This window comes from Hyposmocoma kahamanoa, unplaced genomic scaffold (genome assembly GCF_003589595.1).
Source record: "Hyposmocoma kahamanoa isolate Upper Pololo Valley unplaced genomic scaffold, ASM358959v1 66, whole genome shotgun sequence".
In the NCBI taxonomy this organism is placed as follows: domain Eukaryota; kingdom Metazoa; phylum Arthropoda; class Insecta; order Lepidoptera; family Cosmopterigidae; genus Hyposmocoma; species Hyposmocoma kahamanoa.
The window spans coordinates 14,191,988-14,264,076 of record NW_020653854.1 but is presented as its reverse complement, the minus strand read 5'-3'; the positions used below and the strand labels follow the sequence as shown (position 1 = coordinate 14,264,076).

The following is a 72,089-nucleotide window of genomic DNA, read 5'->3' as shown; positions in this document are numbered from 1 at the left end:
GTGGGTGTCCGGTAGCCGTCCTCGGAAACGCCGGTACATGACACCCTTCGGCCAAAAGTCTTCTCTCATGAAGGTCGACAGGTGTTGAGTTGGTACTCGCACCACAAATGAATTAAAATTCACATTGTGGCGCGACTCCAACCGCTCGACCCTCAGGTTTGCGTTGGCCTTCACTCGCGTGTACTCTACAATATCCGCAGACTTGGTGGAGTAATGAAGACGCGACACGTATAACAACGTCGTCGGTACCGCTGGACGCAATAAATGATTCGGGCCAGGCAGGGCGGTGGCACTAAGGTTTCGGCTGGTGTTCTTCTTTTTCTTTTCCACCTTCCGAAAGCCGTCCTCGTCGCACTGATCAACTTGTCTCGGTGGTACTGACGACGCAGCTCCAGATACGAGTTTCTTTTTCGGTTTTCCCTTCATTGGTTGCCTGGGTTGTGGTTGTTGAGTGTGGTGGTTATTACCTTCGACGATACAGCCAATAGGCGCCTATATGATTTTTTGCACGGAATTCATTCTGTCGATCAATTGAGGTAAGGTAAAGCGGGATTGGAGTGCGGTAGCCTCTTTCTGCGCTGATGTAATGTCGCGGAAGGAGGCAGCAGAATGGGAGCGAGAAGAAGATCCTACCTCTTATCCTATGCGCCGCAAACGCTTGGGGCGCAGGCGGCTGGCTTATGCCCGCTAACACCCGCTCTGAGTGACCCCATTAGATAAGGGTTCACGGGTTGGTTGGTGTGCCAAGTATTCCCGGCATGCCACTAACGATGGAGGAATAGTGATGCCCCAGGGGTGAGTCCGCGGTGGCGGACAACCGCAGACGGGGCCGTGGATCGTAAACCACGTGGCCTTAGCCCCGTCACACGCGGGGTGTGGGAATACCCGGGGGTTTTTAGTGAGTAAGAGTCTCACATTACCACCGCGCCTCCCCGTGACGCGGTGGTATCCATAACGGATTTTCCTCCCGAAAAAGATAGGGTGAAGCGGGATGCTTCGTTCTGATTGGCGTAATCAAGGTCATAGGGATGAAACAGTGTAAATTTTGAATTACGTTTATCGATAAAATGGAATTAATTAATTATAAAAATAGAATTGAATTATTTCTTTAATGATTGTATTATTATAAAGATATTGTAGCATTATCTACTCGTAACACAGTTTATTTACATATTAAATTAATAAGAACATAATATTTTATACCGACTAAGTTGGCAAACTTGTTGGTATGAAACTTTGTTCTTAATTTCTTCTTACTTTCAGTCCTACTGTGCTGTATTTATACTGGTAGGAACATATTATCTAGATTAAAACAGGACAATGCATAATATTGATTTCATAGTAGTAATACCAAACTAACAATGTACTAAATAAAAAAGCATTTCAAAGTGAACTAAACTTATTACATAACTTTTTATTAGTTTATTTAATATATATAAAAACATTACACTTTCCCTTAGATAAATAAATAGTCCCACAAAACTGAGTATTCAGTTTGACTGTGAAATCAAATGAATCTCGCTTTTATATACATAATCTTATAGCTATGAATACATATATTTTTTCTAACACGTATTTTAACAATAATCTACTCTAAGTTTGACAACAAATGCTGAAACAAAAGTTTATTTTTCTTAGGTTCAAGTCTAATAACCTCAGGCAAACTGTTTAGTAACTATGGAATACGTTTCTTTAGAGTTCTATCTCCATAGTAATTATTAACTTTTGGTACTACAAATTTACCTTGTGTTACAGTTATTGATAACAGGATACAAATAAGAGCTACACTCCTGTGCTTCAAACTTGTTAACAGCTATCAGATATTTGTGTTTTAAGCTAACAGGTAGGATTTTACAAATTTTATATAATTTATTGCAGTCTCCATTACATTTTTCTTTAGTTTTATTGTTTACAAGAAGATCCAAAAATCTAACTTGCATATTTTCAAGTCTGTTTGTGTATGAATTAAATGTAAGTCCATAACAATCTAGAGCATAACTTAGTATGGAGTCAACCAATGTCATATATAAACACTTTAATGTGCTGGCTAGTACTTTAAAACTTAAATTTGCCCAACAATATTCTAAGCTTATTATAAAAAAATCAATGTGAGTAGACCAAGAAAAATATTCATCTACTTTCATACCGAGATAAGTGACACATTTGACCCTTTCTATAGGCTTGCAACTACAATTATTGAAATTACTGTGTACACAATCAAATAAATGGGCGAGTATGGGACAGAAGGTTGCTTTAAAGGCATATAGGGAGAGTGTATCACTCTAATAATTTAGTTTTATCAGCATTCAGTACTATTCCATTATCGTGGCTCCACTTGACAATTGCATCTACATCAAGTTGAACGAGACGACTGGTCTCTTCGAGATCTATACCTTCTCGGAGCACACAAAGGTCATCAGCGAACATGTATGCTGTATAATATCGCAACCTACTACATAAACTGTTGACATGCATCAGATAGCACACCGGTCCGCAATCGGAACCCTGAGGGACCCTGCACTTGACTTGTTTTCCTTCACTATACCCTTTACTCACCATAACCCTATAACAACGGAAGATTAGGTAATCACGGAACATTTTGTTCAATGGTTCATCAACCCCATACTCCTCCATTGCATTTAACAAGTCATTCGTTTGTAACGTATCAAACGCTTTTTTAAAACCGAAAAACACAACAAACACAGTATTCTTTTCGCCTAAATGGTTGTTAATTTCATCAGCAAAGATTCACAACAAAATGTTAGTGCTTTTTCACTTAGAAAGCCATGTTGACATTTATTTAAAACATTGTTTTTGTGTAGATAATTTCCAAGTTGGTTAACTATAAATTTTTCTACAATTTTGTTAAATAGGTATAGGCCTTTTGGATAAAATAGGTATAGGCCTATAATTACTATATTTTTTAGAATTACCTTTCTTATAAATAGGACGCACTATAGCCTCTTTTAACTTACTAGGAAAACTACGACTAGTTACATATAAGTTACGCAACTTTGATATTAGCAGGGATACCTTGTCTATAGCAAACTTTAAATCAGACATACGCACCAGATCACGGTCCGATGACTTATTTGAACTCATATTATTTATGAAACTCATATTACTTACTTGTTGAACTCATATTACTTACTTGAACTCATATTATTTATTTGACAATATCTCGGTTATTTGATGAAATGATACAAAAGTTGATTGCTTGCCACTAGAAAAGTAAATAGTCTACTCATGAAAACAACATCATCGTTACGACTATTAATTAAAATCGGCACATCACTAGCTACACACTTGAAGGAAATGAAAAAAGAAACAGCGCAATTAGATGCATAGAAAAAAAAGGGATGCACCTATCATCGACGTGTTTTGTTCTACAAAAAACCGACCAGTGAAAGATGACCTCCGATGTATACTGTTGTGTAATAATTAGCAACAAAATATAATGCAAAATAATTACTTATAGGTGAAATTAAATCCCATCTTTTTGAAAACTCGAAGTTTGACTTGTTTTATCACATCATCTTATTGTAAAGGGACTACTATAATACAAGTTGCAATTTTTTTTACGTGCTGTTGCAGTAGTGTTTACGACTCTTGGACCTTGTTGCATCTTACCAAACGTTGTGTCACTAAACTATATCTGATTTATTAGTCAGATAAGTTGAGAGACACCGTTCGTCTGTTATAAGGGGTCTAGAGGCTGTGCAGTCGACGTTTGCAACGCAAGATGCAATGCAACGCGAACATCTATGGACAGTCATGCGCGTACTCAAGGTGTTTGTCGAAAAGCCGACAATCGACGAATCACAACACGCATGTTGCGAATGAATGCGCGTAGAGAGCATGTGGTAAATTTGAATTACCCAATGTAGAATCGACTAGCCCAATCATAGAAATAAATAGAGAAAAGTTAGACCTTGTTAATAAAGCTGTGTTTTTGAGGGTGACCTTAGATAGTACTCCAATGGTGTCCACATATATCTTCCTTGGCCAGCAGATTAAGCTCTGCTTCATAGGCAAGCCGTAGAATATGTGAACTTACCGATGTTGCTACTGCTAGACTAGTTTACTTTAGTTACTTCCATAGTATAATGTCCTACGGGATTCTCATGTGGGGTAAAGCGGCAGATATACAAACCATATTTGTGTTGCAAAAACAAGCGATTCGTTCTGTGTACAGTTTAGGTTCTCGGATTTCTCTCAGAGATAAGTTTAAGGAGACTGGTATCATGACTGTAGCATCACAGTACATTTACTCAAATATTTTGTATGCCCGTAAAATATACACAATTTCGTCAAGAACGAAGATATCCATAATATTAACCTTAGAACTAAGTCCAAACTCATGGTACCACATTTTTGTTTAACTAAGGCAAACGATTAGGTATTAAACGAATTGTATACTTTTTTACAATAAGATTCCGGAATATATTAAGATTACTATTTCCTAAGTTTAAAACTTACATCAAAAGTATTTTAATTGAAAAGTGATATTACAAAATGGTAGACTACTTATTAGATAAAGAAGGAAAGACAACGTGAGAAATATGATTCAAATTGTATTCTATAGCATTTAAGTTTATTTGAAAAGAGCAATCCCTACAGTTTCTTGCTCATTCTTCTCAGCTACGAGCTATAGCTTAAAAAATGACGTTTTCGAGTGTAAAAATTTTACCCATGGAATAAATTATTATATGACTTTGACGCAACTCGTCGTGCGGCGTCACTCTGAAATGTGTCGGTGCGCAAAAGACCTATCGTATAACGACCCAATATTGTCACGCGATTGTTTGACCACTGGAAAGCTCGTGTCTTATTCACAACAGAATACAGCTGTGTAATATATGAAAATATATTTTGAGGCTAAGTAGTTAGAGTTTGTTTGTTTGCTAGCCATATTAAATTAAATGAAATAAATTGTGATTTCGAACAGTGTTGACGACGACTACTACGACAACGACTACAACGACAACCACAACAACTACAACCACCACTACGACCACAACTCCACCGGCCACTACCTTATTACCTTGTGAGTAAACGTTTGTAAATAGGAGTTTTTGTTTTTCATAGATGTATGTGTGTCAGTACTTTTCTATACAAGTCGCACCCTTGGCGGAATAAGGCCATATCTGTAAAAATTACAACTTTTCAGGTTTTTATGAACGAAATATCTATAATGATTGAGAATATTATTAGAAACCTACAGGAAATTCCTCTCGCATTGGGAAACAATGATGCCACTTATTATTAATTCTTTAACTAAAAATAACGATTTTATAATATCATTAATTCCTGCAAATTAACCTAATTAAAGTTCAACAATAGCGTTATTTTAAGATTTGAAATCCTACTATACCACGAATAGAATTAATTAGTTTTGATATCTAGAGATATACGAGTCCTCCGCTTGAACAGCAAGTTTTCTCTTCCCTGCTATTATTTACATTCGCCCGTCTCGCTTTTATGAATATTAAATACATATAATATTACCATGTGATCGAATAAGATCAGACATTCGAAGCAATATATGTATAATATATGCTCATTTATGCGGCTTTATGCTCGTTCTCGCGACATAACCAGATTTGTTTACGCTTACGTTGACGCTTACATTGCGCCGCGGCAGAATTTTTCACATCAGGGTTGCCTTTTGTATAAAAGATATTATATGTATTATTTTATGCAAAGAGATCGTAAATCAATCAAAGATTTATTTCGACTGGTTACGGATATGTGTGGAATACAAATCGTTTACAGATAATTTCTTAACGTAGATTTCGAGCCGCTTTATCTTACGTTCAGTAATTTTAAATCTGACTCAACTGTGTTAACATAATATAATTAAGGACACTTTATTATTAGATGCTTATAGAAGCAGTGGCATTTCTGTGGCGCTGCAGCTGCGTCAGTATTAATTTTCATACAACATTAGAAGCGCAATGGCAGCACACTGTCATCGTAACAAGCGCGCCACTTTTGTAGTCACAATTGGTGAAGTAAAAATTACTAAAGCGCTTCAGACGTGCTTTAATTGCTACTTATTTATTTAATTTTCTCAGATGATGTAGAAAGACACCTAGAGCAGCTCCATCGAGGAGTTCTCGAAGACCCTGGGCTAGAAAACCCATACATCATCCTTAGCCAACACCAAATGCAGAATCTTGGTAAGTTTCTGTTTAAAACACAAATTTTATTTAAGAAATTGTTTAGCCATATTACAAACAACAAATTATGTGAACAGAAATGATAACAACTATGTGACCGGAGGCAGGGCGCGACGTCGCCCCTTGGAGTGATCGCTGGCCGCCCATTCACGATAGCGCCCTCCGCAGACGACCTCTAATCTGGATTGTATATACTATTCTCCTGATTATGGTTTTCAATGCGTGACTGGATTACCTGGACTAAATACTTAGTAAAGTCAGACTGAACTGTGTAAATGAACTTTTGTGAAGTTGAAATTTATGGTTGTTGAAGAAATGTTATAAATTACTCGTTTATTATATATATACTTATGTGTAATATTGATTATTTCTCATTGAAGCAAAAGAATAATAAATATATTGATCGTTCAGCACAACACATGTGCTGAACGAGTATCTAATCAACAATAGTTCAACTTGTTAATAACCATTTAATTCACAATTAATTTAAAATAAATTCTTTTACGTCTATTAAACTAAGTTAAATTGATACTGACATTGTAATTACTTTGAATGTAAATATTATTTATTATGTTAATTTAAAAGAATGTTAAATTGATGCCAGCGTAATTAATTTTGTAATATAGACTATAGTGATACTTAATTAATTAAAAATAAACCTTTGCAAATGAAACATTAACGAACTTGTACATTCTAGTTAATATAAGATTTTGCTGTAAATAATTTTGCACGAAGCTAGTCATATCAAAATTATTCAACACTTCAAAGTGTGTTACCCATATACATTAAGTATTATCTGCTACAAATGCTAAAACTTCATTTTTTTTTCTAATTTGTGACAGCTGTTTTCTTAAGACGCATAAAGCAGAAGTATGGTAAGTCTGGGTCTAAGTAAAACACCGCAATCAAATTGTAACAAAATAAAATATAGTATTCTAAGCATTAGAACATTACTAAAACCATTGTGTATTGATAAAGAAATTGTAGTTTACGATGACTCAATAGATATATCATCAGTATTTCTAGGCGCGTTTTATTGAAACAGAACTTGTACGGACAAGGTATACTGCCTCAGGCATTTGTAACTATGGTAGATAAACGGTCAAGTTTTCAACTGCGGTTTTGAAACCGCTTTTGAACGCTATTTAAATCATGAAAGCAACTATGGTATTAATGATCTAGGTGCCTCTTCAGATGCATATACGCGATATTCGCTACCGTCTTGGGAAGCGAGATCCGAATGGGTATGCGGTATTCCTGCTGTTCAAAATTTAAACCGCTAAAGGTAGCGAAACTTTCTAGATTTTCGTTCGTCTAGATAATCGCTTCTGTGTTGTCAGTGCCGGTATGTAACATGTAATGTCAATAAATTTGTCAATTGACTGTTTCGACGTAATAGACCTTGAAATCCACTAATCGTCAGTAACTGACTTGCGGGGTGTGCGGAGGGGACGGATTTACCGTTACGAAAATACACCGTCGACCTTTTTTTTATAATATCAAGTGCCGGAACTAGCCAGTCGTGCGCCTGATGGTAAGCGACATGCCTGTCCATAACAGTTGCAGTGCAGCTCAGAACTTTAAATCGCAAAGATCTGAGGGGTACTGCCACTGCGCCCGTCACCCTGAGACATAAGTTGACAAGTCCCATGTTGTTGTAATTTCACCAGTACCCTTACGCTTCAAAACCGGAACGCAGTAATGCTCACATTACTGCTTGGCGGCAGAAATAGGTAAGGTGGCAGTACTTACTTGGACGAACTCGTTCACAAGGAGCTCTACTGCTACTAAAACTTAGGTGGTATGGCGCGAATTCTCTGTTTCACTCTAGTCCCGGAACTTCATACAAATTTCCCAGAGGGATACCACGCGGTATTTTTAGCTACACAAATACACACACGGAATATTACATGTTACTACATAGCGAATATCGCTTATAACTGAATAGGCCTAAAATCAGGATGGTAAAATAAACAAAAACCTTTTAATGAAATGAAAGTGATGATCCTCGTGTCTAGTCTGCTTCTGATGTCACTGCAAGACTGCAACCACTTTATAAAGGGGGCTTCTCATGGTCCTTGATTTTATTGATCACTTTGCACGAGCTCGCCCCCGTGCACCGTTGGAAGAGACTCGTGCGTAGTAACGGAGACATGTCTGCAGTGGTGCGTCAATCAATGTATAGCGAATAAATATTCTGTAACAGTTAAGTATTATAAATCCCAGATTTTGTGAAACTTACTCGACATTAGAACCCAGAATGTACACGTTTCCTTTGTCCAATTTCCTTAACTTTTTATTTCCGAAACTGAATTCATCACCTATTTTAGCGTTATAAAGACACAAGTGAAGACCCTAAGAGTAGTAACACCCTCAGTTCAATAGAATTACATATAAATATGTATTTGTTAAATTAAACATAGCCGACATGCAACCTATTTGTTCACTTTGTTTCTTATCTTTGCCATTTCATAATAATACACAACCTTACCTGATGGTAACCGGCGATGTGGCATACAATGCGTTTGTTCATTATCTGCCAATCCATTCAGCGTTGAATAGCTCAAATTGTAGCTTCTAGGACACACAGACGCACAACCAGTAGGGTATTTCATTCCTTTACCGTACGCGCTTGGGAAATGAAACAAAGCGCTTCATGTGAATGGGTTGGAAGCCAATAACGTAAGGACGGAGTGTTCTGGACATTGTAATAGATCAAAGGAGGAATAGTACGGATGTAACTAAATTTTACAGTTCCTGCGCGCAGTCTTCAAAATACATCTGATAAAGAAAAACCCAGAAACTTCGACTCTCCAATAGAGTCATTACAACATTAACACATTTATATATCCAACTGCTGGGCACGAGTCTCCTCTCAGGCAGGGTTTAGGTCATAGTCCACCATTCTGGCCCAATGCGGGTTGGGTACACGTTTTCCGAGGGTTGCGAACCTTCTTCGACGTGCAGGTTTCATCACGATGTTTTCCGTCACCGCAAAGCTCATGGTGAGTTTCAAATTAAATTTCGCACTTAACTCGTACCCACAAGCTTTCCTTGAAAAGCGGTAGGTCAAACTATTAGGCTATCACGACTTTATATTATATACTACAGAGTCATTGCCAATTAATATTTGATTTTCACTCCACTGAGTCTCAGACAGCCAACTTTTAATTTCTTGTATTAAACCTCTATCTTTTAAAAAAATAATTTTATTTTTCCATACCTCATACCATTGGCACCCTAACGTCTCATTACCTTTAAATCCCTGTACAAATATTACCATCATGTGGAAGTAACCTTTATTAAATAATGTCCTAAGTGAGACTAAAATTTATTTAATTAAGAGATCGACGGAGTTTATATGAAGGAATTTGCATTTTTGTAGTTGATCTTATCGCCAAAATGACCCATTATTGTAAATGTCTAGATAATAAGGTCCTATGGTGTACGAAAATGTTTCGTTGTAAAAATAAAGTGTTGGAAATTAAGTGTTTGTTTTTTATAAAACGTTTTCTATAAAGTTATTTTGCGTTTTAATTCGATCCATAAAGTTGTGTATTAACGTTATGTACTTTAGTGTTCAGTCTTTAATCGAAAAGGACGCTCATGAATACGTAAAGTTACAAAGATTAAGGCAAATCTTCTTTGCCTGTGCTACGTCGTAATAAATTCTCCAACTCAGCACAAAGAATTCACAACCCAAATTCACAGTCTGTGGAGGTTGATAATTAATCTGGACGCTATATGCATTTCTCTAGCGAGGCTAATGTGACGCATAAAATTACAATAAAGCAGAGTTATCTCGAGCTAACGGCGGGAGATGCTTATTTATAGCACCTGGGTAAGGATGGAGTGAAAAGGGGGACGAAAAGTTTCTGGACAATGTCCCGGATATACGGTACAAAATGTTCAGAATCAGAAAGACTTTCAAACTTATCTCAACTTCTATGGTTCGGATAGTGCTATCATACTTATTTAAATTCAGTTATTAACACACTTTCAAAACTTTGTACGATTTTCTCGGTGTAGATTGAACAGTTCTATTTTTGTTTATCTCATAGAATTATCCCTTCATATGTCAGTTTTTAAATAAAATTAAAACCCTGATGCCACCTTTCTCGTTCTTATTAACCATTACAGAATCAAAGTGGATCTACAATTAAGTATCACTTTGAGTTATTATAATATTATATATATTTAGCATATTTGTTGTAGAACATTTGTAATAAATTAAAGATTATAGAAAAATCCAAAAAAGGAATTTAAATTGTAGTAATTTTCACTGTAGCCTCGTTTCTAGGAAAACATCTTCACGATTTCAATCTTGTAATTGAAACCGAATTCGTGACTTTGCTGAATCTTTGAATATAAAAATTTTGCAGAAAATGGCGAACAGTTCTCGAAACAAATACTTCTACTTCCACTTAGTCCATTTGTAATTAAACCTACTTTCTCGTTATATACTACCGAATTGAAAATCCTTGTTTATTATAATTATTTTTTATCGTATATATGGCGTACACTTTAATGATTGCCATCGTGGTGAAATGATTTGTTAATTGGCGTAGGGTGCTTACAAATCTGGCAAATACGCTTGTTTGCGAAAGACTCGAGCTACGCACGCGCATTTCGTAGTGAGATCTGTACGCGCGCCGCTTGCGCGCCACATGTACTAACTAAATATATTTAACTGCACGCATGCAGCACGCGTGCACATGCAGCGCGTTCGGGACTCATTCGACAGATCTGTACGCACCCTAAGGGTACTCGCCGATTATTGCCCAGGGCTCGACACATAGGAAAACACAGGAAAAAAATGGCATGTCGTATGGTGAGGCTTCTTTCGTGCACCCCACTTGTTTATTTGAATGGAATAGTTTTAGAATGGTTGTAATTTACGTCCGAAATTAGTAATTTTGTGCCATTTTAAAATCAAAATACTGACAGAAATAATACAAAAATATGTCAAGGTTAAGTTGTCTCTTTTGTTGAGCTTGTGACTCTAAAGGAAATTTTTTGAACAACAATGATTGGCAAGAATTATATCATAAATCACGTGAAGACACTTCGTAGGAAGCGGTATCGTCCACGATCAGTCATCTTTCTTTGAAGCCTACCTATAAAAAAGGCATATTGTTGGTCAAAGAAAAATTATAAAAAGAGCAAAGATGCCGAAGAATTTATGTAGTGTGTGTATAAAACTGTATAAACTTGTTTTATGATTCAGGCATACGTCATGTGGCGCGTGGCGGCTCATTTTTAAAGTGACAACTTGTCACGTTCCAACTGCATTCAGGCTTAACTACCGTGTTTGCGTTAAGGTTTTAATTTAAACTTTATAAATATACGATTAAGATCTAAATAAAAATCTGAACGCAAACGCGGTAGTTAAGAATGAATGATTACAAATTTACAGTCAGGCCTATGATAATTGAGTGAATATGATAATTTAGTGAAACTTTGTGAAGATTATCATAATACGAAATGAAACTATTTTTCAGATTTAATCACAAGCAAAAATTAAATAAAAATTTGTTTTTTCAAACAAAAAAGGTTGTTTGAAAAAAAAAAACAAATATACGCAATTTTAATTAAAAACAAATTGTTTCATGTCCTATTTGAAAACAATCGCAAAAATCTAGAAAATCTCGATTCTTCATCAATTATTTAGCTGCTCCAGAGCAAAACTTAGTAAGGGCAAAACTTACGAAAATATTTTTTTAACGGAATCCTACTCCCTGAGTAATTACTCTACAAATTATAGTGACAGTTACCTTAAAACTTAGTAAGGCACATCTAGTCCACATCATGACGAGTCAAAACCTAGTAAGTCACTTTGACCAATACATAACTTAGCAAATAATTGAAGGTTTTAAAGTGGTTAAGGCGTCTTACTGGATATTCGAATTGGCAAATGGTGCGTGGGAGATATGACGCGGCCAGGAACTGCTAGCTGTTTTACTAAACAATTTATACATATACCATATGTGGAAAAAACGAATGAGACATGAAGGGGAACTGGAAAAAGGAGACATTCTTTTATTTTTCTTAACATAAATTCGGGAATCGAATCGACAAAAAATTCCAAAATAAATATTTACTTTTTTGTAATGTACGGGATCAGTGATAAAGATAAAATCTGTAATAAAAATTGGGTCGTACAATTAAAGAATTCCGTGAAAAATTTTTAGTACATAACAACTGTATTTTATTAACGTTACCTTACCTAACCTGTTTATTTTTAAGAAACTGGACATGATTTTTTAATGAAACCTTCTACCAGAAAAGGATCTAAATAACGTATTTTATCAGTGAATGATAACTTCAATATCTGCATAGGTACAAACGAGACAATTAGGTGACCTGCAATATTTCCATTAAGGCTCTTTTTATGGTGCCTTGTAAAAAAAGTTTATGCAAAAAAAGAGTTACGAGACTGTAGAAGAGTTAAAGCTTAAGGCACACAATATTATTATTAGAATCCATCACAACACTTTGCAGAAACCTACACGAAGTGAATTTCAAGAGACTAATCTGTTTATGGAAGAAGATGGGTCCAACTTCGAGCATATAAAAATTAATTTATAGAAACATAAGAAAACTATAGTCATGTATTAATATACATAGTAACTTTACTAATACTGAAAATCTTAGTTGTTTTATTAATTTCACTAGTCAAAGAAAATCAAATTTTATTCCAATTTTTCTTATGCAATAACTAAATGTTCACCTGTGTTTTGATCCTGGCTGCTGTAACTTTACTTATGTACACATAAATATTCAAAGGTAGTAAGGGGTATAAAATATGTAATAAATTTTATAACATTAATATATTAGTTGATTAGTTCCGTAACTAATATATTACTTTGTTTTTATATTTAAACGAAATTTGCTCAAGTGCAACCTTGATTTGTGTTTTTTGGCTCTCCTGGAAAGTTTTGTCTAAAACACTTATTAGATGTTGTTTTTTTTTTTAACATCAAGTGACGGGACGAACAAGTCGTGTGCCTGATGATAAGCTACACGCCTGTCCATATCAGTTACAGTACCGCTCAGAGCTTTAAATTGCAAAGATCTGAGGGGCACTACCACTGCGCACGTCACCCTGAGACATAAGTTGACAAGTCCCATGTGCATGTGTTTTCACCAGCAACTTTACCCTTCAAAACCGGTACACAGCAATGCTGACATTACTGCTTGGCTACAGAAATAGGTAAGGTGGCAGTACTTCTCTGGACGAACTCTTTCACAAGGAGCTCTACTGCTGCTCTGAGGCAGCCGTATTGTAATATTTTTAAGTTCATTGAATATTACGATGTTTTACAGCCAAGATATTCAATTATTATTTTGTGAAATTATTCCACTAGTTTGTTATAATAAAATTAATAATACTAAAATCGAACACCTTAGTGTATAATAATAAGTATAGTGTATAGTAATATTCCTTCGATCAGGCTGGATTCGAATATTACATAATATATACATTATTCAGCGAATAAATAACTTGTATTCTTGAACCATAATGTTCGGTCTTTGTATTGATAATTATGAAGATTATTATTACTATGGATATATATTTTATTATATATATTTATTATATATGTTATTATATTATATATATTATATTGCTTTGCTAACTGCCTCCGTGGCCGAACGGTTACCATACTATTACTGCCACTACTGCCACACAGAGGTCCTAGGTTCGATTCCCAACCGGGAGAAATATTTGTATGGCCTTCATTTATTTCTCCGTTGAGTTTGGATGTAATTTGTGGTTGTCTATGTGTGTGTCCATGGCACCCGCGACACAGGGTTTCCCTAGAGCGGGGCTATGTTGAGCGTGTGCATTATTATTATTATTATTATTTTAGACTCTCGCCTCTCCCATGATCTAAAAGATTAATTTTGAATTTTTATATGAGAGAAGCAGTATTCCCCCGGCAATGTAACAATAAACTGGGGTTAATGACTTATATTATTATTACGAGTATAATAAATAATGATATTCTTGTAATAATCTTTATATTAGCAAAAAGGAATAAAAAAGTTGCTCTACTAATACTAAATACTTTTTATATAGACACAGGTAATATAGGTGTTACCACAACGAAATTTGAATGACTGTGGCCGCCTTGCGGCCTACAAAGTTTTCATATTTTATTATGTAATTTTTATGCAATAATATGTAAATATACTATTATCTTGCAGTCAAATTAATGGCAACCTAATACTAATAAAACGTAACAACAAAGGTACAGTCTACCGACTAGTTCATGTCTGCAGTGTGTTTGTAATCGTTGACTTTGTACTGTGAACCGCTCTTATCGTCAGCGGCATAGAGTTGGATTTAAATCTTAAGTGTTAAGCTTGACGTGATCTTGACCCTGTACAGGAATGAAATTAGTAAGGTACAGCAAGAAGAATCCTAGCGTCCTTAAATGTGTGCCTATCACCTTAAGTACCCTAACAAGCCCTAGCCTTAACCGTGTAAGTGTGGTAAATAAATACATAAATAAATAAGAGATATCTGCGCCGCGAGACCTAAGGCAACAGACGGATGGGGAGAAGGAAATGAGGGTGTACTGGAATGGATATTCTCTCTACCAGTCTCACAGACTCTTCTTCTCGGCTACAGTAAGAGGAGGCTATCAGAAGATAAATTAAACTCGACTACTGTTGAACGACTGATTTTAATCATAAATTAATTGTTAAGTATACAATTTTAATCTTACGCACACTAATACTAAAATCATCTTTAAAATCTAAGTGTTTCGTCGGTGTAAAGTACTGGTTTTCGGTCATTTGTCTTGCTGAGTAGAGTGCCGCTGAAGCACTATCTTGCAGTCTATTTTTGGGTCGTTCGTCTGCTGAGTTGAGTGTTCTAACGTTGTTTGAACAACAATAACAAAATATCACAAAAATAGATTTAATAAGTCTGTCTAATAAAAAAACAAATGAATTGTACATTTTACGAGTTTTCAATATTGTAGAATAGCATTCAGGTAATTAAATAATAATTCTTGAATTCTTCTGCATAATTATTGCAATTCTTAATATCACTTGGAAGTTGGTTGTGGACCTTCGTTGCTACTATAATTATACTCTTTTGAAGTAGAGTCCATTTAGTCTAGCGAGCACACAAAAAGTAAGGCACACAATTCAAGACAGATTTCTTGTTGTGGTGATGAAACAATATATTAAAACGCCCTTGATATGACATAATTGACCTGCTCGTTAACGCCATGTTTTATCATGAAACTCATCACCTCGAATGTGTGTCATCCACGTACCCTAGAGTTTAGCAGATAAGGCCTCGCAATCAAATATCGGGCTAATTAAGGACCGTGTTGCCCTTGTCGGCGGTGTTTTGTTTCAGCAAACTGCTGCCGTTACATTCCCGCTGAAATTGGACCACCTGTCCTTTTATTTGCTAAACTTTTTTCGTGGATGCTTAAAAATTTAATTAAATTGCGTAAAATTTGGACCGGTCAAAACAGTTAAATGACGTGGAAACGGCAAGCGAAAATTTGTTGCAGATAACAAACATGAAAAAGGCAATGATTTTGTAATTTGTACACTTTACTACCTTTTTAGTGGGTAATAATAGCTTTAGATGAGGAGGTCCTGGAATCGATGTTAAGCAGGACTAATTTGGTAAAATTTTTTTTTTTTATGATACCAAGTGGTAAGCGATACGCCTACCTATAACAGTTGCAGTGCCACTCAGAGCTTTAAATCGCAAAGGTCTTAGGAGTACTGCCACTGCGCCCGTCACCCTGATACATAAGTAGATAAATCGCATGTGCCTGTAATTTCAACAGAACCCTTACCTTTCAAAACCGAAACGCAGTAATGATGACATTACTACTTGGCGGCACAAATAAGTGTGCCGCCAAGTAGTGGCGGCGGTACTTCAATGGACGAAATCTTTCAAGAAGAGCTCTACTACTACTAAAACTTTCTAATATAGTTCAATTCTGGATAATCTGGATAATGCGTAGTTGAATTGTATAGAGAATTCGCTAGTCGTCTGCCACGTTATTGCTATTATTATTTATCGAGTATATAATCAGAAATAGAGAAATGTTATTTAATTTTTTTGCAAACTATTCTGCCATATCATTACTGCGATAACTGCGCTCCGATTGGAAAGCCCAAATTCGAAATAATTGACGGGTGTCGTCAATGAGTGTCGTCAATTGTTTCATTTCAAATCGACCAGTTAGCTTAGGCTTTGCTATAATGGATGAAAATTGCAAAATTACATGTTTAATATTTAATTACCGATGAAATTTGACTCCGTTTGTTTTGTAATTACATGTTTTGCTGTTTTTCCCACACCACCCAATGAAACGGCACGCCACTGTTAGAGATATTATCTTTATTACAATATATACAGAAAATTTTTGGAATATACGGAGACGTACACACAGGTCAGTTGTTGGTGCTTCCATATTTCAGTGCAAACGAGAGTTGATGTTTATAAGTGATGTATCACTGATGAAGTACCAGGAACGTATAGCCCTTCGTCGCTAGCTTCTTCGTCTTTATTTCTGGTTATACACTCGATGTTATTATTACTCACATTCACATTTTAGCTTAAAGATAATACTAATCAAGGGAAGGTCAAAATAGTTATCTTTAAGCTAAAATGTGAATGTGAGTGATAATAATCACAACACACTCACGATGCAAAACACACACACACACACACGCGCGCGCGCTCGCACGCACAATAGTTATTTGTTATGTAAGATTGTAGATTGTTTAACGCGAGTGGTTGTGTTGAAACATACGCAAGCGAAGGGCTCTAAGATTAGAATAAAAGTAAAATTGAATTCTGAGCGTAGTGCCCTCACTATTTCAAGGCACGACTTTTCACGTCACTATAGAGAGGAAAATGGTGGGTAAAAGACAAACAGTTGAACTACAACATATCAGTTTTACGTAACCGCTAGACTCAGACTCGCTCATGTTTTCTTACTTTTCAATTTATTACACTACAATCCAATCCAGAGCACTGAAGTGAATAAAAGTAAAATTTGAAAAAAATAAGTTTAATATTAGGTGTGTTCTGAATTTACACCACATACGTTATCTTCTTCTTTGTATTTATAATTTTAAATGATTAACAAAATTATTTTAGTTTTCCCACAAATTAAAATAATCTAATGAAACAAAATTAGTGTTACCGTTGTCAATGTAATGTCAATAATAATAATAATTATTGTACAAACGAATTAATATTAAATAAATTATAAAAGATACTTGAAAACATCAAATAGATAGAGGCAACAATAAACACCATTTAGTACCCGTAGAACTCTGTGGCGTAAGGAAGCCGAGTCTAGCGGCTATAGGTGGACTGTATTTAGGGCGCTAGTAATTCTTCGCCTGTGCTATCCTGGCTAAAATGATATAGAAGTACTCACGCGTTTCTCCCTTCACTACGACGGCAGCAGTGCGGGGTGTGAGTCTTGAACGGGCTATATGGTACAGTCTTGTTCGTTTGTATTATAATAATCAGTCGCTGAAATAGAAGAGATAAAAAAACGAAAAGGAATAATTAAAACATTTCAAGCAAATTGGGTTTTGTTCAGGTCCATATTCCTTTATTTTACTACTACATTTACGTGAAAATACTATTTTTTGGCGAAATATACTTGCATGGCAAAGAAATCTTTAGAAGACGTATAATGTAGTTGTCAAAAAACATCAAAGGATTACGATAGTCCCGAGCCTGGCCTACGTTTCAGCAAAAGCGATGCCGAGGACGCGGGCGAGCGTACGTGACAGTGCAGCGCGACTGTCGCCCGACGACCACGACGGCAGCCGTAGCCGCACCGTAAGCCGCGCCAGCAACGCCGTCGCCAGCGCGTTCCTCCCTTCACAACGACGGCAGCGATGCGAGTCAAAGTCTTCAATGGGGCAGATGGCTTGTTCGTCTGTATTATAATAATCAATCGTAGAAATAGAAGAGATAATAATCTCAGTACAGAATACTAAAAAAACCGACCTTAAAGTAAGTGGAATTACATATCATTTTTTAAAACCAAGTTTTATTGAAATCTGTTACCGGAAAGTGCGCAAATCCGGATTCATCTCCTAGTTCGCCACTATACGGGACTTGACACAGGAAATAATAAAAATCGGTTCTCACTACTCAAAATATATTAAGAGAAAAACACCTTTAATTGAAGAATAGCAAAATCAACCATTAAAATAATTGCTCCTTATAATAAAATTAGGCGATATTTATAAAAATGAATCTTCATGCGTGAACAAAAGTTAGAGGTGGCTGATTTTCTTCAAAATTAAATGGGACCACTGTAACACATTTTTTTGGGTAGATCTCCTAAATACAAAATAAAAACAAAATTTATCTTCTCCTTGGTATTTTTCACCATTCTTGTACAAAATGTCACTTTGACATTATAGTTTAAAGATATTTAGTAAATTAATTGAAACTCTTAAGTGTTGGTGTAATCTATAATATAAACCATTCATGTATATATTACCTGTTGGTGAACGATTTTTCTATAAAATCAATATCGTGAATACCCTTTAGTTTGACATATTTTTGAAAACACCAACCCTGGCTTATTTTTCTTGTATGGTAACGCAGAATACTAGTGCGGCGTACCAATAAACTCGATTTCACTTCTGTAGTCGAGCCTCATGTAAATTATAGCTTTTCTTTAATATTTAAATGTCGAACACCGCCATTTAAGTACTTTCTGTAAAATAATATACGTAAACCTGGAATCGTCATGTATTCTAGCGGGTTTAGGTGATAAGACTTGGGAGCTTCATCTAGATGAATCGATAGATTGTCTATGGCATTGTTCGCGGGTAACATCTCTTAGGAGGAATTCGGCCGAAGCTTATCTTTTCTGTTCGACACGTCGCACTATGGGAACATTGACTCCTTTTCATATCATAAATTTTATTTTATTTATTTATTAAACTTTATTGACCACAATACAAAGGGTACAAAAGGCGGACTTAATGCTAAAAGCATTCTCTACCAGTCAACCTCTGAGAAAAACGAAATTCACGAACGCGGTAAATAAACAGAATATTACGGTTATATTAAAGTAAATGAAACAAATTCATAATTATATATATAACAAACTAACCTAATACCTTACTTAATAATATAATACATACACTTACATACATACAAATATACTATACATATACAAAATACTTACAATAACAGAATATGATGATGATTATTGCTGTGACAAACAATTTAGAAGATGCTCATGAACATTATTTTTAAAAGAAAATATATTAGGAGACCATCTGATGGCGTCCGGTAGAGCGTTCCAGAGCCGTATCGAGTGGAGAGTAAAAGAATCTGACATGAAGCCAGAATGAAAGAGAGGTACAGAGAGTGATAGTGAATTCATGGAACGAAGTGGGAGGTCATGAGAGTCACAGAGATACTGAAATTTACATTTCAAGTATTCTGGATAGTGGGGATTGAAAAGAACGTATGTAGTATAACGTACAAAGAATTCTTTTCTGTCTGCGTTGACGAATAGGGAGCCATTTAAGTTGAGACCTAAAAGAAGAAACATGATCAAATTTCCGAAGGCAGAAAATGAAACGAATAGCATTATTGAGCAGGCGGTCCAACTTGTCTAATAGATTTTCGTTGAGATCAGGATAACAGACATCAGCATAATCAATGAGTGGGAATATAAGGGAGGTGACGAGCAGGGTCTTCGTACTAATGGGAAGAAAATGTCGAAAGCGGTTTAGAAAACGTAAAGAAGAAAGAACCCTACGACTAACCTCGGACACCTGTAAGGTCCAGCTTAGTGAGGAGTCAATGTAAAGACCAAGGTTTTTTACACTACAACTGAATGGAACAGACGAGTTCTCATAAAGTACTTGAATGAGCGAAGTATGGCCAATCTTGGATATCTGTTTAGATCCACCTAAAATAATTGCTTGACACTTGAAAGGATTAACAGATATCCCAAAATTAGTTGACCACGCACTAACACATTGTATCGCTGTTAATGTCAGAAATCGCTGAATTAATGTCCTCGGCAGATGCCTGCGCGTAAATCTGCAAGTCATCAGCATAAAAGTGGTAAGAGCAGCTAAGTGAGAAAGAAAGAAAATTAATAAAAAGTGAAAATAAAAGCGGTGACAAGATTCCACCCTGCGGAACACCAGCTGCCAAATCACGCCAATCGGAGACTTTAGGACCCACGCGAACAGCTTGTTGACGATCACGAAGGTAGGACGAGAACCAGTCTAGTGATAATGGGGAGAAGTTAAGCGACTTCAGGATGGCAAGCAGAATGTCGTGGTCTACCATGTTAAAAGCGTTGGAAAAGTCGACGAGAACTATAGCAGTGACCAACTGCTTCTCCATGCCCAGCCTAATGTCTTCCACAACTTTGAGTAGGGCAGTTGTTGTGCCGTGTCCCGGGCGAAACCCAGATTGGAAAGGGGTTAGAAGGTTGTTAGAAAATGTGTAGGAAGACACTTGCTTATGAACAACAGATTCTAGAATTTTAGACAGGAAAGGAAGAATAGAGATAGGCCTAAAGTTATTAAGTTGTATAGGAGAAGATATTTTTGGCAAAGGTATAATAAATGCCTTACGCCAGGCACGAGGGAAATCACCATACTGCAAGGAGAAGTTGATGATAGCAGGGAGAATTTGATCAACAATGTTGACAATCATCACTCTGCTCACCTCGTCACATCCTACGGCTTTAGACTTAATAGAAAAAATTATTTTACGCAAATCGTCAGCTGTAACTGGTGAAAAAGAGAAAGAAACTGAAGAAGAAATGGGCCTGGAAGCAATAAGTCGAATAGTGTTCGCCTTAATGAAGGGATCCAAAGAAGGAGCAGACGAGAAATGGCAGTTGAAGTCGTTAGGAGCAAAAGGGTAGGAGTCAGGTTGAGCAGAACATTTGCCTAAGCCAAGAGTTCTGAGAAACTTCCAGACATTAGCAGGAGAACAATTAGTTACGTTATTATAAAAATATTGACGCTTAGCTGCCCTCACCATCCCATTACACCTATTACGAGCAGCCTTGTACAGAGTCCAATTACAATCCGACCTATCGCGCTTGTAAACCCGAAACAATCGATCACGTCTAGTCATAGCCATACGAGTGCCCCTGTTAATCCAAGGGGCAGGAGGCCGCTTAACCCTAACAGCCCGTAGTGGGGCATGAGCATCGTACAAATTGATCAAACACTATAAATCTATAACTTCCGTGTTTTTGATGATATCTACCTGATTTTTTTTCTCGGTATACCTAAATAGATATTCTCTTAAATAATATACACTTTATAAGTCAAATTATATTTATTATAGTTATAAAAAATTAAGGAATAAAAAAGTATTAATTTCTTAGATTTAACCATGCATGTTCTTATAAATTTATAGATTAATAAGATGAAGTACCTACTTTAAATATCAAGAATACATAAAAACATAGCTTAGTAGTCACTCAGGAGCTCTTTTGCTTCATCAAGAAGTTCCAAATATTTATTGTTGTAAGGTTTTCTCAAGCTTGTAATGTATGGATCAGAGGTATACAAAAGTGTGTGTATAACGTCTTCGTTGGTGGCTGCCCTCGAACATTTTCTTGCATGACGAAGTCTGAACTGCTTGTTGTCTTTGTTTCGTGACTCTTGAGCATCTTCAGAGAGTTGTCCAAGAGGCAAGACAGAAAAATGACGTATGACACTCTCACCATGAATCAACACTTTGTGCACTGATGACGGCATGTAATACCATTTATATTTATTAACATACAGCTGTACTGTATCGAATGCATACTGTCCAAATTTCGTGGCATCAATACCTCAACCACTTGACATGACCTGAAGTATAACATATAACCGTTTTATTAATTCCTCATTTATTCCAGTGATTTCTGATGAACAATGGTAGTTTTGGAAAAATCTTTTGGCTGTATTACCGTCATTAGTGTTGCAACTTACTTGCTTAGGTTTATCTATATTCAATCCAAGTTCTTCTCTGAACCTTCTTTGTACGTAAGCTTTCTTTTGCTTTTTTAAATCTTTATTCTCTGTTGTTGTGGCAGACCATTTTTCAAAACCTAGATTGTAAGATAAATGTAAAATAAGTTCCATAAATCTGATCCAACAATGCAAAGTTGAAAGCCCATATTGATAAGAAGCTTCATCCACATGTTTGTTTCGTACTCTTTCTAAATTATTCATTTCTGTAGGTCTTGCACTGCAAATAGTGCACACAGCACTTGAGGAAGTTTCTGACAAAACTTGAGCCACTTTTCCATCAATCATCAATCATAGTTAAAAACAACGTGTGTTTTATTTCAATACCTTCTCCATTGTGATTAATTAGGGAAGGATTCAGGGCTAAAATTTGAGCATTAATTTCGCTGACTACCAGGGTTGTTTTCTCAGTTGTTTCTTTTGAAAATTCTATCAAAATTGGTCGGCAAAATCTCACTGACGAAGGAACAGGATTAGTCCACAATACTTCATTAGTATTGGTATCAATAAGTCGCAATGGCACTAAAGATGATATAAATAAATTAGAGTCTGAAATTAGATCACTCTCTTCAGACAGGGGTTGTTTGTATTCGCTTTGTCCACTTGATCCATCACAGCCCCATTTGGAATATAGCATTAAGTGGGTTGAACCCACTTTATAAACATCATTAATTTTTAGAAGTCTGGCTGAAGTGCGATCTAATCTCTTGTAGTTTTATTTGTGCTTTTATGTTAGTAATTACAACGCTAGATTCTGGTGGATAGCTCATTCGCTTAGCTTCACGAATCGACTTGTAAGAAGGAAACAATAAGCAATTTTTTGTAATTAAACAATTTCTCATATTGTCATACTGTGCCTTGTTCTAGATTTAATTCTATAAAAATGCTGAGTGCTTCGTCTTTTAAATACGCTGTTATATGTGCTGGTTCATTAAGAAGACTATTGCGTATTTCACTTTTATTACTGACGGCAATGTTCGTAAAACTTCAACAATTAAGGCTTCTTCTACTTCGCCACGAGACCTTAAGCCCTGAATGTACGAGTTCAATATGAAATCAAGTCCATATGAATCAAGCAATTCCTTGTTTTTACGTTTTTTTGTGCTCACTGAACTATCTTCGTACGTTTTAGAAGGTCTTCCTCTTTTTTCTTCTGATGTAGAAGGTTCAGGTTGGCATGTAGGTTCTTCTAGTTTCACCGTGAATATGCCATCCAACCAATTGCTGTTTTTACTTAAAAACAGATCTTTCTTTCGACCCGCTTTAGAAAAGCGTTGACGAAACTGGTTTATGAAGGATTTTTGAATATTTGCTATAATTTTTGCTATGTTTTCATCTGAAGATTCTGTGAAATTGCTTCGTATATAATGTGTAATAGAAACAACATAATTCGAATCACTTTCAATCAACACGAGACTTAAGTCGCGTCTGGTGCACGAGAATTCACTCATTGCGGAAAGTTACTGCGTAACAAACTTTTGCTAATAACAAAAACTAATGAAGAACCGTAATGTTTAATGAAAAAGTCACTGTTTTATACTAAATAATGACAGAAGACGAATGCAAAATTACTTGATAATAACTAATTTATCATAATGCGGTTTTTAATGGTACAGTTTGTCAATTGGAATCAAATTCTGTGAGAAATATGTGATAAAAATACCGCAAAATATAAAATATAATCTAACAATAGTGTCATATGCGTTTTTTGACGGTACGGGCAGAAAATTTCGAAAAATAGAAGCTCTTAATGTACGAAATTAAAATTAATAAAAAGTTTACTGCATATTTTACGAAATTAAAACATGTTCCGCACTGAAACCGCAAGAAATTTTTGTTTGCCATCTAAGTACATCATATTTCTTACAAAATAACACAAAAAATAGAACTTCGGCAAGCTTCGGCAACTGTCATATCTCAAAGTCAAAGATTAGAAAAAGAAAATATTACATATGATGTTTATATATGTTTGTTTAAATAATGTTGTGCTAAATTAAACATTTTTTATATCGGAAAGTAAAGTACACATTCCAAGCTTTCTAAAATGGGGTAAAACTTATATGATTTCTATTGTTTTCATACTGGAAAATCATATCGAAGAAATAAAAGTTACAAAGTTGTTTTTGTATTTGTTTTATTCCTTATCTTCAAATGATTTCAACTGTGCCATACGAATGGTTAGAGATTTGAATCTTATTTATAATAATAGAGTAACTATTCAGCTACAATTTAAGGTATAATACATGCATCCCCGCATGCTTTTGTAAAAAGCATTTATGAGATGGCTCTCTTAAGAGGGTTCCCATAGTGCGTCGGCTCGCAAGGTGTTCCTGATTCTTACATCTTCTACGGTGATTTATCCTATTGGGGGCATGGTCCCCCAATGCCTTCTTTTGTAAGTTTAACCAGGAATAGCCAGATGCCGTAATTATGGGTCTCCGAACCCTGTACCAGATGTAAAACCCGTGTCACCGGACCGCATGGTGAGTTGACCTCTGGATTCCTTCCTTCGTTAGATGTTTTGTCATTTATTTCAATGTACTGTAACAATCTTTATTGTTGCAGGGTTTTTTTTTTATGTTCATCTTTGGTACTTGTAATTTCAAATCTCGCCATTAACTGAATGGCTGAGACAAATATGCTGTAACTTTTGTTCGACTGTGCCTGAACACGTGTCATGAGCTACACGGGTGGTCGGCATCTACATATAACTGCGTTACTCCTGTGGAAACTACGCTGTCTTCGCAGCGGGGCTGGTATTGTAATTTAAATGTGCATCCGGTAAACTCCAGGTCAGTGACGTATAAGTGACGTTACTCCTGTAGAAACTAAGCTGTCTTCGCAGCGGGGCTGGTATTGTAATTTAAATATGCATCCGGTAAACTCCAGGTCAGTGACGTATAAGTGAAGTGTCCATGTGTCACTCATGTACTTTCAAAAACTCTTAGTGCAGTGTGTTAGCTCTAAATATATTTAAAATTAACCTTTTCTATGTAACTGATAAAAGCAGTAAGCATATCTATACGCTCCTAACGTGAACTCGGGGAAGTAAAATTCTAGTTCTCCATATTGTTCCCTTAAATTTAACTGTAACATGTAACAATAGTAAATTTAAAATAAAGCATCTGGTTATTTCTACTTGACACTTGTTTTCGTTGTGTGTAAGGCGCCCTTCCTTCTCCTCGCTTATAAATTTTACACGTAGCACTGGGTCAACCAGAACTCACCCACCAACCAGTCTCATGCTCACTCAAACCGACTGGAGCTGACCATTACACCACTATGGAGGTACCGTCTTTCCAACAAAAAAAAAAGAATCATGAAAATTGCTTCACAAACACCGGAGTTATCGCGTAACATACATACAAAAAAAATAATACATTCTAATTGAGAACTTCCTCCTTTTTTTGAAGTCGGTTAAAAACGAAAAGGAATAAATAACACATTTCAAGCAAGTTGGGTGTTTTCAGCGACACTGACTGCTAACGTCAACACCGACTACACCACGCATTCAGTTTCCTTTCAGTCAGTATGCGGGGCATACGATATCATTGTAAATTGATTATCACAGACAGAATACCGAACAAGCTCCTTGTGAAAGAGTTCGTCCAGGGAAGTACTGCCTTACCTATTTCTGCCGTCAAGCAGTAATGTCAGCATTACTGCGTTCCTGTTTTGAAGGGTAAGGGTGCTGATGATATTACAGGCACATGGGACTTGTTAACTTATGTCTCAGGGTAACGGGCGCAGGGGTAGTGCCCCTCAGATCTTTGCGATTTAAAGCTCTGAGTGGCACTGCAACTATTATGGACAGGCGTGTAGCTTAGCATCAGGCGCACGACTTGTTCGACCCGTCACTTAATATTATAAAAAAAATAAACCGAAATTTGACAAATAAAGGACGATCTAAACAGAACCTCTTAATATCATTTAAATAAAAGCAATCAGAATGAATCGACAATAAACCGAATTAATTATTTCAAACTTGTACGTTTCCCCTGAGTATAAATTGAACAACGAAAACAAAATGTGATCTTGAAATGTTGGATCCTTCGGAGAACTCAACATTTTGTTTCTATGAAAACATACGGATTGCTTTTTGATATACATATTGAACCATATATATTTCAAATTAAATATAAGTATCGCTAATAAAACGGTCTAGCCCAAAAACATAAATTAAATACAGTGGTAGTCATATACCAAACAAATACTAGTGGTAGTATATGGCAGCTGTACCTTCCACGAATTGTCTCAATAGTTAATACTTCACTAACTACCGAAGAAGCACCCACGATTGGTAGAGCATAATTTTACTTACTAAAATTGTCATATGAATTATTGGACAAATCGATATCTCCAACGAACACTACGCTAAAGTTGGCGTTTTTTTAGTTATTTTCAGTTATTATTGTAAACAGCCATATTTAATTACTAACCATGCTCTTCAAATTTTGTAAAAAAAATAAAGATACAAAAAACAAAATTCGAAAAAAAAAAAAACGAATTTTGTTTAATAAATTTAGAAACAAAAACGCAACATGTCTAAACATTAAGTTTGTGTTCGTTGGAGGTATCGAAATATGAATTAAAATATATTTATCACTACTACAATCGAAAGAAGAGCGCTAGAGCTCCTTGTGAAAGAGTTCGTACAGTGAAGTACTGCCATCTTACCTATTTCTGCCGTTTTGAAGCCTAAGAGTGCTGGTGAAATTACAGACAATCGGGCGCATTGGTAGTGCCCCTCAGATTTTTTGTGAGTTAAAGCTCTGAGTGGCACTGCAACCATTATAGACAGGCGTGTCGACCATAAAATTATGGTACCATAAAATATAAAAAAGGCAGTTTAATCATCCAGAAAGTAAAAACACTAATGTAATACGATATAAATAACAGATTGGTCATAGAGACAACCCATACAAATCTTATTCTATACACGACAAAGCCTTTTCCTATGGGTGAAAAATTCGTGAACGTATTATTTTAAGGTCAACTTTGTATATTTCCATCTAAAATGACGTTCACAGCCGTCAACCTTAATTCGATATTGGGATAGCGGCCGTGCATAATTTAGGGCTGTTGCTTTCATCTACATAAATTAATCTAGTTAGTATCGACCCAATAATTTTGTTTCTTGGTCTCTTAGTAGCTAAGGACAGGCAGCATTACTGATGCTATCTGTTTCTACGGTATATTTAAGATAAGTTTATTGTTAAGTTAATTCAAATACTTTTTGACTTGACATCCTGATCGACTGAAGGGAACAAATTTCTCGTCGATGAAAAAAAAATCTTCCATAAGAGTTTAAGACCAATGCAGAGGCAAGACGGTAGCTGGAGAATTCGGAAGAATCAGGAGCTGGAGGACATCGTGTCTAAGACTAATATTATCAGAGAAATTGTGTCCGCAAAACTCCGTTGGCTCGGACGTTTCGAATGGCCAGCTCATAGACCGGTGAAAAGGGCTTATATAGGATGTTGACGACCACTCGGTCAGCTAAAATACTGATGGAAGGACGAAATGGAAAATTCAATTTTGGTTTTAATTAAGTATAAGTTTTAAAATTTAATTTAAAACAGGACGTGAATATTTTAAAACAGTCGTGAAAAGTAAAGCATGCGAAATGGCGCTTTCGCCCTTTCCACAAAACACCGACGATGTATATTGTTAAGCACTCATTGCAGTTGGTAATTTGAACAATTTCGAATGTGATTGATAAACGGTTATGCCAAAAAAGCACGCCGAGTGCGTGTTTTGAATGCGTGTCCGCTAGATTGAATAGCCCATTCCGATAAGGTATATGAATTGTTTCGAACATATTGCGCATCGCCATTTTAGAAGATAAATTTATCAACTGACTGCAAAATAATAGGAAAACAATTCTAAGGTCGGCAGACAAAAGAACAGAAGTCAAAAACCAACATCATTATTTAAATCAATAATTGATTTTTGCTTCTTTATTTATGGCACAACAAAAATACACTACACTGCACTAGGCACATCTGTGCCCAATTATAACTGTGCCCAATATTAAAAAAGTAGATATATTAAACCTAAGCTAAATTAAATAGGAAAACCGAGAAAAACAAGAGGAATACATTATTCACCTTATTTATAACAAAATATATTTATGCAAAAAGTGACCTCTTAAAAGCACCGCAGTTCAAGACATTACAATAAATACACATTTCGTTTATATACACAAATACATCGACAGACTAAAGCACGTAAATTAAATTCTACCGGGGCGTCTGTTTCAACATTATTATTCTCAGCACATTCTCCGACATTATAAAAAACACGAAACAAAAAACTTTGTTTGTAGGAATATTAGAAAATGAAGCACTTTTTTTACCTTTGTGCTTTTTTAGTCTGTCAACTCTAGAAATAACCAATTAAAAAGTTAAACATACAATAACTGGACTACTTAAACTTATAACGTGAATTCTAAAATCAATATACAAAATAAATGTGGGAAAAAATACATAATAATGTGAATGATTGGTTGATGGAGACGAGTCGATAGAATGACTCAAAGGGGTGTTTTTCAAGGACTTAGTGGTTGGAGTGATTATATGTGCAATTGAGAGAAGACGAGTTAGCTTCCTGCGATGTCATTTTTAATAGTTGCCTATCATATAATAGTTAGTTAACAATCTCACATTATATATATTTATTTTGTAATATCAAATGACGAAACGAACAATTCGTGCACCTGGGGTAAGCGTCACGTCTGTCCATAAGAGATGCAGTGCCACTCAGAGCTAGCACCAAAAGATCTCAGGGGCACTGCCACTCCGCCCGTCACTTTGAGTGTAATAATAATAATAAGGCACACACTCAACATAGCCCCGTACTAGGGAAACCCTGTGTCGCGGGTGCCATGGACACACACATAGACAACCACAAATTACACCCAAACTCACAAGAGAAATAAATATGTGCCATACAAATATTTCTCCCGGCCCGGGAATCGAACCTGGGGCTCTACGTGGTAGTCCGGCATGGTAACCGTTCGGCCACGGAAGCAGTAACAAGTAGACAAGTCCGATGTACCTGTAATTTCACCACCACTCTTCAAAACAGTAACACAGTAATTCTCACATATTACTGCTTGGCGGTAGAAATTAGTAAGGTGGCAGTAATTCCCTGGATGAACTCATTCACCAGGAGTTCTACAGCTAAAAAACATTATTGTATTGTGATTTTTTTTTGTAATAACGACAAGTACGACTATCAATATTAAAAATCAAACCTGGCCCCGCAAGATACCAAATCAGTGGTATATGAGAAGTAAAATAATAGCAAAGTTGAGAGGGTCCGTCGAGATTTAATAAACCGGCGGGCGGCGGACCGCGATTCTGCATTAACTATTGAACAAAATTTGAAATTCGTTGGCTTCCATAGAGCTGAAAAATAAATTCAATCCCGTAATGATGTTAGCAACCCACTCGTGTTTGATATTATATTCAAAGCCTTTCGCCAGTAGATGTTTCAACTACAGTTAGAATACAATTTTGGGCCCAATAAAATAAAACGTTACATTTAGTAAGGGTAGGTTTCTAGATGTGCATATAAGTAACCCATTTATGGTTTGTCGTAAGATTATTCTTGTTCTAATAATTAATAATTCAGGAAATATTAAATTCTCTGACAAATCATTGCAAATAAAAACCCGTTTTATCTATGAATCCCAATACATTCGGATGTAGCCCACAAATTAAATAAGTAGACAACTTTACTGTGTAAATTGTAATGTAGTACACACATAAATTATAAACCTAGGAATAACATTAATTTTGTGAAAAATTGTAATTAACAGCAACTTTACTTCCAAACTTGTAAAGGTAAATCAAAATAAATTTGTAAACATTTTGTACTATCTATCTCATAATGGTTGATTTTGGAGACAATAAAATGAGGAATAGTGACTCCACCCAAACAACCCTAAAATTAGATTATAATAGTCTGTTACTGAACTCACTAATTTGTAGTACTTGAATGGAATTAACGTTACATTAACTTGTTCATCCCGTGACTTGGTATAATAAAAAAAAACCAAAATATACGTAGATTCTATCTGTTTCTTTCTTAGTCTTAATCTTAGCTTGTCATGTCAAGCACCGACTGTTAATTATTATGAACCCAGCTCTCCGGTTGACTAATAGAGAATACCTAATGGTATTAAGTTTACGTCGTCGTTATTTATGCTGACTTGTGTGTAAAAAAGTTTAAATAAACATATAAAATACTTCAGAGGTATGAATCCATTTTTTTGCATAATTCTCCAACTGCTGCGCACTTAAGTGATATATCTACGTATCACTGAATACTTCACGCCGAATATTCCACTCTAGGGTGCATAAACAACTTCAGTAAATCGCAGTACACATTTCAATATAGACCTCTCCCAAGTGGCGTTCAATGCTGTGCCTTCCTCATCTAGCTACTTTAACCAGTAACGTCACTGGGTTAGCTCGCATACTCGAATATCCGACATTTTAGTCAGAGCTAAGCAAGAATACCACCAATCCGACACAATCCACCTCTTCTATTTTCACCCAATCTCGAAAATCCCAGCTATTTAGAACTTAATTGTCCTGTTTTTACTGTAGCTTTGTTGTTTATCTCACACCAAGATTTGTCCTTATTCACTCAGTTCTTTCTCGTCATTTGTCATGATAACAATTATAAAACATGTTTTATTAAAATGCACTCCTTTTGTCAGTTTATTAAAAAAATTAAAGAGTAATACCACCAGGTTGCGATCTGGGGCGGCCCTTGTGGAAGTCCTTGAATTGACTTCTCAAACAGGTAGGTTACAGCAGAGACAAGATGTGTACATAAGGATTCAGAGATGTTAGTCTAATCCGATGCGACTGCGGTACTTGGGAACTGCGGAACATTTGCTCGAGTGTCATTTTTAATACCTGTACGATGAAAGATCTCTTCACGGACACGGATAACGCTATCAATATGACAACACACTATTCAAAGTCATTATATTCTTAAAACAAAAGTAGCATCGACTCGATAAAAATTGTTTCTAGTAGTAGTAGAGATCCTCGTGAAAGAGTTCGTCCAGGTTCGTTGTCCTATTTCTGATGCCAAGCAGTAATGTAAGTATTATTGCGTTCCGGTTTTGAAGGGTAGTGAACTTCAGGCACATGGGACTTGTCAACCTTACGTCTCAGTGTGACGGGTGCAATAGCAATGCCTCTTAGATTTTGCGATTTAAAACTCTGATTGGCACTGCAACTGTTATGGATAAGAGTGTCGCTTACTACCATGCGCACGACTTGCTTGTCACGTCACTTGATTTCATATAAAAAGAAGGAGAAGATAATTATAAATATTTGCTAAGATCACGGAAGAAAAAAACAATTGAAGGATCTTAAGCCTCTATTGCTTTCACGATCGCTGTCGCGAAAACCCACACTTTCAATATGTTAAACACTATGAAATATTGATAATGATTGGGCATAGTTTCTTATTTAAAAAGGTGTAACAAAATTTCCACTTTTAATATAATTTAAACTTTACCCAGTTGGCATATAGTTGAAAGTTCAATATGACGTTGCAAATTACGACATTTTGTTTTTATAATTAAAATTTCATTCAATGTGCTGCCATCTAACTAGCTGAAAGATAAACGATTACCACCTATTAACATTCTCCAAAGAAAGGCGACCATATCGCAGCGTCATAAGGTTTACTTTCTCTTTGTTATAATAAAAAATGCATTACGATAAAATTTAAAACGATTATTAAAATAAAATCAAATAAGACTTAATGATGATTATGAAACACCATCATGGATAAAATTACAGGTACGACTGTCATTTTTGCACACGTAGGTAGCAAAATAAGTTTCATTTATCCACGATTTTCAAAGTTTTGCGATAGATAATTGACACGTTAATAGCGTACAAAGCAGAAATGGCAGACTGAGCTCAAGTATGTGGAACTCCGCGTATTGTTTGGACAGGTGACACACCCACTTCTACTGTATTTATTGTACTGTAGGTAAGTAAGTTCGTCCTTTTTGTTCTGCAATAATCGTGACTCGTAATTTTATTGCTATAAAACTGCAAAACAATAGCGATTTTACCAAATTTTCATGCTATATATATATATAACAAGAACCTTACTGAGTAATTTCGCTTTCAATAAATTAGAGATACGTTCCTAAATTGGACCATTAATAATGACATAGCTAGCAAGGAACAAATATATCGTCGATTATATCGTGTAACTGATACAAGATGGGTAACACGGCTGACCTTCATGCTCTGAAATGAATAAAATGATGTATATGGAAGCCTAATTTGTGAAAAATATTAAATTTCTTCAACAAAAATCCACAACAAAGAAAAAAAATATTTTTCATATTGTTGAGGTGGTTGTTGTAAAATGGAAATAGAACATAATAGCTGTTTTCGAAATATTAATCTAACTTTTTAGAGTTTTGGATTTCGACAACCGATTGCAATAACTGGATGCTCATAATCTTTGATGTGTTAACCAATATGATCATAGTTTTGTGAAAATTGCACCTTACGATTTTTTTGTTGTTTTTGGTTTGTTCTAAAATTTATTTGTAATATGAAAACTTTTGCTATTGTATTTGTTGTTATTGGTAATTGCAATAAATCACAACAATTCACCACTCGTGAGAATTCCAGCAAAAGTTTTCATTTTGCAAGTAAATTTTAGAACAAACTTCAAAAACAACGAAGAAATATTTGGGTGTCATGAAACATTTTCGCAAAACTATGATGATGTTGGTTGACACGTTATTGCTTGTCAACATCTCTAGTGGCATTGATTCTACGAGTATAATCCACTATCTGTTTAGCTATTGTACGGTGTCTGATCTAAACTGTATAGTGTGTTAAGATGAAGTAGTGGTGTGTCATCGGCTTAAAATCATAATAGTTATCATATCTATATATCATAATAGTAGTGAAGTGAAACTGAAGGCGATTTCAGTGGTCGCCAACTTACTGCAAGAGGCACCTCAGTAACAAAATAGCATTTCAAATAATAACAAATATAAAATGTTTATTTTGTACTCAATTTCCGGATTTGTTCGTCTTACCGCATTCCCGTCTCTACTCCTCAAATGAAATCAATTTTTCAACAAGTCGGTCGGAATAATTCAACCACATTGAAATACTGTACTTTATTGAATGTTAATCAAAAAGTGGTCCGCTCCGTAATAAAGAATCATTACACAACACCATTGTGTTATATAATTATTCTTTATTAAAAATAGAGGAGCTGCTCAATTCGACTGTATTTTTTTGTGTGTATGGCGATTACTCCGATATTTGTGAATCGATTTCTATGATTCGTTTTTGTTGGCAACGGGGTACCTTGATAGTGGTTCCATTCAAATTTAAAGAAAACATTTTACCTCTAAGGGTGGCAAATTGAGGAATGACTCCGAGTTATTGGATTTCCGATAAAACTTAGTGAAAAAATGGATCCACTGGGAGGTTTTGCAACCTATTAAATTTAATGGTGGTGTGGACTGTAAGGCGCGGTTCTAGAACAAGGTAAGGAAAGTCGGATTTACAGCTTACTATTTCGAGAAAATAAAATGAATAGAAAATAGAAAGAAATATTATGAAGAAAAACTGTGCCGTACCTTGAACGCCTCGTTAGTGCCGTATACGCTGGAGGTGTACGTTGCCAGGGGAATATTCACACGCAAATAAATTACATAAAATAATGCGGTTTTTCAATGAAAAAAAATGTCCGTCATCCGCAAGAATAGCGGAGCGTCTCCATCTTCTTTTATTTCTTTTTTCTTTTTCTCGAAGTGGTCGCGGCGAGGTTCTCTTGCTGTACCGCGAGCCAGCAAATACGAAGCCATCGCACTCTAGTGGCGACTTCTTATCTTCTATTCCCTTCACTCAATGGCATTTTGGTACAGGGAAAAAAGGGAGAGAGAAAGATTCGATGCTATGCCTTACTAATGAAATTAAAGTATCACCAAAGAAGCGGATATTGGTTTGAATGTGAAAGTTAAACATACCCAATAAAAATTATACGGGAAATTTAAAAATAAAAACAATTCATGTGTGGCGTTACCACTTGGCAAATAGGTATAATTCCTTAAACTTCCTCGATTATTCCATAAACGACTTCATTAAACGACTTCGTCGGTTTTTTTTATAAAAAAGTTATAATTCTTTGAAACAGTACTAGCAGATAGATATTAAAAAATTGTCAACTTGAAGTCGGTACAAGATTTCTGATTTACTATACAACGTACTTTAAAATTATATACGGGTAAGGTAAAAAAGACAATAAGAGCTTAACTACTAGAAAGTAAAACTAGGATTTTTAAATTATATGAATAAAATTGGGTCCCCGTGGCAAGGTGCCCAAGATGCTGGCAGCGTTCCCCCTTTGTATTGCTATGCTAATGCGTTGGGCAAGCTACTTTGCCGGTCCTTGGGTTTCCCAGACAGTCTATTAATTTTTTCGATAAAATTTGTATGGCCCGGGAATCGAACTTGGGACCTGCGTGAGGCATGGTAACCGTTCGGCCACGGATACTGTTGTTAAAATCCTGATTTCAGGCACCCGCAGAGTTAGTCATCAATAAATTGCAATATTTTTAGGAAAGTGAAGATGAGATTTCTCGGCGAAGTACTTCAAGATCCTCTAAGATTAGAAAAGTTACATTGAAAAGGAAACCTGTAAAAACAAGTCGTAAATGGGAAAGAAAGGCATTTATTCCAAAGTGCGGCCAATAGACGCAGCCACCAGCTATTAGAAAATTTATAGAAAAAAGGAATAAATGTTACTGGTACTGTTAGAAATAACAGAACAGAAAAATGCCCACTGATGGATGAAAAAGTTATGAAGAAAAAAGAAAGAGGATTAACGACTTCTGTGCAGATGAACAGTCAAATATTATAGTTGTACGTTGGAATAATAGCAGCGTTATAAGTTTGCCAAGTAAGCAAATCAATAATGCCACCCTTCTGGCTAAGTCTCACGGTGCCTCTGTAGACACTTTGGAATTAAGACGATCTATAAGTAGGACACTTCTAATGATATATGGAATGCCGGAAGTGAAGCCAGGTCCTTCAGATCCTTCAACACCAAAACAGATTCCTTCTTCTGTCCATATCTATTAAGCTGATCACATGATCCTGATGAAACAAAAAAGAAGACGTGCTGTATGCAAAAATAAAACTACAAAATCCTGTAAAAAATGTGCCATTGGATTACATGACAAATGTTTTGCTCTATTCCATCAAATGTAGCAATAGTTGGATTTTACAATCTATTTTCACTTTGATATCAATTACTTTTAATTCTCTACTAAACTTCTAAAGGGTCGGTATGTGCCCAGTGGGTCGTTAGTGACCCAGCTCTAAAAACCATTTTCCAGTACTTTTTTCACAAAAGTGATAATTCAGATCCATTTCTATTCACATTTACTCCAATATATCCAAAAATAACAAAAATCGAAGACTAAAATAGTTACGGGCATATATGGGGAATGAATTTCCAAAACTTGTAGTACCTACACAGGTTCCTGTCATTAGAAAGCTGCGGGATTTTTAGACATATGACTTTAATGAACCCTGTAAATTTTTATTACTGTTATGAATAAATTAAATTAGATAATTAAATAAGATTTAAATTTTACAAAGGTGGTACAAGAAGGTACAAGAACGTCGCAAGTAAAAATCAGCAGCAGATAATTGGTGTGAGTGTTTTAACCCGTCACGTCAGCGTCCTGGAGAAGCGGTGTCAAGTTTTCATTCACCATTTAAAAAAATATATATTAACACATACAATTTTTTTTTCGATCTGAGTGGACTTGAACCAGCCTCTGTTTGCCAAAGCCCCGGTTAATCATTTTTACCAAGTGAGCTCCAGACCGTAAAACATCATACATACACTAAAATAAAATATTGCAATTTTTAAATAAAAAAAAAAGTGTTACTGAAAGCATGGGACACAGTGTATCTCTAGGACATGTGTTGAGTTAAATAACATGAGACGGAACCATATCTATTAATGTTCCATTTTTTTTTGTTTACAGGAAGGAAATGCTTTATAAGTATATATCGAGACCAGAGAGGCTCAAGAGTCATGTGGGACTAGTCCTCCAGGTGGAGGGCAAACATCTATTAATGCCCCCTAACCAAACAGAAAAACTTATTGATCCAAAATACTTGTAAATGCAAATCACTTACTCATCAAATTGTAATAGAATACCACGAGTTTTAAGCTGTCCAAAGTTTGCACTGAAAGTGGGAAGAACTCCGTACCAAACTCTGATTTTTGATTGCTTGGACTTTTGACAGATTGAGGAATATTATAACCTCTTAAATGTAATTAACAACTTCACCGTGTTGAATATGCTAATAGAAAGACGTTACTTATTTACTCTCTTTAAGTGAATTAGGCAGTAATTGATAAACTTAATAAGTTATACTTTAACGAAATAAGTATCCGAAAGGTATATAAGCTCTACTAATCTGTACAGATAGTTTCGTGTTTAGTCACTAAATGATTATTATCACTACTTTTCAGGTTTCTTACATTAGCGGCCGGACGGTTAGCATGCCAAGCAGAAGTCCCAGGTTCGACTCCCGGGGCGGGAGAAATATTTGTATGACCTACATTATTTCTCTCGTGAGTATGGTTGTCTATGTGTGTGTGTGTGTTCAATTTCCGGTAGAACTAATTTGGGAATTGAACTTTTCTAAATTGGTTCTGGTCTGGATGTTCTAGGAAGTGCCCCAGAGTGAATTCCGTTGCCCCGTGACAATCTCTGACACATATTTTTCATACTATTCGACAGCTTCTTCAGGTGATGAAAATCGTTGACCGCGTAACTGGTTCTTAATTTTTTGAAATAAACAAAAGTCACAAGGTGCCAGGTCGGGACTGTACGCGGGAAGGCTCATAAGGTCAACGTTGTTCACCTTCAAAAATTCATTTGTCTGTCTGGCCGTGTAAGAACTGGCATTATCGTGGTGCCAGATGATACGGCGTTTACGGTTATTTTTACGGAGTTTGTCAATAACTTCCGGCAAACAAATGATCGTGTACCAATCACTATTCATGGTACAACGATTCTCCAAAGCAACAGTAGCCACGTATCCAGTTTTATTAAAAAAAAAGCAATCATCCGCTTAAAGGCACTTTGCACGCGCACCACTTTGGCTGGTTTCGGCTCATCTCAAAAGATCCATACGCTCGGTTGCTGCTTTGTTTTGAGATCGTAACTATACATCCGTGTTTCGTCACCTGTTACTATCTCCAACACCAAATTTGAAGCCTCTTCGTTGAATCTGGTAAACATGGCATTGCACTAAGTGACGCGATCCGTTTTTTGAGCCTCAGTCAAATTGTGTGGGACCCACCGAGAGCACCGCTTTTTCACATCCAAATGTTTGTGTAGTATTGATTATATTTGACTCATGCCTATGCCTAAAGATGCCCGAATCTCATGGTACATCACATGCCTGTCTCTTTTGATCATACGGCGCACAGCATCGATGTTTTTGTTGTTCACAGTAGTGGACGGGCGACATTCACACGATCGTGTTTGAATTCAGCAAACCAGCTATAGATAGTCGTCTTATAGCCGCTCACGCGATGCGCTCACCCTACCGCAAAATGGCGGCTATTTGGTTTCGCAAATTAGAGAAGGATTCAGTTTAAATACAAGTTTTTATAAATAAAAATTATTATTCTGCATTGCTAAATAAATACCCTCCGTACTACAACAAAACATCTCAAATAAAATGCAGTAATACACCGCAAATCCTGCACTTAAAAAGCACTAATGAAATTTTTGGTGTACTTGGGTAAATATGATAATATTCCGTTTGAGTGGTTCTAACGTTTACCATGAAATTACTCCTTAAGGTATAGTTTATAAACATTTACATTCAGGGTAAACTTAAAAAACGCTACTTACGGTATGTTTTCAATAAATAAACACCGAAATCACCAGCCCAAACAATAACACACACGATTGTCGTGACGTATTTTTGCAGTTGTTTAAAAATAAATAAATATTGTTGTTTGAAAATATTTTTTTTTTTAAATGACAGACCCAGGCATTAAAAACTTTATGGTTTGCTAGAGTAGTTACCGAAATAGCAATTAGTATTAGTTCTTTTACCTGTTATAACTTCGATATTCGATAAATCGGTATAAAATCACTCACCTCTAGGTGTGGTATGCGTCTACGGCTGCATGTATCGCGTGAGCGGGTATAGTGTTTTATCGCCAAAAGCAGTTTGAAACCGACTGAAGCTCCGCTGATCGGTTAAATTACACTTAAATTCGTACATAATCATACTACGAAAATTTTCACGAGTTAAATTCATGGTGATGTAGACAACCAATTTCTAAAATGACGTCACAATGTAAAAGCAAGTGACAGTCAGATGAAACAAACTGTATTCTAAAGTCAAAGAGTTCAAAAGAGTTATTTTCCCGATATTTCGACAGATGATCATCGGCCTCTCACCGGTTAACTTTGACCATGGAGCGTGCAACCCCGCTCTGAAATATAAGGAAAATTAAAATTAAATTAATACTATGGTAAGAAACCCGTAACTAATAATAATCATTCGTGTTGAAAATCAGAAAAAAATGTGTAATGTAGTACTTAAACGTACTAATATTAAAAACTTAGAAACTCCCTTTACGGATTATTCTAAATAAACAAAATGACTACATTTTTGAAGAATATTTTAAAGACCAAGTTAGAATTTAAATTTATGGAGGTCGTTTGTTTTAATGAGATATTTTTAGGAGTCCTATATCAAGATTGAATTCATTAAATGCAAAGTACGAGAGAAATATTGTAATATTTTAAAAAAACCTAGTCAAGCACAACTTAATATCGTGTCATGAAGGTTCTGTACCAAAACTTGGATAAAATGACATAACTACCGTTTTTGTTTTAGAGTTCATATTTTTAATGTTTCCTTAACTAAAATTATCAAAAATATTTTTTAAAACTATTAAAAATTTTGACCGTTGTAAACACTAATTAGCACTGTTAAGTTGTAAGGAAATAAATTTCAAAAATAATTATTATGAATGACAGATAGTCAAACACACACGCGAATAATCTGAAAATATTTAACACCTGTAGTTTGTTACATTAGTAGTACATTGATAACTTGCAAGTTGATTTTAATGTACGTACGTACGTGTTTGACGAGTGATAAGCGACACGCCTATCGATTACAGTTGTAGTACACTCAGGCCTTTGAATTACAAACATCTTAAATTAATTTTAATATTCATTTTAAAGGTTTCTAATATCATACTAAACTAACGAAGCACTATTAATATTTCCCTCCTAACACTCTCAACGTTTACTTTTTTATTTTTAGATATAACTAAATTAATATTTTAAATTAATTATAAAAAATATTAATATTTTCTTTAGGCATTCAGACTCATACTTTTTGGACGGTACTTTTTTTAAGGATATAAAGTGACGGGACGAACATGTCATGCGCTTGGTGGTAAGCGACACGCATAGCCATTGCAGTGTCACTCAGAGTTATAAATCGCAAAGATCTGAGGAGCACTACCACTGCGCACGTCACTCTGAGACGTAAGTTGACAAGTCCCATGTGCCTGTAATTTCACCAGCACCTTTACCCTAAAACCTGAACGCAGTAATGTTCACCTTATACTGACAGTACTTCCATGGAAAAACTCTTTCACAAGCAGTTCTACTGCTACTAAAATTCTACACAAATATGCAAATTAGGTTAGACACTAGCATTAATCTTATAGTCTTGCTCTCATGCTGTAACCAAGTGTCATTCCTTAGAGAATTTCCTAGACTCTTGTATGTATGATGAGCTGAGACAGCACTGCCTAGATGCGTCCTAATAATGGAGTCAATAAAATCTGTAGAAACATCTATATAGGAATTTCTCGACGGTACAAAGTAAATAATAATAAACGTGTTTGGGTTCGTTTTGATAAGATATTTGTATTTGTCTTAATGTGAAATTGGCTATGGAGTATGTACCTATACAAGGAAGTATTAAGTTTCATAATTTGTAAAAATAATTTCTTACTTTTGAGGTACGGAACTCTACAACAAATTTCGTACACATAAATATAAATTTCGTAATCTAAATGAGAGGAAGTTTACACTAAAAACGATTAAAATTTTGCACATTTTGTGAAATAAATTGGACAAAGTTAATTCCAGTATACATTGACCTAGGTCAATGACAGTATATAAAAAAATTGAATCCTTTTAAAGTTAATGTGAGGGTAATTAATGTACACGTACAGTCCTACACATATGCATGTCAACAAATAGCTTATAATAAGTTTGGTTAGTACATAAAACGGTGTCGTCACTGAAGAACATATGTGTAGCATAGGTTCTTTAAAAATTAAAGTAATCTCGCGGTAGGCGTAGCGTAAACGCCAAATGGAGCGTACATATGGCGTGACGTGGGAATTCGCTGGCATAACAGACATTCCCTTGCCAAGGAGAGGCAGGTCTTGGCGACGCTTAAGCCCAAAGACATTGACTTGTAATCAACTCGGGGCAGTGCAGTCGTCGACGAGGCTAATGGACTCAACGTGAGACGCAATGTTTACACCAACATTGTCCTCTCCCTTAACATGTTAATATCCGTTGTGAATTGAGATGAGCTACAAAGCGAACCGAATAATAATTAAACGGACGGTAAATACTCATGGCAATGAATAAACGTTACAGCAATGGTTGATTGTATATATTCTAGCGTCGCCTTGTGCTTTTAGAACATTACGAAAATACTGCTCCGACGATTAGTGGGTCTACTTTGCTACTTTGTCACTCAATGTGCAGTGATATTAACAGTGAAGTGAAATCATGGAGAAACAGGTACAGGTGTAGATTACACAGCGTGTGCGGACACAGGTCTTACCTGAAAGATTGGTTTGTTAACGTCTTCGTAAATAGGCAGTTCTGATTGAACGATCCCTATCTACCGCCCCGAAAGATAGATAGTTCCGGGGAGACTACAGGCCCGGCGGTAAGACCAGGGTATGGCGGGTGTCCGGGCCAAGTCCTCCGCCAGTGATACGCCTTCACGAGCTTCTCTGGTGGACCCGGATTTGGGTATAGATAATGCACACACTCAATAATAGTGCATCTTAGTAGAGGTGTGATTGTGTGACCTCCTTACACCGTCATCTCACCTTTTTATATCGTACCATTTTTTCTTTTGACTGTATTTAAATTTTAAATTTGAATTGTTCCATCTTCCTTCGCTTTCTCATTTTTGCTTCGTACCACAGTGACTCTCTGCTTGACCGCGATAGCGGACAGAACTACTAAATCAAATTGTCTAATTTTTTATTATTTTCAAGTTTAATCATAATACAATCCATGTAAATCATGTATCGACCATAATGAGCGAATAACACTCTATCCAATATCTGTAATTCAACATAATACAACCCGATAAGGGCTTTTTTACTTTACCTCTCGTTTTACTTTACTTCTTTTAATAAATTTTGTGGACCGGAAGTTTCCTGTTTTACTGCCGTGATCTTGATCACGGTTGTTAGAGTTACAACCCTTTCAGAGGTATAGACGAGGGCCTAAGGGAAGGAGACTCGCGGGCCTCGTGAGTTGCGCTTCAAGTTGAAAGTTATGTCCGGACATTGTCGCACGACACTGCGACTGACATCTCCAGTACCTACTAGACCATAGAGCTTGTAGAGGACGAGCTAGACATTCTCCGGTCTCTCTAGCCTAGTTTCCCTAGCTAGTTAGCCTAGGTTTCTGGGAACTGGAGAGACGCTTCCAGAGGCGTAGGGAAGTAAGCGTACCTTACAACTCCGCCACCAAAGAGGAAATCTCACTTAGACTTGACAAAAATACGACCATTCTGTTGCGTACCGTGATAGGTAGTCAGACGTAAGAGAGTGGCGAAAACGCAGTTATGCATATTTCCTTTGGCACAAACTGTATGTTTTATTTGCATGCGCTATCCCGTGCTTATATCGCGACAATGCATGCGGCGCGTTTAGTTGGTAGGCAACGCCAGCACAATGTAAATTATTTTGTCAAGGAGCGTTCTTCTGCTAATAATGCCTAGCTTGTATAAAATAAATTATTCACTATTTTTCTAAGCCCTTTTCTTTAAATTTTATTTAAAAATAAAATGTTTCGACTTAAACAAGAGGTTTTGTTTCATTCTGTATTGTATGCTAAAGTTACAATATATTTTATTCTCAAACTTGTTACTTTTTATTACTTGTAGCAAAAATACAATAATATTTAATGCTATGTTTTTTTATTATAAACATTTATCTAAAAGTCCAACATAAGATTTTAAAATTGAGCAAGACTTTTAACCACCATGTGGCGCTTTAGTGGGTCATTCACTCATTTCATTCATCATCATCATCAATTCTTCAAAAAATATGCAACCCTTCCAGTGAATGGGTAGTCTAGAAATCTAGTAATATGTTAATGAAAGTACGATGACAGTACAATAAATCATTAATACTGCGATCATTGCGCGTAGCTACGTATACGCGCACACCTGCATATCAATTAATATAAAACCATATGCATATTTGGTAACAAATAAGTGCGTGTAAAAATCAGCTAAGCTAGTTCTCGAAGAAATTGCTTTAAATGCCATTTCCATATACTTCATGGTTAAGACTAATTATAGCAAGTATAAAACAATGCCTAGTTCAATATTCCTTTAGTTATGAAACATAATGTCGATATCAATTAAATGTCACATCCATATCTGTAGATTGTCAACTTGTTGCTTTTGTTCCAAAAAGGTAATGTTCATGGGATTCTTAACTTTATATAACTAGTAATGATAAAACCTTATTGCATTCGAATAAGTGTCAATTCTTTTTACCAAAACTTTTTCATTATTGTCTCATTTCGTTTGATAATTTGTAACCAATCAAAATTATATCCAAGTACTAATGTAAAATTACGTTTTCAAATGTGTTCGTGTGGTGATACCGGTTTCGATACTAATCGTTTGACGCCATTTCCACTTATTTTTTTACTTCCGTGGGTATTCCTATATTGCAAACATTCACATATACCTATACGCTTAGAATAACAACGCATAGAAACCTAGCCCGCACACGTTAAGTGAGGCAAATTGTATGGGCTTACACGAGCGAGCGGGCTGTCAGTGCTCAAGGTCAAGTTACACCGCGAGCAGCTCAAAAATTTTTGCTAAAATGACGAAATGTGCGGTAATTGGGTTTAAAAATAGATCAGACAAATATAAAATAGACACTAACATCACATTCCACAAGGAAATAACGCGTTTCAACTTGTAATTTTATATAAATATTCACTAAAACAGCAAATTAATTTCGTTGCAACAATTTACGAAAATGTTGCAAGGTAACGGGTGTTTTCTCCCCATTTTGCTATTCTGTTTCAAAATAATTATATTACGTAATTTTTTGAGAATAGGCAATATCGCGACTATTGTAAAATTTCTACAAATGTACACCGCCGCAACAACATTGTAGGGAATTTACGTTAGCTATTTTTACGAAACATATTTAGTATTTGCCTTCATTAGTTTCATGTGAAAAATCATTATTCTTGTTCATCATACACTCATTTAAAAAAATTGTCTTGCCCAGACTTAAAAGTTCTAACTAAAATTATTTCAGGAAACTAACTCTAATTAAAAAGTCATCGTCAGTTCTCCAAAATCGTGTATAACTAACTTTCAGGTTCAGGTTCTTAATTGTTATCGTGTACTTTTCATGTAAACATACCCACAGATAACATCAGGCTATTTATATATTCAAATTCGATAGTCGCACTTAACTCGCTTGTAGGTTTTTGTTCATATATGAGTTAAATAAGAATTGGGTAGTATTTAATAAGGTGCCTACAGATTTGCTCGACAATGTCGATCGACAGTAACGATTGAGAATTATAGACGTGTTCGAGGAGTTTTAGAGTGCTTGTATGTATATGTATTACGAATGTAGCATTAATTTCTAAATCCAAGATGGTTGACAACAATTTTCAAAAATGTATTTTTGGTAAACCATAAGGAAATGTCATGTATATCTGAATACAAGATGGGGGACAAGACTTCTAATTCTTCTTCTTCTAATTCTTTGCCATCTTGGATTTAGAAATATGTGCTATATTCGGAATGAGCAGCCCCTAATACCTTGAAAACGACACCCAACTTGCCATTATTCGAAAAATCGTGCCCGCCATCTTGGATTTAGAAATTAGTGCCATGTTCTTAATGAGCACCCCCAAATACCTCGAAAACGACACCCCACTTGCTATTATTTGAAAAGTCATGTCCGCCATCTTGGATTTACAAATAAGTGCTATATTCCTAATGAGCACCCCCAAATACCTCGAAAACGATCCCCAACTTGCCATTATATGAAAATCGTGCCCGCCATCTTGGATTTAGAAATGAGTGCCATATTCGTAATGAGCACCCCCCTAAATACCTCGAAAATGATACCCATATTGCATTTATTTCAAAAGTCGTGTCCGCCATCTTCGATTTAGAAATAAATGCCATATTCGTGATGAGCACCTCGAATACCTCGAAAACAATTCCCATATTGCATTTATTTCAAAAGACGTGTCCGCCATCTTGGATTTAGAAATGAGAAAAGTCGTGTCCGCCTTCGTGTATTCAGATATAAATGCCATTTCCATAAGGATTACCAAAAATAAATTTTTGAAAATTCCTGTCACTTGACGTTGTCGATCAACAGTAGCGATCGACAAAATCGAGCATATCTGTAGGCACCTGATCGACAGTAACGATCGACAAAATCGAGCAAATCTGTAGGCACTTTCTAACTTAACGATGAGTTAAGCAAGATACAATTTCCCCACTTTTGAGGGAAATGTTATTCCATGGCCTCATTATTTGTATATTTGTGTGCGTGCCGACGAGCGTAAATACAAGTTGCTTACGCTTACATGAATTTGATTTTTGCCTCACTTGTGACAGTTCGTTTTTTATGAAACTATCATTCTATGCGTTATTATTCTAAGCCTATACCATAGATCATACACTATATATTTGAGATAGATGCGCAACTCTATAGTTCGGTATTTTAATTACGAGGTGGGAAACATAGATGTCGCGCCATCCGTTTCCTACAAAATCCAGCAGATGGCGTTAGAGGATCTAGTTGTTTTAGCCTAAATAAAAATACGGGATTTTAAATACATTTACAAAAAAATCAATAATCTTGGGACTTTAAAACAGAAATAATCGACCACACGAAGATTATTGATTTCTCTGTTAAAAAAAAAACATGGATACATGTTAGAAATTCTGTTTTATTAAAAATACAATTAAGTACAAAAAGGTTAGTTGGAATAAATCCCTCTATGGGATAAACTCGCCTTTGTACACATATATTACTTTTGTTTTACGTTGTTAACTTATATTTACTTGTTTTGTGGTACAATAAAGTGTTTACAAACATACATACATACAATTTACAACTAATCTAAACGTACTAAAACAAACTGAGTATCCTCTTTTCAAATTTTTCTGTTGACTTGTAGAAGTCTCTGGTTCAGGCTCTTCAATTAAAGCTGAAGACATTTGCTCTGTAATAAAATAATAGGGGGTTAAGCATCACTATGAAAAAAAATGTATTTATTAAGTAAATATTTACTATGAGGCAGTCTGGGGCGGTTCAACTGTTTTAAACTTTTTATAAAATTTTATTTCAAATTCAACAAAGTAGTATTAATATGCCTTATTATTGGAGAGTATTATGGGATTGAAGGGTCAATTACAGAAAGTTCCATTATAAAAATGACCTGCACTCTAAAACATACCGATAGACTGCATTCCTTGCCCATTTTGTGAACAACTTGGAGATACCTCAGGATTAGCTGCAGTGGTCACATTTAATGTTGTTGGTGCAGAAGTTTGTTCTATAAGGAATTATTAATAGTTATATGTTTAATCACTTCTGTCTTTATCTAGACCTAACAACCTGCTAGGCGAAAAATCTAATTGTTTTCCATTGGTCAGATTGATGGTCAGACTGGTCTCACAACAAATATTGTTGTTCTTGAAAAATCTTGATAATTTTACTACCATGATTTTCATATGCTTTTTTGTGAAAATACTACACTACTTTTATATTATTTTATACCAAGTTACAATAGAAACACAAAGAAAATTCATTCGACCCCAAACCAGCTCTTTCTTGCCGGGACAGAGCACTTTGTGTAAAATTAAATCTGAACATACTGTCACATTAGGTATTTAAAATGATATTACATTCCAATGAGTCTATTTTTTCTAAATAGTTATTTATATTGAATAGCGAAAACAGCTATTTAGAAAAATTATTACATTATGTAAATAAAGCCTTAAAGAATCATCGTCACATCAGTTGTAAGATGTACCCTAAAAGAAAAAAGTAGTAAGAAAATATGGTGCACCTAGATGTAATGTTGGAACAGCATTTCTTGTTAGTCGGTGACTGGTCTTGGATTTGTAACAGTCTTCAAAATGTCTTACATAGACGAATCATATTAAATATGTATGCATTGCCTTTTTGTTGGGCGTCTGGTAAAAGCACCGTTTTCCACTTCTTAAATCGTTCGGTTTGTCGGTCTTTGGCCCTATCGGGAAATTGGTGCAGTGTCCCTAAAACAAAAAGTAAACATATTTTTTATAAGGCGCTATTTTGAAAGCCTCTTTATGAGCCGCTTTCTTAATTACACCAGCATTTCAAGCCCAGTGTCTTACTTATTTTAACTTATTTGAGACTATTACATGCTCAGATACAGTTTAGAGTAGCATGGAGAATTACTTACCGCCACCCGTACGTCCAAAATAGCATTTAGGATTATTTGGCATGTTTTTTAACTTTCGTACGTAACACGTGGAGGAGTCTCGGAGTCCGTGAGTTGCGCCAGGTCGAATATGCAAGCAAGTTGCAGTGTCCAACTTCAGGTCAGGTAGGGTACAATAAGCAGAAACACAGGTCCTTAGGATCGCCGGGTCGGATGTGGAAGCAAGCAGCAGTATCAAATTTCAGGCCAGGTAGGGTAATTCAAGGAGGAAACAACAATTGAACACTTTGAAACTATAACGCCACAAAATGAACAGTACGAAAACGCGGATGAAATTTTTTTTCATAGCAAGTCGTAGTGTTACCATTTTATTAATCACGCAATCGCATTCGTCAAAAAATGCAATGAATAAAATTACTTTCCAAGGTTTTACAGCATTTTAAAAATGCAATTTTATATTTGATGGTAATAAGCAGATTGCAAGACTCTAAATTCTAACTTAAAAATTTAAATCGTGTAGTGGGTACGTTCATTAACGTCAGATAACTTTTGGGATTTTTATGTATGGCATTACCTGTTTCCGTTTACGTTTCTTTACACGCAGGTTTTTTTTCTGAGAAAATTGTTTTCTCCTTAATTTAATGCAATGGTGATGCCATCTATATCTCTATAGAAGCAACTGTGTCTTATTAATTCTGAGGTCAGTTTGTTAGATGGCAGCAACAAACAAACAAAAAATCAAACTCTTCAATGTATGGCAGTTGCACGCCCCTGGCCTATACGTAACTTCGTAATTAAAGTTGCTATTGCTGCCACGGGGATTGAAACCATCCAGATTCAGATTCATTTATTTCTCAAATATAATATTACAGTATAAATTACACTACACGTCAAGGTATAAGAAATTATATTGAGAGCGTCACACAAAATTGAAAATTATAAAATGAAAAATACACATTAATCATAAAATTACCAATTCATTCTTCAGAATTGGTAATATATTATATATATTAATATATTGGTATATTAATATATCCATAATATATATTATTATTAATATTGGTATCATTGAATTGTGTATTCAAATTGGAGGAAATAGTACAAAAGTATGTCAGTGTGATAAAAATTAATATAAATAAATTAGAAAATACTAAATAGCGTTATATTTTAAGTTCCATGAATTCATTTAGAGAGTATAAAAGGTTTTCCAAGAAAAGGTCTTTCAGCTGGCGCCTAAATGTTTTGTCAGATGGTTCAAGTCTGAGAGTAGCGGGCAGACGGTCATAGTAAATGGGTACGATAACACGCGGATTTTTATTGCAAGTGCCATTCTTCTTCTTAAAATACCTCTCCACTATCAGTAGCTTGGCCGTCAATATGGCAAATTTGTTCCTGTCCATGGCCAAACGAAATAGTTGTTCTGCGCTCGTCACTCCGGTTTACTCCCGTATGTTGCGCAATCACGACTTTTTAGCACAACACCCTTTTCATTTTCATGAAAGACGCAAGTGCCATACGACCTCTCAAATTTGAGAACTGGGCTCTAAAACTACTGCTTTGTAAAACTAAGTAATCGTGAGATATCAATTATTTTTCTATGTATAGGAGTGGTTGGTACAGATTCACAGTCACATAATTCGATTAGTATTGTTAAGGCCGACTTTGCAATTAACGATCTAAGTTATATGAACTTGCGACTACTTAGGAGTTACGGAACTGAGCCCTAGTTAATCTATTGAAAAATGTATGAAATCGATTACTATCGATTTAATATTATACTTAATATTTTACCTGTAATACCCTTGTGCTTCTGAGATCATCTTATACGTTGAACTATAAATTGTTAAAGGAATTTCAACTTTATAATAAAAGCAATCCGTTGGAGTTTTGGTTAAAAATTATCATATTAATTTAGACAACACTACATTTTATTGAAATAAACGTCAGGAAGTTATATCAATATATTAGTTGCTTTAATACTTTTCGTTACACTTAACTACTCAGAACCAAAAGGTGGTACATCATACATTTATTTACTTATTATTATATTTGTTATGTTTTGCATAACAAATGGAAAGTGGAGAACTAAAAGGGTTACTTCTTACACAGGAAGGAAGGAATACTACAGAAAGAAAACGTATAATTTTAACGAAAGAAAAAATGCTAAGCCTCCGCTAATGGAATGTTACAACTGAAAATCATGCTCTCCCTCAGCTACTTTCTGAAACTTTCATAGGGTTCAACAGTCGTCGGTTCCGTGACTTGTTTAGTACGTTTCCTTTCTTTTGAGTGTCATTTTATAACCGTACAAATTATCCATGAAGTTTGTAATACATCTAATTGGAACTTAAAAATTTTCTTAAAATTAATTAAAATCTTACACAGATACTTTTCTGCTTATTTGTCACAGCTCAAAGCTTTTAGAAGACGTTCTACGACAAGTTGCTAAAAAGTTTGAACAGGTACTGAATGTTTTTATTTAGTTGCAGTAGGAATTCAAAAAACTTAGTGGTATGTTTTTTATACCCAACAAAATTGAATTTTATAGTCAGAAAATTGCTTTTATAATATTACATTAATAGGTTTTGCACGAACATTTTGAATTTGTCCTTTTATTGTCATGCTCCAATCAGATGATCCAATGAAGTGAGATACGAATAATCTCAGTACAGAGTACAAAAAAAACTGACCTCAAAAGTACGTGGAATTACGTCTATTTGCTAAGTTTTATAGAAATATCCCCTAGTTCGCCACTATACAGGACTTGACGCTGGAGATAATAAAAATAGGTTCTTACTACTCAAAGTACATTGAAAGACAAACGCCTCAAGGCGAAATAACATTGGAGAAATAACAAAATTAACCATTAAAGTAATTACTCCTAAATTAAAGTTAGGCGCTATTTATAAAAATGAATCTTCATGTGTGAACAGCCACTCTTCAATTCAGTTCACCCTTCAAAACACTCTCCATTATTATAAAAATACCTTTCGCATCTTTGCCCTATTTGTGGGAAGGTCATTGTTTCGCATATTCGCTTTCTATTATGTTAATCGTTTCCCCACATAACCGGGCCCATTAGATTGCTCTTTTCGTTTGAATTACTGCGTTCAATCACGCATATACAAATTTTGTGTTCCTTGACGCGTTATAATTTAATAGGAATATCGATTTATTCGCAACCAGCGAGTGGAAGTTATGATGTATTATCATTTTTTTAATTAAATATAGATGTACACGCCACAAATCTCACCTGATCTAAATGCCTTCGCATACAGACAAATCCTCGTTTCGATCGATCGTCACGATAATCCTATCGATCCGTCGCTACACCCTGGAATTCAATTTGATCATTAATGACATAAACATAAACTATCGATTAGTTGTATCGAGTTTTTAGGTTTTCGCGATTGTTACACATAGGAAATTAAACTATTTTTCCGAATTTAAATCGCGCATATTTGTATTTTCAAACAAACCGACGTTTCGTGCTCGTTACAGGACCTATGGTCACGGTTGACTGTCAACCGTGGGACTTGTAAAGGGCCCGAAACGTCGGTTTGTTTGGAAAACAAATATACGCGATTTAAATCTGGAACAATAGTTTCATTTCCTATATCGATTAGTCGTTTCGATCAGTCTGAAGCGACGGGTCGTGAAGACAAATCAGCTGTATATAAGAGACTTTACGTGACAATATGACCGACGATAGTACGCGTTATCTAAAAAATGCCCAGTTACTTTAGTCTGGAACTACCTCAAATTGTAGTTTTAGAACTTCTTCTAAAACTCAAATTGTACTTCTCCTTCTCTTTAGAAAGAAGAAAGAAAGAAAATTCATTTATTTGCACACCACAAATGACACCACACAAAAAGGAATAAATAAATAGAAATAAACAACTCAGAGAAAAAAATTAAAATAAGAAAAACAAAAATACAAAAAAAAGCATTCATACCTACTTGAGACACAAATAAATAGTTACGGAACAAAATTACAAACAAAACGAAAACGAAATTACACCACAGATTATTTAATTAAAATACAAGACACTACGTGTAAAGATACTTTGTGTGGTGTCAGCTGCGGTAACAAAAGGGTCATTAACTCAGTATTTGCTGGAAAATGTAATGCGTTCCCAGCACTGATTTTTAGTTAGTTAGTATTTTTAGTTAGTAAGGGTCACGGAGCAATATTCGCGATAATACCTACTTAATAAAAACATTTTCATAAACACAGATGGGTAGATGTGTTGATCAAGTGATATATCAACGACATAAGGACTCTAGTCGATCGAAGGAAGAACGATGGAGCTAAATTGTAAAGTTTCTGCACGCACTTTTCAAAATATATCTTACCTATAACCGAGTTTTCTATGATGATCAAAATTTTGAGCTTCAAAAATCGTTGCCAATAAGACTCCTTGCTATATATATATATATATATACGAAAAAGGACCCTGAATGTGTTTACTTAGTCCAAATTAGACCGGTGCACTGCCAATATTAGAAAGAAATGAATAGCGAATCTTTTAATTTTTTTATTGTGCCGTGAAGCCATTCAAATTTTAAAAATTCGACGTAATTTGTATCTACTAGCGGTGAAGAGGCTATATTACACGATTCCTTTCATATTGCCTTAAATAATTAATTATTCCAATTACTTACCTCAATAACATTTCCACTTAATTTTGAGTCAAAGTAAAGCCATATTTTTAACGGACAGTACCGCCTGACGTCTACTTTCCCCATGTAATACACCTCACTGTTTGTCCTACGAGTAAGCTGCTATAGTAAAATGTTGCCGGCAGAGCAACTGTATCTTCCTTTGACTTGAACGTCTTTGCTGATAGATGATGATGATGATGGTGGTGGTTATCAACTACACAAATCACATTGATGACGTCGTTGGTCCAATGGTTAGCCTTTTGGGCGCTAGATGTGGCTGTCTCGGGTTTGATTTCATTATCATATTTAAGAGCCACACTCCTGTAGGTATAGCCGCCTCCAATTTTTTCGGTTTATAGTCACCTCTTTGACCTCCTTGTAGGTGCTTACTTTAACCTTCTTCTTTATTTGTTCACTATACGCCCTTCTTGATCTTCCTCTCTTTCTTTTCCCTTCTAGCTTCCCCTCAATTACCATTCATACAAATTCATCTTTACATAATAAAACCTGTTACCCCTCTCTGTTCTCAATTTTAATTGATAGTTTAATTTCAGGTGGGACTAATTCAGGAAACAAACTTTTCTGGGTGTTATGTATGCCTAAGGTGCGCAGTTCGTTTAGTGTTTGTTGTGCGAAAGACGCCCGTAATTTGAGGCGTAATTTGAGTCGAATGAATTGTTAGCCTGACACGTTATTATTAGTATATCAGTAGAAGCTTAACGCCTATTGGAAATATTGGCTTAATAAGTGAAACAACATCACGTCGGGTTTACTTCGCTATTTAGAGGGGTACTGAAAGAAGAGGTAAAAGGAAACATAATGAAATAAATGGACATTACCAAAAGCAATGACACAGTCGAATAGTCCTACAGGTGAAACGTTAAAATTGCCCGGACGTTAATTCGCTACGTGGCTCGACAAGATATCGATTTAATTGCTTCCAAACTGATAACAAGTTCCCAAGTGTCGGCGCACGTCGGCGACTAATGTATTTGAGTTTGCTAATCTGTTGTACGGTTCAAGATTTGAAACCTAGCTTACCTACTAATAATGTTTACTTTGACTTGATTTATAATACGGTTATATTCAAATTCACACCCGTGGTGTAATAAGATAACATCTGCTAAATGACAACTTTTCAGGAGAGATGTTTAAATAATATACGATTGAAATTTGTTGATAACTTCAATATACTCTATTAGAAGCAGTAGAGCTCCTTGTGAAAGTGTTCGCCAAGCGAAGTACTGCCACATGGATTATTTCTGCCGCCAAGCAATAATGTGAGCATTACTGTGTTCCGATTTGAAGGGTGCTGGTGAAGTTACAGCACATGGGACTTGTCAACTTATGTCTCAAGGTGACAGGCGCAGTAGCACAGTCATTCAAATCTTTGCGATTTAAAGCTCTGAGTGGCACTGCAACTATTATGGACTTGCGTGTCGCTTACCAGCAGGCGCACGACTCGCTTGTCCCGTCACTTAGTATTATAAAAAAACTGAAATAGGAAACTTATAATATGTCACATACACGTATGTTTTTTCAAGTATTTTGTATTATTTTTCTAATTTTCATGCGAGTAAAATATTTTTGACGTAATATCACATGCAACTTTATTATACCAAGGGTAGGGTTCGGGAGTTTGGATAAAATTATACTATCTCTATAGAATTCACGTAGTTTTGATGTTTAAGTTACTAATTATCACCCTCCAGTATGATCATATGTGGCTTTATTACCAATATCTGCTGAAATTAACTACAAACTGAGAAACTTCTAGATACTTTATATATACATAAGAAAGTACTCACTAGAATTCTACTCTATAGTACTCCATGGCAAAAAGTACAATAGCTGGTTTAATTTTCACATTTAAAGGAACAATTTTCAAATTATCTAATTAAAATGGCGAATTAAACACAACAAAACGAAATATTCGTAAACATGACCTATTACGCGTGTTTAATTGTATCATGAGTTTCTGGTTACAAACATTTTGGCTTACTTTAAATTACTGTGTGGTTGTTATTATTTATCTCTCTCATAACTCGTAAACTTTGCAACCCCATTAGAACTATTCAGAACAGAGCCCGTATATTTAAGGGCGAACACAATAATCGTTTAGGTAACTGTTTACGGGCTTAGGCACACACGGCAACTGTTGAAGTTGTGTACAATTTTAACACTAAGAATATTTGGTCGAAATTTGTCTTAACTAGGAAACTAGATGTATTCATGACAAGTTAATACCATCGTATAATTAGACAAGTAGTGTGACTCCGTACAAACGTAGCAGCGCGGCTTGTATACATGTATGTACACTCTCGTGTCGTGTACGGCCACACATATTCGCATAATCTCGAGGTGCACTCGAGTTACACAGCGCGGTTTTTGCGCGCCGTTTATTACAGAATTGAAGCGCTCGCTCGCTGTTTAAAATAAATATGGTGTCAAATTTTAATTTCAAATGTATAGTAATCATTTCCATTTTCAAATGTATCGTTATGTATATACAAACTCGCATTTCAATCTCATATTAGATGATCATACTCCCATAATCGAGATACTAATCTGCTATACTGGTATAAAAATATCAATAAGTAAGTAGTGCATTTGATAAAGGTTATTTCTATAGAGCACGAGAATACTGGAGACCTCTGATACACAGGTTGGTACAAGCACGATCCTTTTCTCTTCCCTTACTTGCGAGCTCACTCTTCCCATAGCAGCTCAACCACGAGCTATCGAAGGTCAAACGTTTTTTTATACCTTTATACGTGTATCGACGGTAAAACGTCTTTATACCTATATAAGTATTAGTAGCGTCACCATAATACCAGTAGCAGTAGAGCTCCTTGTGAAAAAGTTCGTCCAGGGAAGTACTGCCACCTTATCTATTTCTGCCGCCAAGCATTCCGGTTTAGAAGGGTTAGGGTGCGGGTAAAATTACAGGCACATGGGACTTGTCTACTTATGTCTCAGGGTGACGGGCGCAGTGGCAGTGCCCCTAACATCTTTGCGATTTAAAGCTCTAAGTTGCACTGCAACTGTAATAGATAAGCGTGTCGCTTACACCACCAGGCGCACGATTTGTTTGTGTTTTAATAAAAATATGCATACATAGAATACCTTAATTTTATCAAATTTTGTTTTCTTTGATTTGTTTGTAGTTTATGTTTTCAACCTGTAGGTACAACTAAAATAATAAGGTGACAACCCTACACGGTAAAAACAGATTACTTAGAAAAAGACAAAATGCTTTTTATGAAGACAATTTTATTAAATCCAACAAAACGATCCTCTCCCTATAGACGCTAGAGAATAATTACTTGATAATAGTAAAAAAGTCTCAAAAGTATATTTTAGTTATAAGACTATTTTATTTTATTTTAGATTATTATAGAGAAGATTGTTCGGCGACATGTCACGACTATGAAAACGCAACAAAACGTTGCTTTGAGAATATACTCTAGAATTTAGAATATTATTCTGAATAGCAAACTACTTCTTTTTTTGTTTAACAATATATTTTCTTAAAATACACCCAAGAAATTTTGAAGTCATTTAAGATTATTCAAATTTGATGTAAGAGGTAAAAATTTCTTGATGTATGTCCAATTAATTGATTAGAAATAAAATAAAATCTTGAAGTGAACGTATTTGTCTAAAAGTTAGAATAAAGTTAAGAGTAAAATTGTATTAGATAAAGATAAGCAGTATTTTTGTAATGACAATATTTTATTACTTTTAATAAATATTTTTTCAGAATTAGCAAATATTTTGAGAAATTGCTCTTTCTTATTAGTAGAAATCCTTTTTTTCTGCGTACGCTCAGGACGTGTAGGCATTGACGTGCCGAACAGGCGGGAATTACACTACTTGTGTTATTATACTATGTTTATACATTTTTCTTCTTTCTTTCGTATCACTCTTGACAGAGTGGTGGTGTTCATCACGGAGTACGTTCGTTACCGGCTTCGTTGCCTCTCGACATCTCTCTCTGTTAGTGAATCCCTCGTGCACTCATGTAAAGGACCGCCCAATGCAGATTTCATTTGATCGGTTCATCGAATGGGTGACCTTCCGCGCAGTCTAGTGCCCTCCACTCTGCCCTGCATAACAAGACGCTCTATGGAGTCAAAATTCCGTCTTGAGATACGACCGAAGAATTTTAGGATGTGAGTTTGCACCACAGTAGACAGACGCTGCTTGAATCTGAGTTTTTGGAGGATGGAGGCGTTTGACGAAAGTCTGTCTTGATACCCCAAGCACTCTTCTCCAGCACCACATTTACAGGGCGTCTATCTTCTTCTTCTGGGTTTTACCGAGCGCCTTTGTCTCTACAGCGTACAGAAATATGAGAAAATCTAGTGTTCGGACCAGCCGGATTTTAGTGGCCTTGGTAATGTTTCTATTCCCCCATATTTTCTTCAGTTTATCCATTGCTATTCTAGATACTGCCGTACGTCTTTTCACTTCATCTACGCATTTGCCAGTGTTCGAAATTACAGCTCCAAGATATACGTAGGATTGGGCCACATCACGCAATTCTTATAATTTCCGGCGAATTATGATGAACGCGATATGGTTTTCTAATGTTAATACATTAGAAAACCATATTAATGCAGCTTTGTCTTACTCACATCTGACATCCGACTGACAGAATACGAATTTCCTCAAATGAGAGGGATTTAAGCCATAGTCTAACAGGCTGCCTCAATGTAAGTTGGGAATTTTGCTTCTGTTTGGAGAATTAATTATGTTTGTCTTCACCGACACGCAAATTTGGTCACTTTGATTTCGTGTACCATAAATAGCAAGTGATAATTTTAGCACACTATGCATTATAGGAAAATACTTAGTGGTTGGCTACATCTTGTCGGTAGGAATCAAAGCCAAGACTCCCTTATCATATTACTAAGTACGCACATAAATCTATAAGTAACAATAGACTATACACAATAATTGTTGTGATTTAGAATAAAAACATACATTTTGAAAAACTACAAACTGGAAAGGCATCACAAAAGCAAACTACTTCTACAAACAGTTTAGGGTAATTGTCAAAAAGCTTACAAAATCCGTTCAGTGAAGAGTAACCTTAAAACAATGATAATTGTATTATAGAATCAAGAGCTATGATCAATTATGTTCAGTATTAAAATAATAAAACAGGTTATTTAAAAAAAAAGTAATTACTTGAATTATTACGAATTTTTTTAGTCAATAGAATTCATTTCGGTGGTCTGTTCAGAATCGCCTAAGACGAATAGATGCTTACAAAATCCATAAAATGCAGCATAAATTCAGTAACATGTAGTTGAGATTCCTTCTACATATCCTTGAGACTGTAATTTATATACAATATGAACGACAGTAACAGTTTGGGAGAAAATATTAATGATTGTCACATGTTACATAGTCACGGAGTCTTTTCGGTGGTCTAAAAATTTGGTCAAATATCCAGTAACCATTCCGGATTTTGAACGCAGTCAAAAAAACAACGTGTTTGTATAGGTTTTGAACGCATTGTACCGGCCATCTTTAGTCTTTAATTGAGAATCAAAGCAACGGCAGTATATTGTTTACCAATAAGTGCTTTTTCGTCAAACCTCATCTGATCTTTTCGGTTACGCCGTAAAATTGGTAAGTACTAATTAATTAACGAAAACAATCAGTTATTGCATCAGGCAGGAAGGATATAATAGCCAATGGCTAACAATTTTGTTTCTAACCTCAAAATATTGCACTGGAATCTGTTTTTATACGAAAATGTCCGTTCGGTGGTCACCTTTTTGGTGGTCACTAGTGACCACCAAAAAGACAAGTGGTCACCGAAAAGATGCAGCTATATTGTTTGAATTTTATGGAACACGCTTTGACACGTGAAGCATTAGGGTGCGTACAGATTTGGCGAATACGTTGCATGTGCGCTGCGCGCGCGTTGCACGAGCGCTGCACACGTGCAATTAAGTGCGCCTCTGTAATCACATCACCCGCAAGCCTCGCAGAACGCGCGCATTATGCGAGCCATGTAGGAAACTAGTTGCGGCGCGCGTGCAGCACGCGCGCAGCGCACATGCAGCGCATTCGCCAAATCTGTACGTACCCTAAACTTCGGTTAAGGCAGCGCTTTATTGCTTTTTCAGATTACTCAAAGATGGCGAAAACGCGAAAAAAACTTACAGACGAAGAAAAGAAAAATCGAAGACGCGAAAATAAAAAGTTAACTATGAGGAAACTAAGAGAGAAACTGAAACAAAATCCAGTTGCATTGGAACAAAAGCGAAAAAAAGACAGAGAATATTATTATAAGAAAAAAGATCAAGGATTGATAAAAACAATAAAAGATTTAAATGCTCGAGATCAAAGAAATCTTAGAAAGAAATGGAGGGAAGATGCGAGGAAACGACGAGAGGTAATGAAAATACAGCGCCGTACTGAAAAAATTATTCAAGAAGGTACTCCACCATCTTCTCCTATACCTTCCGGTAGTCTTACGCCAACAGCTTCTTCGCTGCATCCTCAACCGTCGTCATCAAGAGTGATTTCTGGCAAATCTATTGCAGCAAGGAACAAACGAATTCTCAAATCTGAAAATATTTACTTAAGGCAAAGATTACAAGTCCTTGAGAGCAAATTAGCCAAGTACAGAATGAGAGACCACAGAGCCAACAAATCAGACAAGAAAAATAAGAATGAAACGAATGAGTCCTCCCAGCAGGACAAAGAAAATAAAAATATATTATCTAAAAAAGGTTTCATTCGTGTTGAAAGAATTAAAAAAACTATACACAATTTTTTGAGCGATGATCAATACAGCCGACTTACTTCAGGTAAAAAAGAGACAATCACTAGAAAAAAACAAAAGAAACAAATTCGGCTCTTAAATGATACACTGACAAATTTACATGTTAAATTTCAAAAAGAAACCGGAAGTCACATATCTTACAAAACTTTCTGTAGGTACCGTCCATTTTGGATCATAAGTCCAAAATCATCAGCAAGAGATACATGCTTATGCTCTATGCACGAAAATGTGAATTTTGTCGTGCAAGCTCTTAAAACTGCAAGAATTATAAAAGAAAACTCTGCTTTAGAGGTTGCTAAGTCTCTTTGTTGCAACCGCGATGGTAACTTGAAAGAAATTTGCCTGGAAAGAAAATGTTCTAAGTGTGTCGATAAAGTGATTGAGTTTAGTCAATACATTGGCGATGATTCAATATTTTATCAGCACTGGGTTACTAAAAAAATTCCTACTATTGTTAAGGGTCAAGAAAAGATATGCCAGAAAACTATTAAAGAAAAAGTTATGACCAACAAACGATCCTTAATTGATATTCTTCAGGCAAAAATGCCACATTTCATGCAACACATAGGAAATATATTACACCAATCAAGTATTGTGCGTAAAATAAAAAAAGATATGATACATCAGCAATGTGGATTTCTTCATTGTGATTTTTCGGAAAATTACTTATGCAAATATGGTCGCGAAGTACAATCTGCACATTTTGGGGGATCAAAACAACAACTCAGCCTCCACACAAGCGTTTTTTACTATAAAAATAATGACGACTGCACAACTCCTAATCACAAATCCTATTGTACCATATCGGAAAATCTTCGCCATGATCCAGTCTTGGTCTGTGCACATCTAAAACCTGTAATCGACAATATCAAAGCAAATCTTGTCCCCGATATTAAGACTTTTCATATTCTGAGTGATGGGCCTTCAAGTCAGTACAGAAACAAGAGCATGTTTTTTTTATTAGTTGAATACCTTAGTGTGGAGTTAGATGCTGAAGAGATTTATTGGCACTTCAGTGAGAGTGGTCATGGCAAAGGTGCTCCCGATGGAGTAGGGGGCTGTCTTAAACGAGCAGCAGATCGTCAAGTCGGGTTAGGTCGTGATATATCAGATATTCAAAGTTTAGTCAGCTGTTTACAAGAAAATGTACAGGCTACTACTGTTATTCCTATAGACGACACCCATTTGTCTGAAATAGAAGATAAAATCAAGAATGCTGAAATTCAACCATTTAAAGGCACTTTAAAAATCCATCAAATTACTTGGCACCGAAGTAACCCTAAAATCCTACACGCCAGAAAATTGAGTTGTATAACTTGTTCAGCAAACGCTGTGTGCACTCATTATGAAATTGGACAAATTCAAATAAAATCTGAACACTATGAAGATCTTACACGGGACGTTGAAAATTTATTAGACGCGCCATCCTATGGTCAACATAAAAAAAAGTGGAGAATCGAAGATATCTATTCTGATTCTTCTGAGGACAATATTCCTCTGGCAACATTAGCTCAAGTTTTTGACTTTGACGATGACGATCTGAAAATCTTTTAATTTTTTTCGAAAATGACCACCGAAAATATCTTTTTGGTGGTCTTTAAAATAAAAGCTTTTCTTTATATTAAAAAATAATATTTTTTTAAACTAAACTAGTTGATTTACAAGATAAGTTTATAATGAAGCTACTTTATAATTAATATTGTATCAAAAGTTGTTCCTATTGGTAAAATTTTAAATATTGTTCTTTTTGGTGGTCAAGATAGTATTTTCGGTGACCCTCAAAAAAATATTTTTGTTCCTAATTACCCAAAAAAATAAGATTGATCTCATTTGTTTATTGTTTTAAGATAATTACCAAAGCATCATTTAGAATTGTAATAAAACTTACACAAATTAAAAACTTTTTATTTTAACATCACAAAAGCCTCAAAATGACAATTACCCTTTAAATATTTGAACCAATGGTGCGTTTATTATTATAAATTATATATGATTAACTTTAACGAGTGTGTATTGAGAGTAAAGTCAACATTCAACTTCGTTAAATTTCAGCCAAAAGTTATTATACCGGTATATATGAGGGAATTAGAATAATACCACTGCATATAAAGCAATCAATAAATGTATTTCGTAATTTAAAGCAAGATTAATTAACACTATGGCACTGACATTTGTAATTTGACATATTTTACAAAGCAATAATTTATTACATAGCCATCACTATACATAGAAATATATCTACAAACATTATACCTGAGTGGAGCTCTGAATAGGTGTTGCCTCGATCGGAGTCGATTAAGGAATGCCTGCCGTCTGGCCACACAAGGGTATTTATAGTCGTGAACAAACAAGTGGCGTAGTGGTCGAACGAATGTCGGACAAACAACTTTGTTTTTTTTGTAAAATTATGAATTAAAAGTTGATCTCCCACACGGCCATTCTGACAAGCAGCCAGACAGGCTCACAATTCGCTCTCTTTTATTAAACAGTAACAATACAATTGAATATAACATTATAGAAGTTTTGTATCGATATAATCATCATAAATAATCACAAAAATTACAACAATTTGCGTTTCATTAAACGTTTAACGAGTTAACATTCTTAACTAAATTGGCGTATAAATATATATTTTTATTTAGCCTTTAAGGCACGGTTTAAATAAAAATAATAATAATAAAAAGATAACAGTCTTAACATACGGCCTCGGTAGTAAGCCTCTGTGGCACGGCCGAAACAGAAAATATTAACAGTCTTATCATACACACGACCTCGGTAATAAGCCTCTATAGCACGGTCCAAACAGAAAAGATTAACTTACGGCCTCGGTAATAAGCTATTATAGCACGGCCAATAACTGTGGTTTCCTTATTACTTGGTATGCACCGTGACGTCTGGCCAGGAGTCAAGTTGCGTACGGAGTGATAAGCGTACCAAATGAAATTTAGTCTTGCTCTTCCAGGAATTCAGCAAGTTTAGAACCCATATCATGTGAAACAAGTCTCAAATTATCATGAGACACATATAAGTCTTTTGCAGTATTGTGTACGTTCACAGTATATCTTTCATTGTCATGAATTTGAGTGATGACGCATGGACCCTTGTATTTGCTGTCAAGTTTTGTGATAGCTCGCGGGTTTTGCTTTACCAAAACAACGTCTCCAAGCTTAAATGGAATAATTTTGGCTTTGTTACGATCGAATTGTTCTTTTTGTTTTAAAGCACATGAATCCATTTTCTGTTTAGCTGCCTTTCGACAAGCATCAAGGTCCAAGCGTTCAACATCCTGTGAAAGAGCCGATATTGCAGGAGGTGATCGATTGCAACCAATGAGTAGCTGGAAGGGAGTCTGTCCTGTACTTTTATTAAAAGAGCAATTAATCGCCAACTGAACTTCGCCGACGGCATCCTTCCAGCTCCTCTTCGAGGTATTTTCGACTACAGTGAAGCAATCTGTCAGTACTTTCATTAGTCTTTCGACTTGACCATTTGCACGACTTACACCACTGGCTATAAAATGCAACTCGATATTCCATTGTTCACAAGAAGCGTGAAGTTCTTTGCCAGTATAGGATGCTGCTTGATCACAAATTATTCTTTTTGGGGTTCCAAAAGTAAAAATGAGATCTTTAAGGCAGTTTACAGTACTATTTGATGTAAGATTATTGACGGGTTTTATGAAACAGTATTCAGAGAAAGCATCAATAGACACTACTGCATATTGTTTCTTGGGTTTGCTACCGCTTAGTTTGCCAGTGGTATCCATATGCACCGTATGGAAAGGCACAGGGGTTTTATCAATGGGATGCAAGGATACCTGACGCGCACCCGATTGGATCTTATTGATTTTACAGGTAAGGCAATTCTCGACGAATTTCCGAATATTCTTTGTCATGCAGGGAAACCAAAACAATTCACGGACTTTTTGCAACGTTTTCTCCCAACCTAAGTGTTTAAGTGAATCATGGTACATCTGAATAATATACCATCTATAGCTTTTAGGAACAAATAATTATTTTTTCAATTTGTTATCTTTTGTAGTATAAATTCGATAAAGTAAGCCATTCTGTATTTCATAACTAGAAGCCAAACTCTTGTCAATAGAACCATTTTCAATAGAATCAATAATTGCTTTGGTTTCCATATCATTCTTTTGACCAACCTCTAACCAACGACTGGTTAGAGTTAATTATAACGATAATTAAGAACATTATTTACACTGAGAGGTTCTGGATTTCTACTTAGAAAGTCAGCATGGGGGATCCGTTCTCCTGCACGATACTCAATCTCAAAATCAAAGGACTGCAAGTATGCCCACCACCGGTGAACACGGGGAAGTAGTTATTTTTTGTTACGTGACGCTTTCAACGAATTACAGTCTGTCACGAGTTTGAAACTCCTGCCGAATAAATAGTGACGAAAGTGTTTTATAGATTTGACAACTGCCAATGTTTCAAGCTCATATGAATGATAACTTTTTTCGGTATCAGTGGTGCGCATACTGAAATACTCCACAACCTTTAATTGAGTATCGTGTTTTTGGAACAATACTCCGCTAAACCCAATGGAACTAGCATCAGTGTGCAACTCGATAGGCTTAGAAGGATCGAACAATGCTAATGTTGGCTCAGAGGATAGACATTTAATTATTTTTTCTCTAGCAGCATCATGTTCTGGTGCCCAGTTCTACTTGGCTTCGGATTTAGTTAGATTGTACAAAGGGCTCATTGTTTGAGAGAAGTTTGGGATAAACTTTCTGAAATATCCAGCTAGTCCACAAAACTGACGAACCTGTTTGACATTTGTAGGGACAGGGGAGTTAAACAGGGCTCCTACTTTACCAGGACTTGGTTTAACGGAACTGATAGAGATGATTCGTCCTAAATATTTTTTTAAATTCAAGGAAAATCCTGCAGTTTTTAATGATTCGAGGACGAGTTTCAAACGCGCTAGCCCTTCATCAATAGTGTTAGAGAAAATTATTACGTCATCGATATAGATGAGAACAAACAAATCAACGTAAGGCTTAAGCGCCGCATTAATGGCTCGCTGAAACACTGATGGAGCATTGCACAACCCAAACGGCATACGTAAGAATTCGAATTGCCCGTCAGGCGTGACAAAAGCAGTTTTTTCAATTGAGTCCGGGGCTATTGGGATTTGGTGAAAACCCGCAGCCATGTCCAGAACAGTAAAATATTTTGCTTTCACTAATTTGCCAATATGATCATCTATTAATGGGAGTGGGAAATTGTCTCGAACGATATTACTATTTAATTCCCTAAATTCTACACATAACCGGTCAGTACCATCCTTCTTGCGAACCAGCAGAATGGGACTGGAGAACGGAGAATTACTGTCTCTGACGATGCCATTCTCCTTTAGGTTTTCGATAATCTTTTTGACATTATCTCGTTCAATAGGCGCGAGGCGATAGGGACGTCTTTGAACAGTTTTGTCAGGGTTTTTAAGGCGAATGGACAATTCTCCAGTGTTCACCTGAGTAACTGAATTTCCAGATGTAAAAAGATCAGAATAAGACTCTAATAACTTTATTAAACGCCTGTTGTAATCCGGAGTAACGTCAGTGTCAATATTTTCAGATATATTGATTTTTTCGACAAAATTTATGTTGTAATTATTTCTAGACATACTGATTTGAGATTTCGAAAAAATTATTTGTAAACCAGGAATGTCAAAAAGATTCTCGCCTAACAAATATCATATTGGATGTAGTGATCAGGAACAATTATAAAGTCGAGCTCCAGATTCAAATCATCAATGGAGATGAGACAATTAAGTCTTTTTACGGGATGAAGATAACGAATTATCTCCAATTCCACGCAATAAAGTAGTCTCATATGAGGTTTTACCAGTTATGGAATCTGCCACATCTTCACGCATCAAAGAGCACTCAGCGCCGCTGTCCATAAGACATACAAAATCTCGGTTATCAATTTTAACAAGCCTGGAACGCTTATTGTTTATTACTAGAGAATTTATAGTTTTTGGTTTCTTATTTAGACGCTTAAAGCAATTTTCAAATTTGTGACCTGGTTTCTGACAAAAACTACAAGCGTTGCGCGATTTGGGAGATTCCTTACTTGGTGTTTCTTTTCTTTCAGGTTTGAAATTATGAGACTGAGCAGTGGCAGAAGAGGTACTAGTGGGCGCGCTGTATGCATTCAAAACCGTACGGCAATCTCTTTGCAAATGTCCTAGTTTAAAACATTTTTGGCAGCGTCTTAATTTGAAATCAGATGGGTTGTACTTTGCCTTTTTAGGAGGGAAACCGTGATCAGCATCGTTCATCGTCTACGTTTGTAGGAATTGAGACTTTGTATTAATTGTGGCAGAGTTTGAGGTGTAAGTCGTAACAAGTCTGATCTTATACGAAAGTCCGACATACCTGATATAACGGCTTCCACCAAATGCAGCTCGGTCACCTCGATGCCAATCGCCTTTTTTGCGAGCTCCCATTTGCGGGTTGCGTAGTCGGCCAGGCTGCTTGCCTTGTCGCTCGTATACTCCATAAAAGCGGTTAAGTCATCGTAGTATCTGGTTTCATCTGCAAAGGTTTGAATAATACTCTTCTTTTATTCTTCCCATGTAGTAAGGGTTGTATAGTTGCGCTTAGCCCAATCGGCAGCGCGTCCTTTCAGATTTTTTCTAGCCAAATTTAAAGTCTCTCGTTCGTTAAGCTGGTATTCAGTTTTTAATTCTTCGACATGACGACACCATACCTGTACGATATCAGTGCGATCGTCAGGATTGAATGAAGGTAGATAAATGTGTTCTAGATTTCTAGCCCTTGGCAGTGGCTGAACGACCAATGACGTGGGAAAAAAGTTAGAAGTTGTTTGGATGAGTGTAGTCATCATCTCATGCATCATGGTTTTCATAAATTCAAGAGGAACAAAGTTACCGCCCTGACTAGTGCTGCCGCCGGGCGCGGTGCTTGTTGTATTAGTAGGTAACCGAGACTCGTCGCGCCGCCCAAGAAGCGGAGATCCCGAGCCTTCACCAGTAGTACCGGAGCCAGACGTAGGCACGCTGGCGGAGCCTTCCATTGTGTTGGAATGGTTAACTGAAACTCATAAAAGGAAAATGTTAAGTATACAAAAAATATGTAAAGAAGTATATGAGCTAAATTGCGAATATTTACAAATTTACCTAACATAAAATTTGCTTTATTGCACTAAGCGAGTAATGAAACACGAGGGCAAATTTAAAATAAGTTCTCAATACATTCATCAATTTTATTCATAGTTTTAAGCTTATTCTTTCTGAAAAGCATAATTAAGCGTTTAGTATTTGATTATGGCAAATATTTAATATATAAAAAGCGTTTTAATTTTCAAAAGTATACTTTTTAAATTGATTTTTATGAAGTCGATTCATGACCATACGATCCGACATGAGGACCGATTTAGTCAGAGTCATCCATGATTTAAAAAATCGATTTAAAGCAGAAAATCGTGTGCCTTATTTCAAAACAAACAAGTATTTAAATATACTACAAAAATACTACTAAAAAAAGGTGTAGAATTATTTTAATCTCGCTTCTGATGAGGGAAATAGAATAAAGCAATAAATAAATGGATTTCGTAATTTAAAGCAAGATTAATTAACACTATGGCACTGACATTTGTAATTTGACATATTTTACAAAGCAATAATTTATTACATAGCCATCACTATACATAGAAATATATCTATAAACATTATACCTGAGTGGAGCTCTGAATAGGTGTTGCCTCGATCGGAGTCGATTAAGGAATGCCTGCCGTCTGGCCACACAAGGGTATTTATAGTCGTGAACAAACAAGTGGCGTAGTGGTCGAACGAATGTCGGACAAACAACTTTGTTTTTTTGTAAAATTATGAATTAAAAGTTGATCTCCCACATATATGTGGGTATACGTCTCTGGCCAGCAGATTAAGCTCCGCTGCATACGCAGTCCGCAGAATACGTGAGCTTACCGATGTTAGTACTGCTAGACTAGTTTACTTTAGTTACTTCCATAGTATAATGTCCTACGGGATTCTCATGTGGGGTAAAGCGGCTGATATTCAAACCATATTTGTATTGCAAAAACGAGCGATTCGTTCTGTGTACCGTCTAGGCTCTCGGGTATCTCTCAGAGAAAAGTTTAAGGAGACTGGTATCATGACTGTGGCATCACAGTACATTTACTCAAATATTTTATATGCCCGTAAAAATATACATAATTTCAATAAGAAAGAAGATATCCATAATATTAACCTTAGAGCTAAGTCCAAACTCATGGTACCACGATTTCGTTTAACAAAGGTAAACAACTCTTTTATGGGGAACTGTATACGTTTTTACAATAAGATTCCGGAGCATATATTAAGTTTATCATTTCCTAAGTTTAAAAACTACATTAAAAATATTTTGATCGAAAAATCATATTACAAAATTGAAGACTACGTGTTAGATGTATGGAAAGACGACATGGCTCCAGAATCCACACAAATTTGATTCAAAGTGTATTCCATAGCATTTAAGTTTATTTGAAAAGAGCAATCCCTAGAGTTTCTTGCTCGTTCTTCTCAGGGAGGTCAGCGTAGTGAACGAGCAGTAGCTTAAATGTGACGTTTTCAAGTGTAAATTTATTTTACCTATTGAATAAATAATCTTTGACTTTGACTTTGATTCATAAATAATGTATTTTCTGTCAACCCTCGTTTTACAATAAAGTCAGACTCTTATTGCACACTTTCAATGGCGTTCTGCCTCATCCTTAATTGCTTATGCAAACTATATTCCGTAAAATTCAGCTTGTCATGTTCATGTTTATGACAAAATTTGTCAAACTTCATGAATCACTGATAGGACACACTCAGTTTCTTTTATGGTTAAAATAGGTACGTGCCTACTTAATCTTCTCGTCTTGAAAAAGCCCAAGTCATAGCGTTCAGAGAACAAATCTGCAGGCTGGTAATTCTACTCCAATGCCATGTGCCATATAAATATCCATAAAATAGAGGTGGAACCCCAGCCTTTGTCTAGTCTCTCGATGATAGGAAGGGGATGAAGGAATGTTTTATGCAATTCCGTCGTACACCCTTTGTGATATATCCACAGAATACTGATAAGCTGGCAATTTTACGGCGGTGTTCAAGGCTTTGCAGGTTTTTCTACTAAATCGAGTCACCGATAAGCCTCTTGGCACGTTTTTTAGTAAAATCCAAGCTGGTCAGTTGACGTTTAGCAAACAGTCCAATAAGTGACAGCAGTACTCCATACAGGACTGGACTTGTGCTTTGTGGCAACTTTCGCCCGCTTTGTGAGAGCGCCGTGTGAAGTAACGTTCTACCTTGGATACGCTTCCATTCATTGCATTTGTAACCATGAATTTAATGTATGTGACGAAGTTCAAATTGGACGACAGGTTCATTGCAAGTAATTGGAAACAATCAGTTATCGGTATGGTAAAGAGACTCCGTTTTGTGGAGATGTATTTTTTCTATTTCCGCTTGGTTGGTTGTGTTCAATTGAATAATTGGCATCGTCCTAATTGGAGACTGCTTTAAGTGTCAAATTTAAACGACTACCCACTGACTCTCTACAAAATTGGATTAGATTGGCCAAGTATCTATTCACAACTGTGCTGTCATCATCATCCGACGACGTCTGAAGATCCCTGGAATCAATATATCATTGAAGCAGAAAAAAACCCTGAGGAACTGTATCTTTTACTGTCCGGACGAGTAGCCATCTAAGATTACTCGAATTGGTCGTTCACACATACACTGAAATAGAGAATCGATGTTAAAACAAATCGACTGACCTATGACATATTTAAATCAGTATTATAACATTATGATGGGTTACTGGAACAACAATACGTTAATAGAGTCCACCCAGCTAATAACGGCAAAAAGGCGTGGCACCACTGTTTGCTTATTTTCAGTCGAATTCCCGTGTAATCGAACATACCTAAACATTGTATTAAAATCGTCAAATTTAAAATAACACAAACTGACTTAAAGGATGTAACATTTTAAAAATGATCGCGGAACCATTTCTCGACTGGATGAGATAAACGACTTTCGGTGGGTCCCAACGTAAACTTTTTTGCCCTCAAACGTAACTTCATCGTGTTGTTGAAAGGTTGTGAAAATAAACACATATAAAATTTCTGACAATTAACTCCCACTGTGATGTATCCATGATTTAGTAAATTTTAATTAAGTTAATAATTGGTGGTAAGGTAAATGTGTAAGAATAAAAATACTTTATTGCGTAAGCACCGATATGTAAAGTAATTATTATTTTGTGATGTTTAAAATGTATAATTAGTAAATTCGCTGCTACTTAATTAATTTTGCGACCTTCCATTCTTCTCAAACAAAATTTACGCAGTATAATTGGCGACGAGTTACTCAGTGTTAATTGATTTTGTAATTTTTTATGATGTCAAGGTAGGGGACGGAAAAGCGTGTGCCAGGTCTAAAGCGACACGCCTATCCATGATAGTTCCAGTGCCCCTCAGAGTTTTAAATCGCACGGACCTGAAGGGCAGTGCCACTGCGCCCGTCACCTTGAGAGACTAGTTGACAAGTCCCATATGCCTGTAATTTCACCAGCACCCTTACCTTTCAAAACTGGAATGCAGTAATGCTCTCATTAATGCTTGGCGGCAGAAATCGGTAAGGCAGTACTTCCCTGAACGAGCTCTTTTATGAGCTCTACTGCTAATAAATAATGAAATCATAAAAATAGAGCATGTTACCAAAACGGATCGCAAAAGACATTAGGGGTATAAAAGAGTTTGATGTGCATACGTGACATATTTTAAGGTATAGCTTATGATTAACAGGGCATCAAAGCAACCGTATAATCAATATATTTATTGGCCACTAAGCTTTTTTATCCTGGTAAACCGGAAAAGATATCAATTTTGTTGACAATAACAAAAAAACTGGTGGAAAATAAATTAGTATGGGAAGGCCTATGTGATACATCAAAAGTGCTTTTATCGCAAGAAAGAATTAAAAATAATTTCAAATAATCTCAGTACTAAAAAACCGACCTCAAAAATTATGTATGTAGGAATTATATCTATTTGCCAAGTTTTATTCAAATCGGTTACCGGAAAGTGCTCGAAACCGGATTTATAGTTTGTCAATGGTGGAATATTTTCTTCAAATTTAAATGGGACCAATACTGAGGTACCCCACCCTCATTCTAACAAAAAAGAATCATCAAACTCGGACAAAACATTTGAACAAATGTTCAAAAATGTTAATATATACAATAAAATATATATAAAATACATACAATAAAAAATACAGTCGAATTGAGAACCTCCACTTTTGTTTGTAGTTGGTTAAAAACGAACTGCATGAAACAAATTATTTGTACTCACATCAAAAAGTTTTCGACTAATTACGTTCGCAGAATCTTTAAATATCTGTCCTGAAAAGTGGTAATTTTGCAGATAATGGCTTTATTACACATAAGGTTAAGTGTGGTAGACGAAAGGAGCCTCCCCGCACGACGTAAAGGTTTCTGTATGTCTGACGCATCCTGGGCAACAATAGACAAGTACTTTACGCTCATAGACAAATCCTTTTACCACGGTAGCTGGGACTATAGTATATGTTATCGGTACGACAAGAAGAAGAAGAATTACACCAACAAAGGTGCGAAGTTTTTCCCCCAAAAAGTCTGTCATTGCGAACTATGTATGACTGTAAACAGACGTCCCTTTACTAATAATTCGCTTCTAATTCATGTATAGAAATTTAACTTCGCCTACAGTAAATTTTCAAAAGCGAATTACACTATTGTATGGACATAGTAATAAACGACTGTTTAAAATCCTCGCGAAATACCCACATATAAACGCAAATGACACGTTACGGTCCCTTTTTAAGGGTCACTCCCGTTGTAACCCGGAGATCAGAGAATTTGACAAAGTGGCACGATTTCCTGAAAACAGCACGTTCATAAGGTATAATATCAAATCGATGGCTAAGTAGTCAGTACAATGTAAACGAAGCTTTGAAGTTACCGTTACGGAAATGAGTTATAAATATGCTGATGAAAATTTGCACTACAGTGCTCTAAGATCGCTAATGTATAGGTAGACAGTTGTTCCGTACGGTACATCTTTGTAACAGTGTTCAATATTTTCTGGTGTACATAACTTTTACACGTTCAAATTTCCTTTACTTTAGTAAGTTTGACATGCCTACCTACAGGTATACTTATAATATGCCTACATTCAGATATACATTTTTGTTAGTAATTGTACGTTAGAGCAGGTTATTGTGTATATGCGAAATTAATATCGTCGTATCGACTATGTTATCAAATTATCTAAGAAACAATGTAAACTTCGACGATGTGCTAACTTCTTATTTTCATTCCACGAGCACACATTGCTTCAAGATAAAATCTTCTGCGCCGTAGGTAAATGGAAAGTTACCGACAAATGACGTCACATAAAACTCCTATAATCAGTTCAAATGGGATTGTGAGGTGTGGTTCACGTGCGGATTACCGACATTAAATCCTGCCGCCATTCGCACCTACTTCCACACAAAACTAAAATGGGAGCTAAAACAAACGACGTCCTTTATATGTCGCACCGAGATACGGTTATGTTGGTGATTAGAACAGGAGCTCAAGCGACTTCTAGGCTATTTCGGCCTCCGTGTTTTCAGTCAATTTCAAAATAAGTAAAAAAATATAAAGTAACAAAACTCCTTACACATTTATTTTATTACACAAACTCACAGTTCTTTTAAAATTCTTTACCAAATGTTTTGACTAATTTGTTATTTATTCTATTGTTTGCGTACAAAGGAACGCTGCCCTTTCCGTTCTATTCTGGTTTTCGTTTATTTTTAACAAGACTATGAAATCGTCGTTTCTAAGTTGATGATCAATGTTTTGTTATAATCATGATTTGTTAGAAATTTACGCCTACATAATTGAGTCGTATTTTTAGGTTTACTTTGAAAATAATTTGTCATACAAATACTAATTACGTAATTTTTGAGAACATGGTGTGATGTGAGTGTGGCGAGCTGAGGGCGTTTTGAAATGAGGGTGTGGTGACCTGAGAACGTGATGAGATGAGAAAGCGGCAGGTTGAGAATTTGGTAACCTGCTCACAAAGAGTTTATGCAGCCATTGTTGATAACTTAATACCAAATCTGAAAACGATTACGAATATTATGGTAAGTATGTAGTCGTACACAAACTCACAGTTCTTTTAAAATTCTTTACCAAATCTTACCATAATATTCGCCTATTGGTGTAGGGCGAAACTATGGCCTAGTGTTGTCCGTTGCAAGACCCAGACGTGACTAAGCCAGTGTTGGTTTTTGTCTTGCACACTCAGTCTTTGTCTAGGTCTCGTTCTTGCGGTTTGCAGTCTCGCTAGACTTACAGTACCTATCTCTATTATTCAAACTATCGTATTCTATTATGTTTACAAAAAGTTGCAATGAAAGTTAGTTCACATTTTAGAATAACGCAAGGGAGTAGGTATATTCTGAGAACAGATAGATATATGTA

General features: G+C 35.8%; 1 protein-coding gene and 1 long non-coding RNA gene across 2 annotated transcripts in view; one reads left to right on the top strand and one right to left on the bottom strand.

Moving 5' to 3' along the window:
• LOC113231910 (cell adhesion molecule 1-like) overlaps positions 1 to 6,779 on the top strand; it is a 49,129-nt gene extending 42,350 nt beyond the window's left edge. Inside the window, exons 7-9 of the mRNA XM_026466452.1 lie at positions 4,949 to 5,047; positions 6,078 to 6,182; positions 6,260 to 6,779. Of these exons, the coding sequence (XP_026322237.1) occupies positions 4,949 to 5,047; positions 6,078 to 6,182; positions 6,260 to 6,279 (224 nt within the window). The 3' untranslated portion in view covers positions 6,280 to 6,779. The remainder of the gene's footprint in view (positions 1 to 4,948; positions 5,048 to 6,077; positions 6,183 to 6,259) is intronic.
• A 39,006-nt stretch (positions 6,780 to 45,785) lies between these two features.
• LOC113232011 lies at positions 45,786 to 47,497 on the bottom strand. Its single transcript, XR_003310591.1, has 4 exons — positions 47,077 to 47,497; positions 46,699 to 46,906; positions 46,084 to 46,182; positions 45,786 to 45,849 (listed from the first exon to the last, which is right to left on the bottom strand). It is a non-coding gene; the product is annotated as an uncharacterized LOC113232011 (long non-coding RNA).
• Positions 47,498 to 72,089: the final 24,592 nt, after the last annotated feature.